This window comes from Dendrobates tinctorius, unplaced genomic scaffold, assembly GCF_039654945.1.
Source record: "Dendrobates tinctorius isolate UK_male_01 unplaced genomic scaffold, ASM3965494v1 ptg000015l, whole genome shotgun sequence".
NCBI lineage: Eukaryota > Metazoa > Chordata > Amphibia > Anura > Dendrobatidae > Dendrobates > Dendrobates tinctorius.
Window position 1 is genome coordinate 26,310,504 of NW_027361683.1, and position 72,089 is coordinate 26,382,592.

Sequence of the window (72,089 nt, forward strand, 5' to 3'; positions counted from 1 at the left end):
GTCAGCGGAGGACACTGGTATCGGGACAGGGACGCGCAGATGTTGGCCGTAATTTAGAAGGAACAGCGTTTGACCAGTGGAATCAGCCACTGCATTATTCAGGGCAAATTCAGCCCATGGTAGCAAGGATACCCAGTCATCCTGCCTGGCAGAGACGAAATGCCGCAGGTACGTGACCAAGAGTTGGTTGGCTCTCTCAACCAAGCCGTTCGTCTCGGGATGGTAAGCGGAGGACAGGTTTAGCTCAATGCTGAGTAGGCTGCAGAGCTCCCTCCAAAACCGGGATGCGAACTGGGGACCTCGATCGCTAACAATTTTGTCCGGCATGCCATGCAGACGGAATACATGTTTTATGAACAATGTGGCAAGACCACGAGCGGAAGGCAACCGTGCGAGTGGCACCAGATGCACCATTTTAGAAAAATGGTTGGTGACCACCCAGATGACCGTACTGCCACCAGACTTGGACAAGCCAACCACAAAATCCATGCCAACCATCTCCCAAGGTCTATCCGCCACCGGCAAAGGTTACAGTATCCCAGCCGGCCTCTGTCTAGAGGGCCTGTTCCGTGCACACGAGATGCATGCTTGTATGTGTTCCTTAGTGTCTCGAGCCATGTGCGGCCACCAATACGACCTTGCCAGGAGTTCTGTGGTCCGATTATTGCCAAAGTGACCACTCACCCTGGACGCGTGTGCCTAGGCGAGAACCTCCGGCCGTAGCTGAGGAGGCACAAAGGTCTTGCCCGGTGGCACTGACTCGAGAGCAACTGGAGCCACGGTCATAAAGCTCTCCGAAGGGAGAATTAGCCGTGGCTCAGCCTCCCCTTCCTCCGCTTAGACCACCGAGTGCGAGAGAGCATCCGCACAGACGTTCTTCTCTCCAGAGAGTGCAAAGTGAAGCGTAAGTGGGAGAAGAAGAGCGACCACCTAGCTTGACGAGAGTTCAAGCGCTGGGCCGTTTGTAAATAGACCAGATTTTTATGGTCCGTATACACCTGGAAGGGAAACCGGGCTCCCTCCAGGAGATGTCTCCACTCGGAAAAGGCCAACTTCATTGCTAGCAGCTCCCTGTCCCCGATGGAGTAATTCTTCTCCGCCGGTGAGAAGGTCTTAGAGAAGAAGAAGCAGGTATGCTTCCGACCTTGAGCATCCTTCTGGAAAAGGACTGCTCCTGCACCGACGGAAGAGGCATCCACCTCCAGGATAAACGGTTTATCCACATCGGGACGGTGTAAGATGGGAGCGCCAGCAAAATGGGATTTTAGAGACGAAAAGGCCTTGGAGACCTGTTCAGACCAAGCGTTAGGATTAGCTCCTTTCTTTGTGAGAGCAACCAAAGGAGCTACCAGTGTGGAGAAGTGAGGTATGAACTGGCGGTAATAGTTGACGAACCCTAGGAAGCGCTGCAACGCTTTGAGTGAGTGTGGTTCTTGCCAGTCCATTACCGCTTGCAGTTTGGCCGAATCCATAGCCAACCCCTGGGCCGAGATGATGTAGCCCAGGAACGGCAAGGACTCCTGGTCAAACTGGCACTTTTCCAGCTTGGCGAAAAGAGAGTTTGCCCGCAGACGGTCGAAGACCCTGCAGACGTCTCTCCGGTGGGAGGTCAAACCTGGCGAGAAGATGAGGATGTCATCCAGATAGACCACCACCGAGGTGGAGAGCATATCGCGGAAGACGTCATTGACGAAATCCTGGAAAACAGTAGGCGCATTACAAAGGCCGATGGGCATGACCAGATATTCGTAGTGGCCATCCCTGGTATTAAAGGCTGTCTTCCACTTGTCTCCTTCGCGAATGCGGATCAGGTTGTACGCCCCCCGTAGATCTAATTTCGTAAAGATCCGGGCCCCTCGCAACCTGTCAAATAGCTCAGAGATCAACGGGAGAGGGTATTTGTTTTTAACTGTTATGGCATTGAGACCTCTGTAGTCAATGCAGGGACGTAACTCTCCGCTCTTCTTCTGCACGAAGTAGAACCCTGCACCAGCCGGCGACACCGACTTTCTGATAAAACCTCTAGCCAGGTTCTCCCGGATATATTGAGACATAGCCTCTGACTCAGGGAGTGACAGCAGATACACACAGCCTCTAGGAGGTTCCGTGCCTGGCAGAAGATCTATCAGGCAATCGTAAGGACGGTGCGGCGGGAGCGCCTGCGCAGATTTTTTAGAGAAGACGTCCGCGTACTGGTGGTAAGGTTTAGGAAGCGCGGAGAGATCCGCGGGCACTTCACTGGAAGCTACCTGAACATTGCCCCTCAGGCATCTTCCCTCACAGTCCTTGCTCCAACCTAGTATATTCCCCGAAGCCCAATCAATATGAGGGGAGTGGCAACGGAGCCAGGGAACTCCAAGAAGCACCTGGTCGATGCCATCTGGCAAAATGAACAAGGACAGAATCTCACGATGAGAGGGTGAGATTGAGAGCCCGGGTGGGGCTGTCTGGTGGATCACCTGAGATGGTAAAGGTGCACCATTAACCACCCTGATGGTCAGAGGTTCGGGCAGTAACACCAGTGGAATAGCGTGTTTCTGGGCGAAGGTCGAGGACATAAAGTTCCCCTCAGCCCCGGAATCCACGGTAACCTCTACCTCCCAGGTGGAGGCCCCGCTATCTAATGTCCTTCGGAATACCGGTTTGGGGGAAAAGGGTTTCATATTTGTCTGACCACCACCTACGACCACTGGACGTGATTGTTTTTCCGACCGCAGAGGACACGTGCTAGCCGAGTGACCAAACTGCCGGCACTGGTAACAGCGTGCGGAGCTTCGCACCGGACGTGGCTTGGGGCCGGCGCGAGACACCTCCATAGGTTCGGAGGATGTAAGCTCCTGAGCGGGAGATCTTAGCGGCTCGGTGAAGGTGGGAGCCAAGTTAACCCTTCGTCTGGATTGCGCACGTTCCAGCCCGCACTCCGTATTCCGGAGATCAATGCGGGTGGAGATGGCAATCACTTCCTCCAGATTTGTGGGGACCTCTCTGGTTGCTAGAGCATCTTTGACATGCTCTGCTAACCCTCTCCAAAACACAGGGATGAGTGCTTTATCGGGCCACTCTAGTTCGGGAGCCAATGTCCGGAATCAGACAGCATAATGGCTGACCGAGAGAGACCCCTGTGTTAGGGCCAATAATTGGAGAGAGGTGTCGTGCGTGATCCGGGGTCCCAAAAATACCTGCTTCAGAGCCGCGAGGAACTGAGCAGCCCCCTGAACCATGGGATCATCACGCTCCCACAATGGCGTAGCCCACTCTAATGCCCTGCCAGATAAAAGAGAAACAATAAACCCCACCTTAGCCCGCTCTGTAGGGAACCGTGCAGCCAGTAACTCAAGCTGGATAGAGCACTGACTCACAAATCCCCTACAGGTGGCGCTGTCACCCGAAAACTTGTCGGGGAGCGGGAGGCGAGATATTGTCGGCATAGGCGTGAGTGTGGGCATCTGCGACTGCCTGAGCAGCGGCTACCGTAGCATTCGCAGCTGAGGTGGAGCTCTCGATAGCCGCCAACCTGCTCTCCAGCTGCCGAATGTACCGCTACAGCTGCTGCAGGTCTGCCATTACTAGCCATACCCTGGCGCTAGTATAATGTTAGGGACGGCGGAACGCACTAAATATAAATAATAGGAAGTGCGTTCGCCACCCGGGGTCCACCGTGCAGAAGATGTAACAACCGCTGCTGAGTAATGGCAGACTCGCTATATGGCGGTATACTGCGCTCGGGTTAAACGTCACCCGAGGTGCGCAGAGCGGCCTCTGTTAAACTCACAGAGGCGCTTTAGTACAAATAAAGCATAAACGCCAAGCCTGTTAGCTTCACAGGTCTCAGCTGGCGTGCACACACTGTATATGGTCACAGGACACGGCCCAAGGCATAGGTCGGTGTCCGACATGACCTACCGTGCGTGCGGCGTTGCTACCGCAGACGCCAGTAAGTGCTGCTAACTGCAGCGCGGCGGTAACTATGCGCTTCCGGGACCTTCCAGACCTCTGAGATGGGCCAATCAGATCAGGACAAGGACCTGAGCACGTGACCCCCGATCTCCACTGGGAGATCGTCTCGTGGGCATGCCCAGTAGCGCGGCAAGAGGACTTAGCCTCTGGAGTGGTTTCCTGCAAAGCAGGTTGCGCTACCATTGCTGGTCCAGAGGTGGCAGCAACATCCAGACCCAGAGAGCTGGTCTGAGCAGGGCACCTGGATAGCCGAGATTGCATGCAGGTCCCTGAGTGGTCGGAAAGGAATGGGAGACTGCTGGATGTATGGCTCTGGATTCCTGCTGTGCAGCTGCAGGAATCCGACGCCTAACAAGGAGGTCATCTGTTCCTCCAGCATATTGTGCAGTGCACCGATCTGGGGAAGATGCCTTTCAGAGGCCATCTGTTCCTCCAGCATACTCTGCAGTGCACTGATTCAGGGAAGGCGTGCTCAGGAGGTCATCTGTTCCTCCAGCATATTGTGCAGTGCACCGATCCAGGGAAGACAGCTTCAGGAGGCCATCTGTTCCTCCAGCATAGTGTGCAGTGCACCGATCCAGGGAAGACAGCTTCAGGAGGCCATCTGTTCCTCCAGCATAGTGTGCAGTGCACTGATCCAGGGAGTACACTGACTCTTCATTAGGCCTCTTTCACATGTCTATGTCTCCGGTACGTGTGGTGACAGTTTCCACACATACGGAAGACACGTACTCACGTAGACCCATTCAAATGAATGGGTTTGTGCACATGTCAGTGTGTTTCCACAGACCGTGCGTCCGTGGGCAAAACACGCTGATACTGTATGTCCGTTTTTTGCCGTCACCACGGACAGCAAAACGTCCCGCACACGTGCACATGGAGAACACACATTGATCTCCTCTGTGTGCACGGATGGCTACTGTAAAGCGCTGTTCCCCTGAGGGAGGTGCTGAACGCGGCTCTCATTCTCCCCTGCTCGATTGGCGCGAGCAGAGGAGAATGAATGAATGGCAAACCCGACGTGGGATCCCCCCATGTTTTTGAACCAACCCGGTAAGACTGACATGTGCGGGCTGCCTTTCTTAGGCTGGTAAGTGGCCATGGATATGTCCCCCCCCCCCCAGCCTAAAAACAGCAGCCCGCAGGACCATGGGAAAATGCAAGTGATGAGGTCACGGCACTTCAAGCTGTGTCACAATGACCTCATCACTTACATTTTCCCACGGTCCTAAGGAGTTCAAGCCGGCAGCAAGCACAGACTCAGTGACGTCACCACTCTTCACTGAGCCTGCAGCTTCTCATTCATTCACCAGTAGTTTACAGCCGGGGTGGTCGCATTTAGCACCGCTCCGGTAATAAACTGAGTATTCCCCAGATATGGTTTACGGCGAGGGACAGAGCAACGGTCAGGTATGGGTACTTTCACACATCAGTTTTTTGCCATCAGTCACAATCCGTTGGCTAGCAGATCCAGCTGGAACTTTTCAACCTTTTCCCACATATCATACCTGTTAGGCGTCGGGTTCCTGTCGCTGCACAGCGGGAATTCCGAGCTTTACTTCCAGCAGTCTCCCATTCCTCTCCCGCCACAGAGAAGGTTGCTCAGTAATCTCGTCGGTCCCAGCGCTCTGCCCAGACCAGCTCCGTGGGTTTGCTTGCTGCTGCCACCTCTGGCACAGCTATGGCAATACATACTGCTTAGCAGCGAGATTCTCCAGGGACTAAGTCCCCATGTCGGGCCACTGAGCATGCCCGTGGAGTGATCTCCCATTGGAGATCGAAGGTCACGTGCTCAGGTCCTGCTCCTGTTCGGATTGGCCCATCCGTGAAGCCAGGAAGGTTCCGGACGCTCGCGGCTATAAAAGGTTCGCATGGCCGCTCGGCCATGCGCTAGGATAGGCTGTATTTTCAGACTATAAGGAGTGAGTGATGAATGCACGTATGAATGTCTCTGGTGACTGAATCATTGTGAAACCCCTACCCTCCCTTGGTACGCCAGTGTTGTGCAGCCTAGCCTGCTAGTGCCCGGGCTTAGGCGTAGGTAGGTCAGAGTCTGAGTCAGGCATTAGCCATCATCAGTGACTTGGCACGCCTCAGTGCAAGTGCTCCACACTCCATAGCCAGCGTCTATAGCAGCGTTCGTGGCAGCGACGCCGCGCGCTCAGTGGGCCTAGAGGGACTCTAACCCCGTGTCCTTGGGGTAGATTTCTGTGGCCGCTTGCTGTGCGCTCTTTGGCCAGGCTCTGTGAGCTAAACAGGCTCCGGCATCCACGTTCAGCGGTTGTGCGGCTCTGTGAATTAACAGAGTCCGCTCCTGTTCACACTGGGTGACGTAACCCACGTGTGACTGTTTTCATGCAGCGCTATTCGTCCGCCATTGTCTAGCAGCAGTGTACCACCTCTGCACGGTGGACCCCGGGCTGCGAACGCACCTACTACTACTTTATAATTTGGTGCGTTCCGCCAGCCCTAACATTATCCTAGCGCCAGGGTCTGGCTAGTAATGGCGGATGAACAGCGACTGCATAGGTACATCCAGCAGCTGGAGCGTTCCACCTCAGCTGCGGATGTTACCCCAGTCGCCGTCCAAGCAGCTACAGAGGCTGTCACCCGTGTCTCCACGGCTAGTCCTGCTCCGACCTTGTCCCGCCTTCTGCTGCCCTAGAAGTTCTCGGGTGATAGTGCCTCATGCAGGGGTTTCGTGAGTCAGTGCTCCATTCACCTGGAGTTGCTGGCCACACGATTTCCCTCCGAACGGGCCAAGGTGGGGTTTATCATCTCCCTCCTGTCGGGCAGGGCCCTGGAGTGGGTCACCCCGCTGTGGGAGCACGGGGATCTCCTGGTACAGAATGCCACCCATTTCCTGGTCACTCTGAAGCAGGTGTTCTTGGGTCCTCAGGTCACGCACGATACTGCACTTCGGTAGCTGGCTCTAGCCCAGGGTGCGTCTCTGGTCAGCCAGTATGCCATCCTCTTCAGAACTCTGGCCTCGGAGCTGGTGTGGCCAGATAAGGTTCTCATACCTGTATTCTGGAGAGGCCTGGCTGATCATGTCAAAGACGCCCTGGCCACCAGTGAGGTGCCCACCACTTTAGAGGAGCTCATTACGGTCTCTACCCGAATTGACATTCGCTTCACTGAGCGAGGGCTGGAGCGCTCCAAGTCCCGCCAACGATATAAGTTGGCTCCAAATTTTGCTAGGCCACTGGAACCTCCCGGTCAGCCCCCGAGCCTCCAGAGGCCATGGAGGTGTCCCGTACGGGGTCCAGGGTCCGGTCCTCGCGGGTACCTCCAGTCTGCTTCCGCTGTCGGCAGACTGGGCACCTTGCTAATCAGTGCCCACAGCGCTCGGGAAACGCTCCTGTCTAGTGGTTATCGAAGGGGGCCTACTAGACACCGCGACTTTCTTCTCCAAGCTCCTGTTTAAAGGGGCGTTAGAGTTTAATTCTTCCACTCTGATTGTGGAGGTTTGCGTGGACTCTGGAGCCGGAGGGCAATTTCATGTCATCTGCTTTCGCTCAACAACACGCAGTCCCCCTGGTCCTACTACCTCAACCAGTCACCATCAGAGTGGTGAATGGGGCGACTCTCCCGTCCCAAATCACCCACCAGACGGCTCCACTGAGACTCTCTTTGCCTCCTTCTCATCAGGAGATGCTGTCTCTCCTTGTTATGCCCGAAGGGATTGACCAGGTCCTCCTAGGGGTTCCCTGGCTACGATCTCATTCTCCCCACATGGATGTCATGATCACGTGTGTCAGGTCCCAGATGATGCCGCAAGGCGAACCCATGACACACGTGACCCTGGATACACCGCCTCCAGTGGGGCGAATTTAAATAATAAAGCGTGCAGGTGGATACGCCGCCTCCACCTGGCGGATTTAGGTATTACACGCCATGCATACATATATCTGGAAACACCGCCTCCAGTAAGGCGCATTTAAATAATAAAGGGGGGAACCTGGGTAACTTTAACAATGGTGGGCCCTGCGATAGGGAATGGGGAAATGGAGACCTCCTGCACTCCCCTGAGCCAGTGTCCCTACACTCCTCACATTCCCTAAACAGGCTCCGCACCTGTCGCCGCATGCGTACCTTAACGCCCTTGCTCGCCCTGAGCCTAAACCCTAACTAGGGAATAGGTCGGTGCGGAGACTAATCCCACCACTGCACTAACAACACACATGAGGAAAGAGACAATACAGGGGGAACACCACTTAGCTTTGCTCTGTTGCGTGCGCTCCTAGCAACAGAGCCCACCACCTGCGTGCATCTTCCCCTCCACCTGGATCCATCACCATAACTGGATCCGTCACCCTCGTGCAGCCTGGGAGCAGAGTCCATCACCACTTGCAGCAGTCCAGTACCCAGAGTCCCAAGATGAGTCCAGCCTCTGCCAAGAATCCAAGCATGCTCGAGTCCAGTTCTCAGCAACCAAGTCGAACATGCTGAGTGCAACTCTCTTCCTAGTCGCCACTCCTTTAAGCCATGCCCGCACTTCCCGCCGACACCATAAACTGCGACTTCACCAGGCCATGCCAGTCCTTCCTGCAGATACCATTAGCTGGCACTCGCTCTCTCTGGCTGACTGCGCAGGACTCCTATCCAGCTCCATCATTCCACCAGGCTCTCCAACAACTCAGCAAGAAATATCACCAGCAGTGAGTGAACACCCTGAGACCCATTTATAGAGTGTCACACCTGCACCATAATTAAGTGCAACCTAACCTAAGGTGCAATACCACAACCACCACCGGGGACAGTCAAAACACCTTTGAACTTTCCAAAGTAAAAAAAGTTCACTTTGTGCTTTTAATACCGCCAGATCCAACACTGGATCATGACAGTACCCCCTCCTTAATGAGGGGCCTCTGGACCCTCAAGACCACCCCTCACTAGGGAAACACCTACAGCGGGGACGCCCAGATCCTGAGTTCACCCCACCATTACCTGACACTTCAGGTTCATGACAAACACCGCTGGTATTGGCAATACATGTTCATTTTGGAGGCACCACTCATCTCCACAGCGCCGACCTGGGGAACGAGATTATGTATGTGTATGTATGCTAAGAGCTGATCAGACTCCACAACACATTTCCAAGATGTTTTTTGGTGGGACCCATACATGCTCGTTCACACACAGGTCCGGACCTGAACGTTTATTGCACACATACATTTGTCATAACTTGGTGAACTCACTCTGGACTTGACAACAGAGGCGTCCCCCTGTGTCACCACACTCACACCCCCACTATTCACCAAGGGACACCACCCTCCAACCCTTTCACCATGAGGACTGCGCCTCCTAGGGTTGGTTAATGGCGAGGGTAGAGATTTGTCCCTACTCCCCCGCAGCACACCTGCTGCACACACCAGGAGGAGAAGGGGACGGGGAAATGGAGGAAATATACTCTCGCTGGTCACCTCCACACGACCAGGAGGGCGGCTTCTTCGATGGTATGAAGATTTGGCGTAAAACCCCGCGGACTATCACACCAGTCAGCTCACCACAGGGGCGTACCCCTTCACCTCGGGGAATACCAGGCAGCTCCGTGGGGCACCATTCCTCCCACCTGCCTGGGTGCGCCCGCCTGCATGAACCAGTCCTGCTCCCCAGCAGCGACTCTAGGGGGTTTTAGTACCATAGCCGCAGGAATATGGAGGAAAATATATATATACTCGCTGGTCGCCTCCACACGACCAGGAGGGGCGGCATCGAAGATTTGGCATGAGCCCCGCGGACTATTCACCAATCTGCTCACTACAGGGACGTACCCCTTCACCTCGGGGAATACCAGGCAGCTCCGTGGGGCACCATTCCTCCCACCTGCCTGGGTGCGTCCCCTGTATGAGCAAGTCCAGCTCCCCAGCAGCGACTATACAACTAGTCTGCTCACCACAGGGATGTACCCCTTCACCTCGGGGAATACCAGGCAGCTCCGTGGGGCACCATTCCTCCCACCTGCCTGGGTACCTCCCCGTGCATGAGCAAGTCCCGCTCCCCAGCAGCGACTCTAGGGGCTTTTGCCAGACCGCAGCCGCCATTTTTGTTTCTCTGGTTATCTGAGCAGAGGCCCCAGACCCTGATAACTGCTACTGCAGCGGCTTAAACACACCTTGCCGCTCCCCACTGCACCTCAGTGAGGACCGGCAGCAATTACCACAGGTCTCCACATGGCCGAAGCTCAAAACACCTTTGAACTTTCCAAAGTAAAAAAAGTTCACTTTGTGCTTTTAATACCGCCAGATCCAACACTGGATCATGACAATGGAGTGGTCTTCGGTAAAAATTCTCGGTTGGAGCAAGTCCAGCGAGGGTAGGTGTCTGAGGGACTGCGTACAGGTCGCTACTTCTGAGGTTCCTGCAGATCTTTCCTCGCTTCCCAAGCCATATCAGCAGTATGCAGACATGTTCTCCAAGAAAGCGGCAGAGACCCTTCCGCTGCACCGCCCTTACGACTGTCCTATTGACCTCTTTCCCGGTGCTGAGCCTCCTCAGGGTCGAGTATATCCCCTATCTCTCCCAGAGACAGAGGCCATGACTCAGTATATCAGGGAGAATCTGGCAAGAGGATTCATTAGGAAGTCGGTGTCTCCGGCGGGAGCGGGATTCTTCTTTGTCCAAAAGAAGAATGGAGAATTACGTCCATGCATCGATTACAGGGGCCTAAACGCCATAACCGTTAAGAACAAGTATCCTCTGCCCTTGATATCGGAACTGTTTGATAGGCTACGTGGAGCGAGAGTGTTTACTAAGCTCGATCTGCGGGGAGCCTATAACCTGATTCGCATCCGTGAGGGGGACGAATGGAAGACGGCTTTTAACACCAGAGACGGGCACTATAAATACCTGGTGATGCCCTTTGGGCTATGTAGCGCTCCAGCCGTCTTCCAAGACTTTGTGAACGACATCTTCCGGGATATGCTTACCACCTCGGTAGTAGTCTATCTGGACGATATTCTCATTTACTCTCCAGACATTGACTCCCACCAGAGAGATGTTCGCAAAGTTTTCGATCTCCTGCGGGCCAACTCTCTTTATGCCAAATTGGAGAAATGTGTGTTCGAGCAGGAGTCCTTGCCTTTCCTGGGCTACATCATCTCAGCCCAGGGTTTGGCCATGGATCCTGCCAAGCTACAGGCAGTGATGGATTGGCAGGAACCCCATTCTCTCAAAGCGGTGCAGCGCTTTATGGGGTTCATAAATTACTATCGCCAATTCATTCTCCATTTCTCAACTTTGGTAGCGCCCTTGGTAGCCCTCACCAAGAAGGGTGCAAATCCCAAACTGTGGTCGGAGACTGTCTCCAAGGCCTTCGCCTCCATTAAGTCCCACTTCGCTAGCGCTCCCATTCTACATCGCCCTGATGTAGATAAGTCCTTCATCCTGGAGGTGGAGCGGTCCTTTTTCAGAAGGATTCGCAAGGTCGGAAGCACCCATGCTTCTTCTTCTCTAAGACCTTCACACCAGCGGAGAGGAATTATTCCATTGGGGACAGGGAGTTGCTAGCAATGAAGCTGGCCTTCTCAGAGTGGAGACACCTCCTGGAGGGGGCTCGCCACCCATTCCAGGTGTTCACCGACCACAAAAATTTGGTCTATTTACAGACAGCCCAGCAGCTGAATTCTCGCTAGGCCAGATGGTCCTTGTTCTTCTCCCGATTCCATTTCACACTGCATTTTCTCTCTGGGGAGAAGAACGTCCGGGCCGATGCTCTTTCTCGCTCCGTGGTGTCATCAGAGGAGGAGCCTCGGCTGATAGTCCCATCAGAGAGCCTGAGGACCGTGGCTCTGGTTGCTCTTGAGTCTGTACCTCCGGGCAAGACTTTGGTCCCTGCTTATCTGCGACCGAAGGTTCTCTCTTGGGCTCATTCGTCCAGGGTGGGTAGCCATTTCGGGATCAAATGGACCTCTGAACTCCTGGTGAGGACGTACTGTGGCCGCATATGGCCCGTGACGTCAGGGACTATATTCGGGCGTGTGTCTCTTGCGCCCAGAATCGGCCTTCTCGGCAGCGGCCCTCTGGGTTACTCTATCCTCTGCTGGTTGCGGACAGGCCCTGGGAGATGGTCGGTATGGACTTTGTGGTGTGTCTGCCCAAGTCCAGCGGCAGCACTGTCATTTGGGTGGTCACCGATCATTTCTCCAAGATGGTGCATCTGGTACCACTCTTTTGGCTACCTTCAGCACGGGGCCTGGCAGTGTTGTTTATTAAACATGTTTTCCGCCTGCACGGCATGCCGGATAAGATTGTCAGCGACCGGGGTCCTCAGTTTGCATCTCGGTTCTGGAGAGAACTCTGTTTTCTGCTCAGCATTGAGCTAAATCTCTCCTCGGCCTATCATCCCGAGACGAACGGGTTGGTTGAGAGAGCCAACCAAACCCTGGTAACATATCTGCGACATTTTGTCTTGGCCAGGCAGGATGATTGGGCATCCTTGCTGCCGTGGGCGGAGTTCGCCTTGAACAACGCTGTGGCCGACTCCACCGGTCAGACCCCTTTCCTCTCAAACTACGGCCAGCACCCGCGCGTCCCCGTGCCCATGCCTGTGTCGTCCACCGACTCTAGGGTGGCAGACTGGGCGGTGGAGGCACGTGACATTTGGGATCGCACGCAGGATGCAATCCGGGCCTCCAAGGAGAGAATGAGGTCCTCCGCTGACACTCGCCGGCGCCCGGCTCTGACCTTCGCCCCTGGCGACTTTGTGTGGCTCTCCGTTCGAAAAATCAGGCTGCGGGTGGAATCCGCTAAGTTCGCACCGCGCTATATTGGCCCTTTCAAGGTCCTCGAGCAGATCAACCCTGTGGTCTACCGCCTGGCTCTTCCACCACACTTGGCCATCTCGAACACGTTTCATGTGTCTCTCCTTAAGCCGGTTCACATGTCTCAGTTTTCTGAGCCATCTGCCAGGACATCAGACCTGTCGTCAGACGAGTTTGAGGTCAATGCCATCGTGGGATGCAAGATGATGCGGGGCAAAAAAATTTATTTGGTTGATTGGAAGGGTCATGGTCCAGAGGCTCGGACCTGGGAGCCGGTGGAGAAGCTCCTCTTCTCATTGCGGAGTGAGGCTCAGAGAGGAGGGGGCCAATGTTAGCCGTCGGGTTCCTGTCACTGCACAGCGGGAATTCCGAGCCTTACTTCCAGCGGTCTCCCATTCCTCTCCAGCCGCAGAGGAGGTTGCTCAGCAAACTCATCGGTCCCGGCGCTCTGCCCAGACCAGCTCCGTGGGTTTGCTTGCTGCTGCCACCTCTGGCACAGCTATGGCAATACATGCTGCTCAGCAGCGAGATTCTCCAGGGACTAAGTCCCCATGTCGGGCCACAGAGCATGCCCGTGGAGTGATCTCCCATTGGAGATCGAAGGTCACGTGCTCAGGTCCTGCTCCTGTTCTGATTGGCCCATCCGTGAAGCCAGGAAGGTTCCGGACGCTCGCGACTATAAAAGGTTCGCATGGCCGCTGGGCCATGCGCTAGGATAGACTGTATTTTCAGACTATAAGGAGTGATGAATGCACGTATGAATGTCTCTGGTGACTGACTCATTATGAAACCCCTACCCTTGGTATGCATGTGTTGCGCAGCCTAGCCTGCTAGTGCCCAGGCTTAGGCGTAGGTAGGTCAGAGTCTGAGTCAGGCATTAGCCATCATCAGTGACTTGGCACGCCTCAGTGCAAGTGCTCCACACTCCATAGCCAGCGTCTATAGCGGCGTTCGTGGCAGCGACGCCGCGTGCTCAGTGGGCCTAGAGGGACTCTAACCCCGTGTCCTGGGGTAGAGTTGAGTGGCCGCTTGCTGTGCGCTCTTTGGCCGGGCTCTGTGAGCTAAACAGGCTCCGGCATCCACGTTCAGCGGTTGTGCGGCTCAGTGAATTAACAGAGTCCGCTCCTGTTCACACTGGGTGACGTAACCCACGTGTGACTGTTTTCATGCCGCGCTATTCATCCGCCATTGTATAGCAGCAGTGTACCACCTCTGCACGGTGGACCCCAGGCTGCGAACGCACCTACTACTACTTTATAATTTGGTGCGTTCCGCCAGCCCTAACATACCTCAAACATAAAGATACCAAATGTAAATTTTGGGTGATGAATCAACAAGTGGGTGAGAATTGTGAAGTTGAACGAAAATTTTTTGGCTATTTTAAATTTTTGTTGAAATTCAAAAACTGAAAAGTGGGGCGGGCAATATTATTCGGCCCCTTTACTTTCAGTGCAGCAAACTCACTCCAGAACTTCATTGTGGATCTCTGAATGATCCAATGTTGTCCTAAATGACTAATGATGATAAATATAATCCACCTGTGTGAAATCAAGTCTCTGTATAAATGCACCTGCTCTGTGATAGTCTCCAGGTTCTGTTTGAAGCACAGAGCGCATCATGAAGACCAAGGAACACAACAGGCAGGTCCGTGATACTGTTATGGAGAAGTTTAAAGCTGGATTTGGATACAAAATGATTTCCAAAACTTTAAACATCCCAAGGAGCACTGTGCAAGCGATCATATGGAAATGGAAGGAGTATCATACCACTGCAAATCTACCAAGACCTGGCCCTCACTCTAATTTTTCATCTCAAAAAAGGAGAAGACTGATCAGAGATGCAGCCAAGAGGCTCATGATCACTCTGGATGAACTGCAGAGATCTACAGCTGAGGTGGGACAGTCTGTCCATAGGACAGCAATCAGTCGTACACTGCACAAATCTGGCCTTAATGGAAGAGTGGCAAGAAGAAAGCCATTCCTCAAAGATATCTATAAAAGTGTTGTTTAAAGTTTGCAAGAAGCCACCTGGGAGACACACCAAAAATATGGAACAAGGTGCTCTGGTCAGATGAAACCAAAATCAAACTTTTTGGCAACAATGCCAAATGATATGTTTGGCGTAAAGGCAACACAGCTCATCACCCTGAACACACCATCCCCACTGTTAAACATGGTAGTGGCAGCATCATGGTTTGGGCCTGCTTTTCTTCAGCAGGGACAGGGAAGATGGTTAAAATTGATGGGAAGATGGATGGAGCCAAATACAGGACCATTCTTGAAGAAAACCTGTTGGAGTCTGCAAAAGACCGGAGACTGGGACGGAGATTTGTCTTCCAACAAGACAATGATCCCAAACATAAAGCAAAATCTACAATGGAATGGTTCACAAATAAACGTATCCAGGTGTTAGAATGGCCAAGTCAAAGTCCAGACCTGAAACCATTCGAGAATCTGTGGAAAGAGCTGAAAACTGCTGTTCACAAACGATCTCCATCCAACCTCACTGAGCTCGAGCTGTTTGCCAAGGAAGAATGGGCAAGAATTTCAGTCTCTCGATGTACAAACTGATAGAGACATACCAAGCGACTTGCAGCTGTAATCGCAGCAAAAGGTGGCGCAACAAATAATAATGGCCGAATAAAATTGCATGCCCCACTTTTCAGTTTTTGAATTTCCACAAAAATTTAAAATAACCAATAAATTTCGTTCAACTTCACAATTGTGTCCCACTTGTTGTTGATTCTTCACCAAAAATCTACATTTGGTATCTTTATGTTTGAAGCATGATATGTGGGAAAAGGTTGAAAAGTTCCAGGGGGCCGAATACTTTCGCAAGGCACTGTATATATATATATATATATATATGTTCTATGTGTATATATCTATTCTTTTTTTGTGTTTTAACCTGTCAGGAGCATGCTCAGTCAAAAAAACTGGATCCATCACCAGCATCCGTCATTTGATTTTTCGACGGACACAAAAAAAAAGTTGCTTTGTGCGTCAAGTCCGGCCGCCGGACAAAAGTTTTTTGACGGATCCGGCAAACGAAACGTGTGGCCATCCATCGCTAATACAAGTGTATGGCTGAAGTCACACTGCCGAATTTCTCATGCGATAATCGCATCGCATAGCACGGACTGGCCGGCACCTCTCCTGACCTGAGCATGACAGCATGATGGATTACTATGCAGCTGTCAAGCTCAGGTCAGAGGTTCCGGCCAGGGCAAGTTTTACGATCCGATTCTGGAACAAAAAATACGCCAGTGTGTCTCTGCAATAAGAGAAACAAACTCAGTCAGCGGTATCAGTTGCTGGATCCGTTTTTTTCAAAAAAGGACGGATTGTGACTGATGGCAAAAAACTCAAAGTGTTAAAGGGGCCTAAGGTATATTGTTGGTTTATTATATTATCTTTATTTACAGGAGATCAAGGGCGTCGCTTGGATTAGCAGAAAAATAAAGATGGCAAAACTGTGTAGTGTATGATATCATTAAAATACTTTATATGCCTGTAGGATGTAAGCCCGCAAGGGCAGGGTCCTCTCCCCTCTGTACCAGTCTGTCATTGTTAGTTTGCTTACTGTGATATCTGTAATTTGTATGTAACCCCTTCTCATGTACAGCACCATGGAATCAATGGTCCTATAGTAATAATAAAAAGGCTGTGTGTTTATTTAAACCCTTAAGGCTATGTGCACACGCTGCGGATTCTGCTGTGATGTACAGTACCTTTATTTCCTATGGAAAAAAAAACGCTGTGCACATGCTATCATTAAATGCTAACGTGTGAATAAGCCCGTACAAATACAGCAGTGTTTCAGGCATCGATACAGATTACTTCATTTATAACCGATTCTACAGGAATAGTAATGCATTCCCATACACACGCTATACATGCAAGGAATATGCGACACTGCTTCCGCCGTTCATTTACATTTTACAAATCATAGCGAGTGTATAGCAGTATCTTTATTGGTTGTTAGTTCTGTCAATCATCTCAGCGCCCAATCATTGTTGGAATTCTAATAGAGCAGTCACGTTTCCTATTCCGGTTAGCTAAACCATCAACCAATAGGCTTCTGGAGTTAGTTGGCAGGAACTGTCTTATTGGTTAGTATTCAAAGGGGGCGTACTCAGAGACTTACTACATAAGGAAAGGACAAAGCCGCCTCGCTTTCTTCGTCTGCGACGCCATTTTAGTGTGACGAACGTTGAAACTAATCTCCGACGACGATGTCTCGTGATAGATTCAGAAACCGCGGTGGCATGGGCGGCGGCGGAGGAGGCATGGGAATGAACATTTACCGTCGGGGTAATGGCAGCCGTGGCGGTATGGGAGGCATAGGCGGCATGTCTTCCTACCGTGGACAAAGCTACATGGACTCAAACCGCGGCTCGTCGGCTTATCAGAACCAGAATAAACCGCAGCAGAACCAGCAGAAACCACCGCAGCAGCAGCCGCAACAAGCAGCGCAGAAGCCAGCGCCGCCTCCGCAGCAGAAGCCGGCTCAGCAGAACAGCCAGGAGCAGAAGGCCGCTGTCCAGGAGCCCCCGAAGGCGCCCCAGACCGCGCAGACCCCCGCAGCGAAGCCCGCCGCGCCTCAGACTCCCGCTGCCAAGCCACCTGCCGCCTCCCCGCAGCCCAAACCAACCCCGTCCCCTCAGCAGAAGCCCGGCAGCACGCCGCAGCAGCCGCCGCCCTCCGCAACGCCGAAACCGGCGACCCCGAATCAGGCCCAGAAGCCGCCGCAGCAGCCGCCGCCTAAAGCCACCCCTCCCCCCAGCCAGAGCCCCGCTCAGCCGCAGGCCCAGCCGCCTCAGCAGCAGAAGCCCGCTCCGCCTCAGCAGAAGCCCTCTCCGCCTCAGCAGCAGCAGCAGAAGCCCGCTCCGCCTCAGCAGCAACAGCAGAGGCCCGCTCCGCCTCAGCAGCAACAGCAGAGGCCTGCTCCGCCACAACAACAGCAGAGGCCCGCTCCGCCTCAGCAGCAACAGCAGAGGCCTGCTCCGCCACAGCAGCAGCAGCAAAGGCAGCGGCCTGGGCCCAACCCTCAGCCCGGCCAAAAGAGGCCGCACCAGTCCAGATTCCAGTCACACCCGCCGCAGCCTGAGGTGAAAGTAGACGAAGAAAGCGGCTGGAATGACGTGAGTGACATGTGCTGTTTAACATGGGTTGGTTACTGTTTTGACGGCCTTCATATTGTGTAGTGCAGGAAGTGTACAAAATGGCGGCTGGGTCGTCTTTTGTCGCCTCCATTTTGTGTGCAAGCCCCGCCCACCGGCGAGCCAGAAGGCGGGAGGGGGCCCGGAGGCTGCGGGCTGCTGCACACTACGGGGGTGGGGGCACGTGAAGGCCTAGTGTGGCAGCGTGTCTGCCGGGGCTGCATGCAGGGGAGGAGGGCACCGTGGGTGCTGAGCTGCCGGTGTTGGAATCTGTTTCCTCTGAATTTCAGGGCGTCCGGGCTACACTGTCCCTCCTGAAGAGGCCTGGAGAGAAGACGTACACGCAGCGCTGCCGGCTGTTTGTGGGCAATCTCCCTACTGACATCACAGATGACGAGTTCAAGGGGTTTTTTGCGAAATATGGAGATCCCGGAGAAGTGTTCATTAACAAGAGCAAGGGCTTTGGCTTCATCAAGCTGGTGAGGTTTCACTTCATACCACCTATCATTAAAGGGCTGTTCCCATCCCGATAGGTAGGCACTGTGGTCGCAGATGCCTAGTTAGACATGTGTGGTTCTATGTGCGATGTGGCTTGCCCCATGTGCAGGCATTGCAGTAGCTTGGGCATCCAAGGTTACGACCATGGGGTAGGGGACCTAGCAAATCAGAAGTCCTATACTACATGTCTAATTTGAGGCATTTGCTAATATTCATATACCTACTGGATATTGGGATAGGATTTTGGAGATGGGAATATAATCCTAGTTAAAACCCCAGGGATCAAATGCATAAATACTTGATGCTAATACCATCTGGGTTGGATCATAGTAATGAAAGGTATCCCCCCAAGTGCCTAGTTGTGGACAGCAGTCTACATTGTAGTGAAGGCCACGCTTTTGTTGAGCTTATACATCCATTTTAGTTTATGGCTATTTGGAGAGATTTTTCAAGTGACTCGTGAATGTTCCATTAACCCTTACAACCAATTGCGTGTATATATACATGTCATAGGTAGTGTCCCTGCATTCCAAGCGGGCTCTGAGTCCGCATGTTTTATGGTACATGTCAAGTGACATGTGCCCTTAACTTCCACGGTTGGAGTTGTGATCCCGCCTGCTTGTTAACATGCTACATGCCGCTGTCAATCTCTGGCATTTAACATGGCTGCTCCAAAAGCACGTCACTGTTGCCACCCATCGGCGCTCACATCACATGACCATAGGGCACCAATGGGTTGCCATGACAAACCGGGGTCTGCAGGAGACCCCTGTCGTTGTCATTGATCTGCTGTGAGTGCCACCCTTCAGTCAGTGCTCATAGCAGATGATTATTTGTGTGGCACAGGTGATCGGATGAGTCTCCCATGGAGACTATTGAAGCAAGTGAAGAAAAGTTTTCAAAAATCTATACAAAAATACAAAGGTTCAAATCTTATCTTCTCATTTTTGCCCCATTCAAAATAAAAAAATACACATTTTGGTGTTGCTGCGTTCAGAAACTCCGATCTACAAAAATATAAAGAAATAATCTGGTGAATGGCATAATGAGAGTGCCAGAATTACTCTGGTCGCAGCAGCATTTCAGTAAAACAGGTGATCAAAATGTCAGATCTATGCCAAAATGGTATCAATAAAAACGTGAGCTCGGCGTGCAAAAAAAATAAGCCTTCGCCCAGATCCTCAAGAATGGAGACCCTACAGGCCTCAAAATCTTGCCTTTTTATTTGTAATTGTTGACATTTTTTTCACCACTTAAATGACTACATGTTCTATCTGTAGGTTCGTAATGATCTGGAGAATCATAATGGCAGGTCTGTTTTAGCATTTAGTGAACATAATAAAAAAAAAACATCAATTCTACAACTATTTTTTGAGAAAGGGAGGGGAAGTTTTGAGTTTTTTACTGACATATAGTCCAAATTATAGTAACTTTATTAAATCTGGTTGGTAAAAGAAATACAGGACAATTACAATGAATTAAAAAACTTCAGAAATACAAGGACGCACACCCAGGAATAATAATCTTGTATAGCGCCAACATTCCGCTTCGCTTTACAGTTTAACAGTTTCAAAACACAAGTCATAAGTAACAACGTTAACAATACAATAATTAAAGCGAAAATAAGACGACCCTGCTCGTGAGAGCTTACAATCTACAATGAGGTGGGGGAGGAGATACAAAGTACAGGTTTGTATTTACAATGGTGTATTTACAATGACGGTCCAGCCATCGTGAGGGATGGATGGTGATAGTGAATGGGCTACACATGCACAATTATACATAAAATGACTTTGATTAGTGAACATGATAGACCGCTCTGAGCAAATGTGTTTTGTGGGAGCGCCTGAAACCATGCAAATTGTGGATAATCCTAATTTATTGGGGTAGAACATTCCAGAGGTTATGACCTCATCGCCTACCCGTCACGTGATCGGGGGTCGGCGTCATGTTGCCTGGACAACCAGAGGTCTCTGAGACCTCTATGGTTGTTCCAGGTATATGGCTTTCAGCGCCACCCGGTGGTCGGCGCTGAAAGCACAGTAGCAAATCTGCTACATATGGGCGATCTGCTCATTGCCCATATGTAGCAGAGCCGATCTGGTTGCGCATGCTTTTAGCTTCCTATGGAGGCTATTGAAGCATGCCAAAAGTAAAAAAAAAAAGTTTCAAAATAAAAAAATTAAAAGAACCTAAAAGTTCAAATCCACCCCCCTTTCGCCCTAATCAAAATAAAACCGTAAAAAAAAATCCCACATACACATTAGGTATCACCGCGTTCAGAATCGCCCGATCTATCAATGAAAAGCATTAACGTGATCGCTAAACGGCGTAGCGAGAAAAAAATTCAAAACACCAGAATTACGTTTTTTTTGGTCGCCAAGACATTGCATATGCAATAACGGGCGATCAAAAGAACGTATCTGCACAAAAGTGGTATCATTAAAAAACGTCAGCCCGGCACGGAAAAAACAAACCCTCACCCGACCCCAGATCATGAAAAATGGAAACGCTACGGGTCTTGGAAAATTGCGCAAATTTTTTTTTTTTTTTTTTTTAGCAAACTTTGGAATTTTTTTTCACCACTTAGATAAAAGGACATAGACATGTTTGGTGTCTATGACCTGGAGAATCATAATGGCAGGTCATCTTTAGCATGTAGTGAACCTAGCAAAAAACAAGTGTGGGATTGCATTTTTTTTTTTTTTTTTTTCAAATTTTTCAATTTCACCACACTTGGAATTTTTTTCCCGTTTTCGAGTACACGACATGGTAAAACCAATGGTGTCATTTAAAAGTACAACTCGTCCCGCAAAAAATAAGCCCTCACATGGCCATATAGACGGAAAAATAAAAAAGCTATGGCTCTGGAAAGAAGGGGAGGGAAAAATGAAAATGCAAAAACAAAAATACCCCTGGTCGTTAAGGGGTTAATAGTGCTGCAGTAGTCCAGGCATGAGTGGATCAATGTGACAGTGAGGGTTTTTGTTTCCATGGGGAGAAAAGGGCGGATTCTAGAGATGTTCTTTAGGTGTAAGTGGCAAGAGATTGTACATGGGATGTGAAGGAGAGATTGGTGTCAAACATAACACCCAGACAGCGTGCCTGCTGCTGGGGTGTTATTATGGTGCCACCCATGGAGAGGGAAATGTCAGATTTAGGGAGGTTAGTAGATGGCGGGAGCAGAAGTTCGGTTTTGGAGATGTTAAGTTTCAGATGGAGCGGACATGATGTTGGAGACTGCGGACAGTCACTGGCGTTCTGTAGTACAGTGGGGGTAAGGTCGGGGGATGACGTATATAGTTGTCATCAGCATAAAGATGGTACTGAAAGCCAAATCTGCTGGTGGTCTGTCCAATTGGGGCCATGTAGAGAGAGAAGGGGGGCCAAGGACTGAGCCCTGAGGTACCCCGACAGCGAGAGGAAGACATGACGTGGAGCCAGAGAACAAAACACTGAAGGAGCGGTCAGAGAGATGGGAAGAGAACCAGGAGAGAGCAGTGTCCTTAATGCCTAGTGACTGGAGCCTAGAGAGTAGGAGATGGTGGTTAACAGTGTCGAAAGCTGCAGATGGGTCAAGAAGAATGAGCAGATGAGTGCAGTTTCAGTTGAATGTAAGGGGCGGAAGCCGGACTGTGTAGGGTCTAGAAGGGAGTAAGTGGAGAGGTAACTGGTAAGGCGGGAGTAAATTAGGTGCTCCAAAAGTTGAGATGAAGGGGAGACTGGAGACTAGTCTGTTTGTGCAGGATGGGTCGAGAGCAGGTTTCTTTAGTGGAGTAATGATGGCATGTTTGAAGGAGGATGGGAAAATGGCCGAGGAGAGGGAGAGATTAAAGATTGCAGTTAGGCAAGTTGTGACGACTGGAGAGACTGAAGGAGATGTGAGGGAATGGGGTCTGTAGTGCATGTAGTCGGATGAGAGGAAGAGTCTGGAGACTTGTGATGGGATCAAATGTGGAAAGTGAGCCAGGGGAGATGCAGGAAGGGATGGGAGTCACAGAACTTGGTGGTTGGGAGCAGATTTCCTGACAGATATTATCTAATTTTTTCTATAAAGTGGGAGGCCAGGTCATCAGCACAAATGTCTGTGATAGGGGGCTTGTGCTTTTGGCCTGAGGAGGGAGTGAAAAGTGTCAAAGTTTCTTGGGGTTGTTGGCTAGTGAGATCAGGGTGGTGAAGTACCGTATTTTTCGTACTATTAAGACGCACCGGACCATAAGACGCACCCCAATTTTCAGAAGGAAAATAGGGAAAAAAATAATAATGTGTCAAATGGGGGTCCGTCTTACAGTCCGAATTCAGCTTACCTGGGAAGGGATCCGGCACAGGTGGAGAAGTAGTCACAGGGGTCATTCAGTGGTCCAGGCTCGTGCGGTGGTGGCGGCTCTGTGCTGGGGCAGGGGAAGCTGAGGCAGGGACAGGTGGGCTCTGCGGTGGTGGCAGCGGGCTGTGCTCCGGTGCAGGGGCGGCGGCTTCGCCGGCGTTTCTTCGCAGCCCGGAGGCCCCCGCACACCCCTTGCTGGGTGCCGCCATGTTGCGGTGGCCTCCGGGAGCATGGACCCCGGCAAGATGGCCGCCGGTCCGGGGATGGCGCATGCGCAGCTTCAGATCTCGTGCCGAGATCTCGGGGGACGAGATTCAAATCTCGAGATTTGAAGCTGTACATGCGCTGTCCCCGGACCGGCGGCCATCTTGCCGGCGGCCATGCTCCTGGAGGCCACCGCAACATGGCGGCGCCCAGCAAGGGGTGTGCGGGGGCCTCCGGGCTGCGAAGAAACGCCGGCGGAGCCGCCGCCCCTGCACCGGGGCACAGCCCGCTGCCTCGCCTGCTGCCACCAGCGCACCAGGTACCGTGCATTGCGACCATAAGACACACCCCCCACTTTCCCCCAAAATTTTGGGGGCAAAAAGTGCGTCTTATGGTCCGAAAAATACAGTAGGTCTGTTTGGCAAGGTGAAGGGCAGTGTTATAGGTTCTTAACAAATTTGAAGTGGATGAAGTCGTCTGGTGTGTGGGTTTTTCTCCATAGGTGTTCAGCACTCCTAGAGCATCGCTGGAGGAGTTGAGTTTGCGATGTGAGCCAGGGCTGTTTTACTGTGCCTGGAGGTTCTGAGGGTGAGGGGAACTACTTGGTCAAAGGTGCTTCTAAGAGTGTTGTTGTAGTGATGAACAGCCAGATCAGGACAGGAAAAGGAGGAGATTGGGGACAGTGATGAGTGTAGGGAGTCTGAAAGTGGGTAAATATTGCAAGGTAAAACGGGGTGAAAATGTGCAAAAAACGATGTCAAATCTACTTGCACAAAACAATTGTTAAAAGTGATTCAAAATCAATGATGTAAGAATAAAGTGAATGAAAGTGCAAGTGAAGTGTATCTGGCAAATGCCAGACAGCAACAATAATTATTCAGCTTTCAATGGTATACACCTATATTAAACAGCATGAAAATGCGCTCAAAGTGTAAGCAAGTGTTAAATATAAAAGGTATGACTACCAGAGTGAGGTGCACATAGAATCTCAACCTAGTTGGAAGTGTAATAAGGAGCAGAGAACCAGGTGAAAAATTAAAATGTGGGGACATACTTGCACTGGAGATGTAGAACTCCTAGATGGTGTCCACCCCAACGTGCGTTTTGGCACATTGCCCTCTTCAGGCGCATTTTTTTTAATTAAAATTAAACAGCGTGGGGACCTCTCTTGAGTACCAGCCTTGGTAACAGCTGAGGGTTGCAGCTCCCAGCTGTGAGTTTTGCCTGGTTGGTTGAAGAAAATAGGGTTATCCCACATCATGTTTTTTTATTCATTTATTTCATTAGATTGCAGGTGGCAGCTGAGGAAAACCCTGATCATCTGCTCTTGCGGTCACTATTACTAGTGCCAGCAAGTGTCGGATGATGGGAGTAATTGTCCCAAAAGCCCCCACCTGCTGTCGTTCGGACTTTAATATAATGCTCATTTTCCCTTCACCCATGACAGCACCACATGAGAGAGGGATCCGCCCCGCCAGGACAGGAACCTACTGAAATATAAGGGGCGGCACCTCTCCCCCGCTTCAGTTGGGTTCCTGTCCTGGAGCGGGATCCCAGGCTGACAGCGGCGGTGCCTGCCATGGATGAAGACATGGACCCAGGGCCGGCGCGGGAAGAGCAGGTCAGCTTGCCCCGGGTTCGTGCGGGTGCGGTAAGGCGGCCTCCATTCGGGGCGCTCCTCCGTGCCTCCCTCCCCCTGCGCGCGCCCGCTCGCTCCTTCTCCCTGGGACAGGGGAAGCCGGGCGCGACTTCCGGCGCCTGACGTCAGCGGCGCGGTGCAGCTTGGGTATGCGCCGGCTGACGTCACGGACGCGACGGACATGGCGCCTAGTGCGGCGCCGGCCACAAAAGAAGAAGAAGAAAAAAAAGAGTGGCCGGCGGTCGCAGGGGGGAGGGTCAAAAGGATCGCTCACCGGGGCCTATTTAAAGGAGGCAAGGAGCAGAACGGCCGGGCTGTTACAATGGGGTCACAGCAGGAACGCTCACCGTCCCCACTGTCTCTACCCCCGTCGCAGACCTCGGCACGGTAGCCGTTCGAGCGGTAAGAGCAGCAGCCGTCCGAGCCATAGATCAAATTATTCCTCGAGATCGAGAGAACACAGACCACATGCTCCAGCGCAGCCTTCCAGCCTGGTACCCGATTTTGTGGGTGGTGAGTGGATCTTCGTGAATGTTAGACCATTATTAATAGGGTCCTTTTTGTGTGTTATTTGCTTCCTTAGGTGAAAGGCAAAAAAGCAGGGAGCAAAAGAAATAATAGGGAGTGTGCGATATGCCAGAACCCCCTAGCGAAAGATTGGCAAAAAAACCTTTGCGCTAGCTGTATACAGCAAACAGTGGCGGAGGAAGTGCTGAGCCTAGCAACTCACCTCAGATCTGTCATAAAATCAGAGGTGGAAGGTTCACTTAAATTATTATTAAAGAAAAAGAAAAAAAGTAGAAGAAACTCCCCAAGTTCTTCATCAGACTCCTCCTCGTCCGAATATCAGGCTGAGCGCATGTCCTCTTCCTCCTCGGATAGTGACACAGGGGGCAGACCGTGTTTTCCGGTTGAGGATACTGATAGTCTCCTTAAAGCCATTAGGTCAACTATGGGCCTTCAGGAGGAAAAAGCGACCAAATCCCTAGAAGATGTAATGTTTGGTGGGTTACAGGAAAGGAAGAAACGCACCTTTCCAGTTAATGAAAAAGTCCAGGCGCTCATCGAAAGGGAGTGGAAGAAGCCTGCAAAATCAGGTAGCCTTCCTTCCTCCTCAAAAAGGAGATATCCCTTTGACCCTAAGGATACGGAAATATGGGACAAGGTCCCAAAAATCGATGCGGCAGTATCCAGGTCATCCAAAAGGTCGGCCCTGCCCCTAGAGGACTCAGGAGTACTAAGAGATCCACTAGATAAGAAAGCAGACTCCTACCTAAGGCATGCTTGGGAAGCAACAGCGGGGGGACTAAAACCTGCGATAGCCGGTACCTGTACAGCCCGGTCTTTAATGATCTGGCTACAGCAGCTAGAAGAAAAAATTGCTTCCAAGATGTCTAGGGAGAAAATTTTAGGAGACATGTATCTGCTACACGGAGTAGCCGCCTTTTTAGCCGACACCTCGGCCGATTCCATGAGGTTGACGGCGAGAGCAGCGGGACTATCAAATGCTGCAAGGCGTGCGTTATGGCTTAAAGGGTGTCCGGGAGATCTACAATCAAAAGCCAAATTATGCTCCCTTCCATGTGATGGACAATTTCTCTTTGGAAAAAATCTGGACGAAATCCTAGGAAAAAGCGGGTGATAAGAAGGGCTTCCCCAGGTTTCAGGGAGATCAAAGAAGACCGCTCTTTCGGAGGGGGAAATTCAATAGAGGCCGGCCTCCGGGAGATCGGAAAAGATGGGAAGACAAGAGGAAGAAAGAGTCTGGATTCATGTTCGGGGGAGCCGCTTCATCTGCAAAAAAGTCCCCTCAATGACGCCGGCATCCCCGTAGGGGGGAGACTGATGCTGTTTGGTCAGGCCTGGGAAAATATATCTTCCAATACTTGGATTTTAAACATCATAAAGGAAGGTTTAAAATTCCCCTTTTTTCAACAGCCAAGAGCATCATTTGTGGTGACCCCAGTCAGGAGAGGGGTAGAAGAACAGTTGGCCTTAGAGGCAGAGATCCTAAGCCTGCTGGACAAACATGTCCTGATCGAGGTTCCAAGAGGACAGGAAAGAAGGGGTTTCTACTCGCCCCTCTTTCTAATAAAAAAACCGGATCATTCGTTCAGGACGATTATAAACCTGAGAGGCCTCAACCGTTGGATACAGAACCAAACCTTCAAAATGGAGTCAGTGACTTCAGCTATAAGGCTGTTACACCACAACTGCTTCATGGCGGTAGTCGATCTAAAGGATGCTTACTACCACATCCCGATCCATTCAGAATATCAAAAATACTTAAGGGTAGCGCTCTACATTCGGGGCAACCTCAAACATTTTCAGTTCAGAGCCCTTCCATTCGGCATATCCATAGCACCGAGGGTGTTTACAAAAGTAGTTGCAGAGATGACAGCATTCCTCCGCATCCACAACACAATTATAATACCCTACCTAGACGATTTTCTAATTGTGGGCAACTCAGAACGTCACTGCACAGAGCAAGTAGAAAGGGTGATAGATACCCTACAGAATCTCGGCTGGATGGTGAATGTCAAGAAGTCAAGGCTACAACCCTTACAAAGGCAAATGTTCTTAGGTTTCATCTTGGACTCAAATCAACAAATTTGTCTCTTACCAGATGCCAAGGTGGAAAAGGTAAGGGATATGATCTTGGCAACAATAGATCAACCTCACACGACCCTGAGAGGGGCAATGTCCTTGTTGGGCACTCTGTCGGCCTGTATCCCAGCGGTCAGATGGGCACAATTTCATACCCGTCAACTACAAGCAGAGGTCCTATCAGCACAGAAGTCGCTAAAAGGCTGTTTAGAAGGAAGGCTGGAACTTTCCGTAAAAACCAAAGGCTCTCTCAGATGGTGGCTAGACAGAGCAAACCTACTAACAGGGACATCGTGGCAGAAGCCAGTGTCCGACGTGATAATGACAGACGCAAGCTCCTCGGGGTGGGGAGCGCACCTAAGGGGACTGGTAGCCCAGGGACCCTGGGGACACCTAGAGCAAAACGCATCCTCCAACCTAAGAGAGCTACGGGCAGTAAACAGAGCCCTAAGGATATTCATGCCCACTCTAGAAGGCCGCAATGTCCGGATTATGTCGGACAACAGTAGCCTACATCAACCACCAGGGAGGGACAAGGTCACGCTCCCTAATGCTCGAAACCAACGAGATCTTTCACAGGGCAGAGAGACACCTACACTCCCTATCAGCCCTACACATCAGAGGGGTAGAAAACACACAAGCCTATTTCCTAAGCCGCAACACACTAAAACAGGGGGAATGGACCCTGAATCGGGTAGTGTTCCAAAAGATAGTACATCTTTGGGGAGAGCCAATAATAGACCTCTTTGCCAACAGAAGCAACAGGCAGGTAAAAAGATTCTGTTCACTGAACCCAAAGGAAGAGCCATGGGCAGTGGACGCTTTGCAAATTCCGTGGGATTTCAAGCTAAGTTATGCCTTTCCTCCGGTAGCTCTAATCCCAGTAGTAGTGAAAAAGATAAGGGAAGATCAGGCCAGAGTGATCTTAATAGCCCCGTTCTGGCCAAAAAGGCCATGGTTCTCACTACTACAGATAATGTCCCTCTCAGATCCGTGGGTACTGCCAGAGATTCCAGACCTGCTAGCTCAGGGTCCGGTATTCCACACGCAAGTCAAGGGGTTCCATCTGACGGCGTGGAATTTGAAAGGTCACTTTTAAGTAATAGAGGATTCTCCCCTGGGTTGGTGGCTACACTGATGAAAAGTAGGAAGCCAGTAACAACTAATATATACGGTAGAATATGGAATAAGTTTCTGCAGTTTCTGGGGAAACCATTAGACCAAGAACCCCCGATCAAGACTATCTTAGAGTTCTTACAGGCAGGTCTACAGCTAGGCCTAGTGGTAAATACACTCAAAGTACAAGTTTCAGGGCTAGGCGCTCTATATAATTGTGACATAGCGGCAAACAGATGGATAGCTAGGTTTATTAAATCCTGCCACAGGTCTAGACCAGTCCCATCGCAAAAAATGGCTCCCTGGGATTTAAACCTTGTGTTAGAAGCTCTCACAAAGGAACCATTTGAACCAGTACAACAACTATCAGTGAAATATCTTACCCTAAAAACCATTATTCTAGTGGCCCTTACATCGGCACGTAGGGTAAGTGACCTGCAGGCCCTATCAGTTAGTCCACCGTATACCCAGGTATACCAGGACAGAATTGTCCTAAAAACAGACCCTGCTTATTTACCGAAAGTGGTGTCGGATTTTCACCGTAGCCAGGAAATCGTCCTCCCCTCCTTCTGTGAAAATCCGAAAAACCCAGGAGAGGAGAAATTCCATAATCTAGATGTGAAAAGAGCCCTCTTAGAGTATATATCAGTAACCAGCCAGTGGAGGAGGTCCCAGTCCCTATTTGTAGCCTTCCAGGGTGCCAGGAAAGGTTATGGAGTATCGAAAGGGACTATTGCCAGATGGATTAGGGAGGCCATTAGTGTAGCCTACTCAGCTAGTGGTGTTCCGATTCCTGATGGCATCAAGGCTCATTCCACCAGAGCCGTGGCGACCTCCTGGGCTGAAAAGGCAGAGGTATCAATTGAGCAAATTTGTAAGGCCGCTACCTGGTCCTCACCCTCAACCTTTTTTAAGCACTATAGATTAAATCTATCCTCCTCGGCTGACTTGACCTTTGGTAGAAGGGTGCTGCAAGCGGTGGTCCCTCCCTAAGGTGTTTCGAAGTCTCCAAAAATCTCTCGTGGTGCTGTCATGGGTGAAGGGAAAACCACCATGGTTACTTACCGGTAGCCGGTTTTTCCGGAACCCATGACAGCACCCGTATATTCCCCCCCCTTTTTTCACCGTATGGGTGTGCACAATAGTCGGGTGTATTTGTGTGATGTGGTGTTGGATAAACATGTAACTAACCGGGAAGTCCTCTCAATGCTCTGTAATCCAACTGAAGCGGGGGAGAGGTGCCGCCCCTTATATTTCAGTAGGTTCCTGTCCTGGCGGGGCGGATCCCTCTCATGTGGTGCTGTCATGGGTTTCTGAAAAACCGGCTACCGGTAAGTAACCATGGTGGTTTTCCCCTGCTCGTGCTGATTGCTGGCAGAGCAGGGGAGAACGATTATGGCAGTCTTCAGCACCTGCTGCTGGGGAACAGCGTTTACTGTAGTGCTTCTTCCCCGGTGGCGCTGTCCGTGTGGTACTGATGAGGCACACAATTGCCACGTATTATACACGGATATCTCTGGTACTGGAAATAACAGGACGTGTGAAAGAGGCGTAACACGGTGTCTGCATATTTGACAGCCTTTTCCTGCCAGGTTCCTTTTAATCCCTTCATGGCTTGGCTATTAAGTGTTTTTTTTTTTTGTTTTTTTTTTTAAGCTTTCTGTAATAGATGCAAGAGTTTATGCAGGAAGAGTTGTACTTTTGAATGACTTCATTCATATCATGTGATGCTCTGTGGAAAAAAATTAAAAGTACGTTTCAAAAAAGTTTTGTTTTTTTGTCTTGTTCACTATGCTGTAAAACTGACCCTGCAATTTTATTCTGCGAGTCAGTGCGATTACATAAATAACAAACATTTTTGTTTTTTTAACCTTTTCACAACATGACATATGTAGTATCCCCTAGAGTCTGTATTTTTCATGCACATGACTGCTTTAAACCAGTTAAATTCAGCTGTAAATGAGACAGCAGGATTTAACCCGCACCAACTGTGTAAGCGTATTACAAATACCACCCATTGATGTTCCTGTCACATATTGTCATGAAAGCAAGGGTCTGTAGAAAACAACCAAGCCTGTTGTAACAATCTTCTGGTGAATGCCAACTTGTGGCCAGTGTTCATAGGAGATTTTTACTCACACTGATGTGAACGACCGCAGAATTCAACAGGTTGATGGTGCTCCACTCTGATGGCTGATGCAGGTTATGGTTGATAACCATCTGCTTTGAAAGATAAAGGCTTGGGTCCTTGCGTGTATGGCGCTAATTAAGCCCCTTGTCAATAAAAAGGAAATATCCAACCATTTAGTTTTCAGTTCAGATGCAGCGATCAAAGTGCAGATGAGCTTCTGTAAGGTTTAGGCTACGTGCACACGGTGCGGATTCTGCTGCAGATACGCAGCGGATTTGGCCCTGCATATACGCAGCAGAACTGAATGTGATAGACAGTACCATTGTAGCCTATGTAAAACGAAATCCACAGTGCACATGCTGCATTTTTTCTGCGAAGATTTAGTGTAGAATGGAAAAAAACAGCATGTCACTACTTTTGTGCGGTTTTGCTGCATTATAGAAATCCGCAGGTTGAAAACTGCAGGGGAAAACCGCACAAAACATGCAGTAAAACCGCACAAAAAATGCACTTAATCCGAAAGAAAAATGCTGTGGATTTAGTAAATTTTGCACAGAAAATTCCAAAGCAGAATACGCACCGTGTGCACATAGCCTCAGCCACAGAAGGAGTAACTGTATAAAGCTAGTACTTAGCTTGTGTGCCATGGGACCAGGTGTTAACACAATAGTTATCGGTGCCATTTTCAATCATGTGAATGACTGAATTAAAACTGCACTGCTATATGCCATCTAAAAGTAGTTGTATAATTACTGTGTGGTTTAAAGTGCCCTTCTGTGCTTCTCTTCAGGAAACTAGAGCACTGGCTGAGATTGCCAAAGCAGAGCTTGATGATTTCCCAATGAGGGGCCGTCAGCTCAGAGTACGGTTTGCCACCCATTCTGCTGCCCTTTCTGTGCGAAACTTGTCTCCATATGTATCAAATGAGCTTTTGGAAGAAGCCTTCAGTCAATTTGGACCAGTTGAAAGGGCAGTAGTTATAGTGGATGACCGAGGCCGATCCACTGGAAAGGGAATAGTTGAATTTGCTGCCAAACCAGCTGCCAGAAAGGCTTTTGACAGGTGTACAGAAGGAGTGTTTCTTTTAACCACGTAAGTCTTTTGCTTTTCAGCAGTCTACTAATCTGTGTTCAGTATTTTGGTGTATATATCAGTTTGTAAACCTGTCAATGTAACTTTTATTGCTTCTTTGACATGCCTTAAAGGACGCCCATGCCTGTTGTTGTGGAGCCCCTGGAGCAATTTGATGATGAGGATGGGCTTCCAGAGAAACTTGCGCAGAAGAACCACATGTATCAAAAGTGAGTCTGAAATCTTAACAATTGACCTTGCTCTTGTAAGTGTAGTCCACAATTATGAATGTCAGGGAAGTAAATGTCCATTCAGTATAACTTTATCAAACAATCTTTTCAACAGGGAGAGGGAGGTACCGCCTCGATTTGCACAACATGGCTCCTTTGAGTTTGAATATTCCCAAAGGTGGAAGTCCTTGGATGACATGGAGAAACAGCAGAGGCAACAAGTGGAAAAAAATATGAAAGATGCTAAAGAGAAGCTTGAAAGTGAAATGGAAGATGCTTTCCATGAACACCAAGCCAACCTGCTTCGACAAGGTTAGTTTGCTTTTGTTGGACCTGCTGGTAGTAATAGTTAATTGGGCCCCTTCCAAGATAGTGCTTATCTAAACAATGCAGTTTGCTGTTCACCTAATTGACCATTGTATTCACAAAGATTTTGTTGGCTTTTAAAATCTTCCTGATGCCAGCTTTCCTTTTATGTATAGCTGCATTAGAAAAAGGTAGAAACTTTTGCCAAACAGCTAGATTGTTCATATAAATGGGAACAAAGTCTTTGGCCTGCTGCCTTGTGTAGTAAAATATGCACTTAATACATTTTTGGTAAATATGCTTTTTTTTTTTTTTTTTTTACTTACAGATCTCCTGAGACGTCAGGAAGAGCTTAGACGGATGGAAGAAATTCACAATCAGGAAATGCAAAAGCGTAAGGAGATGCAGTTAAGGTAAACATTTTAACCTGGTTTCAACAAATATTTTATGCCAGAACTGCTTCACAAAATCTTGCAATTTTTCAAACATCAGGCTGTGCAAGTCATTTTGTCTTTTCGTTGTTTTTCATTCTATTTTTGCCTAGCTGTGACATGGTGGGCACAGGGTTGTGGTGATCCTTGCACATCAAATTCTTAAGCAATGTCATGATTTGTCCCATCTTACTAGTTACTGACTAAAATAAGACTCGTTGGGGCATGTTTCTATAGTCTGACATGGTGCAGTCATTGACAGCCACTTTTTTGGCACATGCACTGACATGCTTTACAACTTGTTGGTCAGGGTTTTTTTTTTTTCTTCATAAAATCCTAGGCAGCACTGCACAAAGCAGAGTTCTGTTGAAATATAATCCAGAATTGCAGTCCTCCATAAAATGACTACTATTCACATACGTATAAAAATCTAAAATGTTTTAGGCTTGACACTTTTGGTCCCATGTGCAGTATTAAACATGTAGCTCAAAAAATGTTTCCATTTTGAACAGACAAGAAGAGGAACGACGCAGACGTGAGGAAGAAATGATTATTCGTCAGCGTGAAATGGAAGAGCAGATGAGACGCCAAAGAGAAGAGGGCTATCGTATGGGTTACATGGACCCAGTAAGTGTTTGGTTGACATTTATCTGAGATGTTTGTTGCTAATTAAAAGCACACTAATATGCACCAAATTCAGCTCCTTAATCTTGGATGGCTTGTGTGCCACAGTCAGATTTTACTGTTTGAGATGGTGTAGCTTTCTGCTTATCTTGCACTTGTCAAGTGGCAAAATATGTAAAAGCTGGGACAGGTTTTTGGTCAGTGTTTTGAGAATGCCCAGAACATTTCAGCTTCAGTTGCATGCATGTTTTTCAGTTATGGAAGGTTAGCGTTAATAAAGGTAGATTGGCTCATCTTTCAAGGATCTTGACAATTGGAGGGAATGGGGACTGATTTCCCTCTTGGTCTCTTCTGTGTCACATGATGGCTATTCTGACTTGCTGGTACATCGGGTTCTGTGTGACATGGAAGTATAAATCTAAAGCATTGGAATGAGGTGCCAAGCTTACATTGTAAAAGCGACTTACAGCTCATACATAGCTGTGATCTGACAAGCTGAAATGGCTTTCATGTGACCAGATCTACTGGAAAATGGATGATTAGGGAGTAACTACATACACCTTTACACAGGTGTAGTCAAAATAAATTACTGTTTGTTTTTTTTTTTTGTTTTTTTTTTTAATTTAATCTAACAAACTTCCTTCACAGAGGGAGCGAGATATGCGCATGGGAGCAAACGCTATGTCCATGACAGGTGAGAAACCACTCAGTTGCTTTGTACGAAGCACATTAAAATAGTTAACTGCTTTGCTTTACATTTGCCATTCATGGATTTTTATTTTATTTCAAAGATCCATATGGTGCTGCAGCACAGAAGTACCCACCTCTTGGGACACCTGCCATGAGCTATGATGGCAGCCCAGGTGTTGCTCAGGCTGCAATTGCTTCATCACTTATGGCAGGCGAAATGGTAATGTATCCAACTGTGTTCTAATAGTGATATTAGCAGTCTATATGAGAATGACCTTATAAGGCTAATACTCCTCAATTCACACTGCATTTTTGTAGTTGTACTAGTGCCAATTTTAATTAAAATAACCCCTAGAAATTGAATTTCTAGTTAAAGATTTTATTTCTTAGTCAATTCCCAAAGCACCTATTTTAGGGGTGTTTTGACAGTAGGCAATCATTTGTCACGATGAGTGCAGGTGGTTTGAATCTTGCAGTTTTTCTATTCATTCTTAGTCTTTGATGTACCTTTTATGTGAAATCATTCCTTTCAGTTTTTCATTATACAATATTTGTCTTGAGTACTAGGTTATGTGAGGCAGGTGTTTGACTGCACTGTCCTGTAATGTAAATCTATGCCAAGTCTGCTTGAAAAGAACAGACCTTCAGTATACAGGGAGTAATGAGCAAGATTTCTTCTGTGACCACTCTTGACACTAGAAGTTCAGTATTACTTGTTATGCGTTTTGTATTCTCAGCCGATGCTTTTCTTACTAAGGTTCAATGCATCATTTGCACAGGATAGCTATTATGGCTGAATAGTGACTTCTGTTAACAATTTTGAACACTGCTCATGAGGGCGTATAAATAAGAATTACATTTTTCTGCTGAAGTTATTGTGGTTGCCTAGTCTGGTGTGGTGCAGCCTGCATGCAACCCACAATACAACTTTTTATTATTTTTGTAAGGAAAAAACTTTGCCTAACAGTGGTTTAGTTATGTTTCCTATATACTTACAGGAAGCCTGTTATGCAGATTCAATCATATATGGGCAATATTAGATGTTTCCAAATGTAAAGCCTGATTCGGTAAGAAAAGCTGCCACTTAATCTAGTGACCATCATTATACATCTAATATATAATGTCTTTTTTTTTTTTTTTTTGACTCTGTACAACAGAATGTTATTTTGATTGACTACTAAGTGATGATAATTGTTAATCGATGTAAACCTCATACCTTCATGAGACATGTGACTTTTGTCCCTGGATTTTTTTCCCCCTTTTTGTACTGGATAATGTAAAAGCATATAGGAATAAACCCTGCGCACTCATTATCCAAATCTTAAATCAGCTGCTGTAATGCAGGTGGTCCACTCCCAGCTGTGCTAATCATAGCCATGTTAGATGGTCTGCTTCATTTCTGCAGACTTGGTTTAGATGAGGTATTGGGGGCTATTCTGTCCAGTGACTTAGAATTTGTTACTGTTCTAAAAAACGTGTTTAGAGCTACTGCAATGTGTAGCGTAAAGCAGATTAGAGGGCTGAAAGTACATTTTATTGCGACCATAGGGAAGTGACATTTCTTGTTGCTAAACTTGAGGGAGGATTGATACTTTGACCACAATAGTCATAAAATAGCCTATGAAATGTCATGGATACCAGAGAATACATTCCTCACGCATTCGGCCTTGGTTTATTGTATGTAACAGCTTCCAAGTTGGATGTCATTAGATTCACATGACTAAACTCTAGATCAGGGCTTCTCAAATTTTCTACTGGGGCCTCACTAGTTGTCAAAGGCAAGGCAAAAGTACTGCTCGTTTCTCTATCCATATTTAATTTTTGTTTAAATTGTCACCAGCTGTATTTGTGTTTTAAAAACTGGGTTTTTTCACTTCACAGCCATTGACCCTCATGGGCTAATATTTCCTGTTCTGTAGAGATAATCTTCCAGAAATCTCAGTCAGGATTATAATGAAAAGATCACTTAAATGGCTTGTCCACTACTGGACAACCCTCTATTCCCTTCATGACTGGACGTGTTTGGTTTGTTTGTTTTTCTCCTCCCCATTCAAGAGTCATGCTTTGGTTTTTTTTTTTCCGTCCAGATAGCTGTATGAGGGTGGATTTTATTTGTGGGATGAGTTCTTTTGAATGACACCATTAATTTTCATTTAATGCACTGGAAAGTCCCAAACGTTGAAAGTGCAATTTGACTTTTTTGCGTTTACTGCAGAAACCTGATCCTTCAGGTCAATATGATTATGTAGATGCTAAACATGATTATTTTTTTTTATTTAAATTTTGAAAATTCAGGAGCTCTTGCTTGCTGCAAAATCCGTTTCCAAGACATGTAATGTTTCATTTTTTTGTGATGGGTTATTTTTTTTTCCGTGAGTGGACATTCTTACTGATACCATTTTGGGTAGATATGTTTTGATATCCTATTCAATGTTGATGCTGAAAAAGCTTAAAGGGAACCTGTCACCCCCTCCAGGTTATTTTAAGTAAAAGAGCCACCTTGTGCAGCACTAATGCTGCATTCTGTCAAGGTGGCTCTTTAATTTAGGGTACCTTCCACCGCAGAAATCTTTTTTTTTTTTTTTTTTTTTTTTTTTTAAATTGGCCAGACATACCTGATATTTGACAGGGGGGCAGGTTTTTCCCCATCTGACCGAGATGCCTCAAATCCGTCACTCATGTCTTCCTGTGTTTGCTCCGCCTCTTCATTTTTCTTTTCAAATCCTGGCGCCTGCACTGTAGTATGTATTCTGGGGCATGCGCAGTGACCGTGCGGCCAAAGATCCCGCCCCGCAGTTGCTTATGACTTATTCGCACTGCGGGGCTGGGAATCTTGGGCATGAGAGCCGCAGATAATGACTGCGCATGCCCAAGATTGCCAGCCCTGCAGTGTGAATAAATCATAAGTGACTGCGGGGTGGGATCTCTGGCCATGCGATAGGAAGTCCAGGAAGTCATGAGAGAGGACAGGCAGTGGTCACTGCGCATGCCCCAGAATACATACATACAGTGCAGGCGCCAGGATTTGAAAAGAAAAGAGGTGGAGCAAACAACGCAGGAAGACATGAGTGTCAGATGTGTGAGGTGTCTCGGTCAGATAGGGAAAGACCTGCCCCCCCCCCCTGTCAAATATCAGGTATGTCTGACCAATTTTAAGATTTTCTGCGGTGGAAGGGACCCCAACTAAAAGCCACCTTGACAGAATGCAGCATTAGTGCTGTACAAGGTGGCTTTTACTTAAAATCGCCTGGAGGGGGTGACGGGTTCCCTTTAATTCTAATGTTTTGTTTTTGTTTTTTTTATTAACTTTGTATTTTAAGTTTTACAGCGATACCAAATCTGTTTTTTTAAATTTAATTTTTAATGGTGCAAAAAGGAGTGACTTGAACTTTTTTCCCATATTTTTAAATGTTCTGCTATATTTAATAGTACACCTAAAAGCACTTGAAGCTACGATCGTTTGATCGCTTGTACTATACATAGCAGTTCATCAGTGTATAGCTAAAATCGCGATCTATGAACTCCAGCTAAACACTGATTTTCACAGGATTGTCATGGCAACCCATTGGTACCATGTGATCACAACCTTATAAATCATACAGATATCAGAACACAGTTCTTGCCTGGCTGGTGGTTCTCTCAACCTGAGCGTTGCAGCATGTATTTCGATACAGTTGTCATGCTTGGGTCAGGAGAGCAGCCAGCCAGTGCACTCATTCCAATCTGTCCAATTTATGCGGCCATATGACTGTGCCCTTATGTAGTGCCATTAATTTCCACTATGCTTTAAATATCGTCCCTTTTGGGTTTAGAATCTAAATTCCCTATCAAAATGTCTTTGGAGTAGTGAGGAAGCCAGAGTACCCAAACGAAACCCATGAAAGTCCCTCGCAGATGTCCTAAGTGGGATTCAAATCAAAAATCTCAGTGCTGTGAAGCTAGATTGCTATCCACAGAGCCACCATGCTTTATCATGTATTGTATTGTCATTTAGACAGTGTGGAGGGCCTTGAGTGGCATCTTATCTCAATTCCCCCCCCCCCCCCCCCCCCGTTCTCGAATAGTGTATCCACGCATCAAGTGGTGCAGGTATGCCTAAACAGAAGAGGTGAACTCCCTTAAATGCACTTTAAGGATATAAAGCCTTTATTTAACCAGTTTCATTGCTTCCATAGCCTTTTCACATCCTAAAAGAATGCAAGTTTTTAAATGTGAAAAGGCTAATCATCTTCCTCATGAGCTCTTGATTCTGAGACACACTAGCTAATAGTGCTCAGTATCCTCTGCTTGCACACCAGTGAAGAGTGCAGTCTGCACTCTGGAGAGGCTCAATCAGTTTCTCAGTAACTGCTATGCAAGGGGTTGGGAGAGGGAGAGTTCTCCCTCTGTCACCATTGGGTTTGCTCTGGCAAACCAGAGTCCTAGCAAAATAGCATGATCTATTTTGCTGTCTATATAACTTACAGGTGTATATGCACTAAATAAATAGTGCAGTGTACAATCTATGCTATTAATGGATACCAGCTCCTTGTGGCATCAGAAAATATTGTTAAAGTTAAATGGCTCTCTAAAATTTTTTTGCTATTTTAATAACAAATATCAGAATACAGAATTGCATATAAAATAGTTTTTAAACATAATGGTTGCAATTACAGCAATTTCATAGTTTTTTTTTTTTTTTTTTCCTTTGTTCTAATGGGCAACACTAGCATAAAACCTTTGACCAAGTCTAATATACTACAGTTTCATCCACATGGTGCCAAATTTTATAATTTTTTTGTGTAGCAGCAAGCAATGTATGATCCAGCTTTGCTGCTTCACTTCCTATTGTGGCAGGAGTGATCAGTATATGACCGCTCCTGTGGTATAACTGCCTTAACAACTAGGGGCATCTCAGCTTGAGAAGCACTGTTCTAGATGCATATTTAGGAACATGTTTGGTAAGCAATTTTTGTTCCTTTTGAGTAAGGCAGCAGTGTTCTCGAATTGGTATTATGAAATGTTATCTGACGCTATGAAATGATTTAGGACAATCAACAGTGTGATTCTGTTAGGGCCATGTAGTTGCTTCTAGTGTGGTTTATTTTACCAGTGAGCATGTAAAGCCATGAAATGAGTCTCATTTCTGTTCCATTGACAAAAGGTTTGTAAATGCCTCTTGACTTTAGCGTCATAACGTTCCAGTTGCTTATATGTGCTTTTTCAAGCACAGCTATAAGTCTATTTGAAATGGCTTACCTTTATCAATTGTGGGCGCGTATCTCATGGTATGTGTGATACTTGACTAATTTGCAAATTACCCTTTTTTCCTTTCTATGTTCCTCGTACCTGTGGATCGGCTCACTGGTGATTGTATCGACGAACGTTGACTACGGGACTCTTCTATAAAAAAAATAACACATTATACACATGGACTCCTTCTGTAACGAACTCTACTTGTCTTATCAATAGCGTAACGATCGATTTGGCCAAGGCAATGCAGGGACTCCCAATGCACAGGCTTCCAGAGGAATTGGAGCTGTACCTCCTGCAGCAACTGCTGGAGGTTATAGCAGCAGGGGGAGAGAGGATTATGAAGGACCAAACAAAAAACCTAGGTTCTAAACAGATTCCCTTAAACCTAATGTAACTTTTTGTTTTATATATTCTTTTTTTTTTTTTCCTTTTAAACTTCATTTTTAGCGAGAAAGTAACGTTTTATGGATGCCTTTGCTTGACCCAGTATCTGTAAAGCCAGTCAATATATGCAGATTTAATTTGTGACATGGTCTTTTGTTTTGATAGTTTGTGAATTCCCTTCCCCCTACTTGTGACCCTCTTTTATTTTATATATAATTTTTTTTTTTAAACTGCTTAAGCGATACTGGATTCTAAATAACGCTAGACATTTGCCATTCATATCATTTTCATCTGTTTTCTGAGATAACGTGTCAGCAGCTACAAAGACCTTGATTGTGGCCTGGTAAGACCGCTGCATGACTTGGCTTGTCTCTAAAGCCACCCACATCCAGTAATAGGCTGTAAAGCCAAATAGGTAGCCCCACACATGCATTAACCAATGTGTGGAACACAAATACTGCTGGCTTTGGTATTGTCATGATTCAGTTCTTAGTGTCGTTTATCAGCCCACCAATTTAGGTAAATTCTAGTAACACCCTCCTTTTTATGTATTTGAGTATTGTGACTTGAGTAGAAGCTCCTTGGAAATTGTCCTTGTAATTCGTTGTATTAAAAAAACAAACTTGTAAATAAAAATGTGGAATGCTTTTTGTGTTGGGTAACATAATATATTTACTAAAATGGGACTAACCAGTCCCAAGGCAGGGAACTGTCTAAAGTGATGTAATCAGAATTCATAACTTTAGACATGCGTAAGGGTGTCCACTGAAGTAACATTTGATTATTGCTGGGTCAGCATCCCATGCCTTAAACTTTGGCAGCACGTGAGAATTCCATCCATATAAAGAAGCCGCCAATGTGGCCAGGAAGATGTGCATTTGGCATTTTTTGCATGTATTTTTTGCATGTTTTTTTTTCCTTCTACATTGAAGTTCAATTTGTAGAACTGCATTGTGGTAACAAATGTCTGACAAATCAAACTATCCGTAAAGAAAACTTGGATGTAAACATTTCTTTGGTTTTTAGAATACCAAGCTTGCAGATGTGACTTGTAGGTTTTAGGTCTTGAACATTTTCTATTTCTCTAGCAGAAACAATGTTTTCCATATATCCTACACTTGGCCTGTATCTTTATGGTAAATTATACAAGCTTTATGTTCTAATCACAAAAATTGAAATATTTGAAAGCCATTTTGATGGGTTCAAATAAAATGTTCCTTTAGTAAATTGTGTGAACTGATCAAGCTATTCTGAAATTTTCCCTTACTCATCCTTCCTGGATTAAGTCCCGTTTCTGTCCCTGCTTCCGTTGCCTGCAGCACTGATGTCACTTTGACGTTGCAGCCAACTACTGAGCTAAGTTGCATTGCTGGAGTTTACAGCACTAGCTACTGAGGGATGCAGGGAGCAGTGTCACTCTGCACTGGACCCACGGAGGGTGAGTAAAGAAGATAGATAGATATATAGATAGATTATAGATTACACATACAGTGCCTAAAGTAGTATTCAACCCCCTGCAGATTTAGCAGGTTTGATAAGATGCAAATAAGTTAGAGCCTTCAAACTTCACACAAGAGCAGGATTTATTAACAGATGCATAAATCTTACAAACCAAAAAGTTATGTTGCTCAGTTAAATTTTAATAAATTTTAAACATAAAAGTGTGGGTCAATTATTATTCAACCCCTAGGTTTAATATTTTGTGGAATAACCCTTGTTTGCAATTACAGCTAATAATCGTCTTTTATAAGACCTGATCAGGCCGGCACAGGTCTCTGGAGTTATCTTGGCCCACTCCTCCATGCAGATCTTCTCCAAGTTATCTAGGTTCTTTGGGTGTCTCATGTGGACTTTAATCTTGAGCTCCTTCCACAAGTTTTCAATTGGGTTAAGGTCAGGAGCCTGACTAGGCCACTCCAACACCTTGATTTTTTTCCCTCTTTAACCAGGCCTTGGTTTTCTTGGCTGTGTGCTTTGGGTCGTTGTCTTGTTGGAAGATGAAATGACGACCCATCTTAAGATCCTTGATGGAGGAGCGGAGGTTCTTGGCCAAAATCTCCAGGTAGGCCGTGCTATCCATCTTCCCATGGATGTGGACCAGATGGCCAGGCCCCTTGGCTGAGAAACAGCCCCACAGCATGATGCTGCCACCACCATGCTTGACTGTAGGGATGGTATTCTTGGGGTCGTATGCAGTGCCATCCAGTCTCCAAACGTCACGTGTGTGGTTGGCATCAAAGATCTCGATCTTGGTCTCATCAGACCAGAGAACCTTGAACCAGTCTGTCTCAGAGTCCTCCAAGTGATCATGAGCAAACTGTAGACGAGCCTTGACATGACGCTTTGAAAGTAAAGGTACCTTACGGGCTCGTCTGGAACGGAGACCATTGCGGTGGAGTACGTTACTTATGGTATTGACTGAAACAATGTCCCCACTGCCATGAGATCTTCCCGGAGCTCCTTCCTTGTTGTCCTTGGGTTAGCCTTGACTCTTCGGACAAGCCTGGCCTCGGCACGGGAGGAAACTTTCAAAGGCTGTCCAGGCCGTGGAAGGTTAACAGTAGTTCCATAAGCCTTCCACTTCCGGATGATGCTCCCAACAGTGGAGACAGGTAGGCCCAACTCCTTGGAAAGGGTTTTGTACCCCTTGCCAGCCTTGTGACCCTCCACGATCTTGTCTCTGATGGCCTTGGAATGCTCCTTTGTCTTTCCCATGTTGACCATGTATGAGTGCTGTTCACAAGTTTGGGGAGGGTCTTAAATAGCCAGAAAAGGCTGGAAAAAGAAATAATTAATCCAAACATGTGAAGCTCATTGTTCTTTGTGCCTGAAATACTTCTTAATACTTTAGGGGAACCAAACAGAATTCTGGTGGTTTGAGGGGTTGAATAATAAATGACCCTCTGAATAAACTTTTCACAATTTAAAAAAAAATTAAAGAAATAACATTCTTTTTTGCTGCAGTGCATTTCACACTTCCAGGCTGATCTACAGTCCAAATGTCACAATGCCAAGTTAATTCCGAATGTGTAAACCTGCTAAATCTGCAGGGGGTTGAATACTACTTGTAGGCACTGTACACACATATGTTGGAGTGGGAAGCCAGAAAGCTTTTTAAGCTTGTAACTAAATTTGCTTAAGGTCACTGTAGAAAGTTGCCATGTGTATTCTATTCTAGATGGATATGTAAACTAGTATCGTAAATCGCAACACTTTATGGCTGTAAAACTTTAGTGACCTTTTAAAGGGAATCTGTCAACAAGATTTCACAATGCAACCTTTATGTTCATGTGTTAAAAGTACAAGTTGGCAATACCTTTACATGGCTAGACTTTCCTGTTTTTCTGCCTCATTTGCAACTTAATTAAAATTCCTCAATGTGTAGGCTTGAATATTGTCACTTCAGCTCTATTCTCAAGCCAGTGCTGTCTCCTGTTTGATTTAAGTCTACTTTTGCCTGAAGTCACACACCATAGTGGCTGAAATTCAAGCAGTAGTGAGCCTGGAGAGACATAGACCATCCAGATCTGAAGACTAATTTGCATATGGGTGCAAATGCTGCTTTCAGCAATGGATTGGCCATGCAAAAGTATTGGACTTGTCTTTGTAAGGTAAATGTGCATTTTTTTTTTTGAGGGGGGGGGGGGGAAGAATCCTGCTGAGATTACCTTTAATGCAGATAATCATTGATTAAAGTTAGGGTCATCCTGTCTTTAATTTGTAGAGCATGGGACAAGGCTGCAATGACTGGTTTTTCTGTAAAGTTAATTCTGTCTCTTTAAATTACAGTGTCTTGGGAAAAAAAATGTAAAGCTTCAACAATCTCAGAAGTAGGCAATTTCTCATAGCCTTAAGATTTTCAGCGTGGAATGAAGTTACCAGTCTCAAGTCTTCTCTTTAAAAGCTGTTAACTAGTTTGATTTGTAGAATATGCAGTGTAGAGGCAAATATACAACTCAAAGGGAAAAATGGGTGACTTTAAGGCAGGGTCATGCTCAAATATCTTTTGAGATAAAGATCTTTTTGCTTGCTTACTTGCAAAGAAAAGGTATAAAAACAGGTGCTACACTTTCATTTCAAAACCTAGTTGGCGTTTTGTTCTCATTCTGGAACGTCGTAGCTTCGCAACTCGCTTTAAGACATTCTCCAGCTTTATGAAACTAAAGGGATCTGAAAAAAAGGTAAATGGTGGAATTTCGTCTACTTGCGGTTCTCACATTACGATTTAAACTGCCGTACCCATAATAGAATTTATCAAAACGCAGATGGCATGTTAGAAGTCTTGTGAAGAATGATCCTTTCCATCTGCCCTACTCTGGGCATCTGATCTCTTATTACATGGAACCAAAGAGCCTGCACTGTGGTGACTTCTCTAAAAGTTAAAGAAGTCTGTGGTAAAATTCTAGTGCAGTGATTCTACCAAAGCTAGTCTAAAACTGGACCTGTCCGTTTGCTGTCAGACTTTTTTTTTTGTTAAATCTGAGCACTTAAATTGGAACTGTACGTTCACAAACTTTTTTTTTTTTTTTTTTGTAGAAGCTTTAGGGAATGAAGCAAATTCTTTGATAAACGCAGGAAACAAGAATAAGTATAATGCCATATGATCTGCTTTTTGAGAATCTTCAAAATCTGACTCCCATCTCACTGATTTGATTAGTCTGTTTCCATCTAGGAGTGAGGTGCAGAGTGATAGACCGTTCAGAATGATATTTAATTGTTTTCTCAGTCTCTAACCTCCATTGCTTGTGCATTCAGAGTACACCTCTATAATGTTATCCATTCTGCTTCTATGTGTACTAACATAAGGAATGAAGAGCAGAAACCCCTCTCCCTGTGGTGTGTATGACATACACCATAGCAGCTAGTCTCCCAGCAGCTCAGTTGACTGTAAATTTAGTGGAAGGGTCTTCAGAGAGGAAAACCAATTAATAGCAGTTTACAAATTCTAAAAGCCAAATTCATGATTTCATGTATACAGAGGACATCATATTCTTCAGTTACTTGAAAGTATAGTTGATCTCTAAATGGCCAGGCATTACTTGAAAGAAATGTGATTCATGCTGGCTAAACTGGGCTGTATTATAGCAGTGCATGTTTCTACTCTGAAACACTGTAGCATTTCAGAGGAGAAACCACTTAAGACAAGTCAGCTTAGACGTGGGGCCCAATTCATTGGCCTCATTTGGCTACAAATCTGGAGTCACTCTGCTAATGCTCAGTGTTTTCTGGTGCCAGGATCTGCTGGCACATGACTGCAAGCATGTTACTTGCATACATATGATCACGTGACTAATAGATGTGTGCAGCCTTGCTCAGTGCAAATGTATTTGAGCGAGGCTGGATACAGTCTAGTCTGAATGTGGCCAGTAGTGTGCAAATGGCATATTTTTGGTCACACTAGCACTCTTTCCCAGCACCAGCGAAATCCTTGTTGTCCTCGTGAGTATTCTCAACTTGTGCAAAACCTAAGCAACTTTTCGATGTTTTATTTTAATCCAGAAAACTGACATTCCTTGAGAAGCCAGCCAGGGACTAAAGCCTCCAATCAGAGCAAGTCTTTGGCATCTGCTTCCTGCTCAAAACCTCCTGTCTGACAGTCCTTTTCCAGTCAGTCAAGCGGGCTAGGAAGAAGCTATTGAAAATTGGCCTCAGGCTAGTCAGTTGAGACACAATGCCTGGGCCAGCTTCTATTTTCTAAAATGCTGCAGCATTTCAGTGTAAAGCCTACTGTGCTAGAATACTGCTGCTGATTTGTGCTTCAAATGGTTCAAGCAACCTGACTCTGACCTGTTCCCTTTAGGAACTTAAAGTGCTTATCAAAGATGGTTGGAACCTAAAGTTCTTTGTCATTTCTATAGGTATGGTGACGGCATGTGAGGCAAATGCATTGGCAAATCTACTAACAGGCAAAATGAATGCCCTGTTGGAGTTTGTATGTACTGTACTTGCTAACAATGCAAGTTTCAGAAGTGGGGTAAAATATTCCAGTTGACTAACTGTTCCTGTTAAAGTCTTCACTTATTCCTGGCAAAGATGTGTATATCTGTTGTGATCTTGGCAGCCAGAGGCATGGGAATGCATCTACATGTTTTTACTGGCAATTTAGCCACTTCAATCTTAGTGGCCGTCTGTAGCAAGCAGTTCTCCAGTGCATAACTTTGAGGAACATAGTTCTACCAAAGGACTGTAGGATCCCGGATGTAGTAGTGCCTCTTCAAGATGCTCAATGCTGGCTGTGATCAGGTAGGTACATAAGAAAACGTCTACCTTGGTAAAATACTGTGTAGAAATGCCATTCTGACATAACACTTCTGTTTAATGAAATACAGTGCAGCACTTGTGGGTTTCTTTACATAAAATATCTCGAGGCACAACTATAATGCTAAATGTCAGTGGGCATTTACTTGCCTACAGGATTTCATGGCTATTGTACGGTACCTAGCACAAGTCATTGTGGTGGTGGTGGGGGGGGGGCATTGAGTTCCTGCAACAGACTAGGTTTCTGTTTAGTACTTGAAATATTCACTTTGATTTTGGAAAGGTCTACTTTGGAAGACCGCATGCTTGCAGTCTGGCGTAAATTTGTAAATCCGTCATCTTCGGTGATAAGCTGATTAAGGATGCAATTTATTGGTCAATTGGCAAAGTACTAGGGATGTTTTTATCTAGCTTTAGCTGAAGTTCCTTTTGGCTTTCTAATGTGTTAAACTTTACAATGACCACTTAACTTTAAATAAGTGTTCCAATTAGGGCTACTATCCAAATATAGATTACTCAATCTGTTTTGGGTCAACCTGGGCCGACTTTTAACATGAATAAATCCATTTTTGCTTGCTGTATTCTTGAGCTTTATGATCTAAAAGCTGCCAGCCAATAGTCAAGCGATGCAAAAACTAACTTCCTAGATGTTCACTATGTAATTTACTCCTAAAGGTTCATTCAAATTGAAAGCCATGTTGCCATTTACTAAGCCACAGTTAAATAAACACAGTAGTGCTGAAAACTGGGAGTCGATTCAAATCTAGGTTCACTGATCTGCCTTATGCTAGATATGTCTTTATGGCAGCATAATCCAAGACTAAAATGGACAAGTCATAGTTAAAAGTTGTTTTTGTCAGACTTGTGTCATAATTCAGTTTTGTGGGTTTTTAATTGAAAAAAAGACACTTTCAGCCCCCCTGAGGCTAGTTTCACACTAGCGCTTTTGAGTGCAGCGTCGGCCTGCGCACGGCTGCCGCTAAGCCCCGCCCCCTGCCGCGCCTCTGCCGGTAGCTCCGCCTACCGGCGCATGACGCTGCATGCGTCCTGCGTCCCCTATCTTTATCACTGGGGGGCGCAGGCCGTGCGCAATATGCGTTTGGCGGCGCATGCGTCCTTTCGACGGTGCGCCGACCTGCGCCAAACGCAACCTGCTGCAGTTTGGTTGCGCTCGGCGCACCGTCAAATAGGCGCATGCGCCGCCAAACGCATATTGCGCACGGCCTGCGCCCCCAGTGATAAAGATGGACGCATGCAGCGTCATGCGCCGGTAGGCGGAGCTACCGGCGGAGGCGCGGCAGGTGCGGGGCTTAGCGGCGGCCGTGCGCAGGCCGACGCTGCGCTCAAAAGCGCTAGTGTGAAACTAGCCTGAGATGTACTGAAAAGGCATTGGTACATTTCAATGTCTTGATGTGTAGTACTGTATAATAGTTTCCTAGTGCAAATTATGAATATATTTAGTTGGAAATGTTGCAATGAACTAAAAACTTAAATGCTAGGGGTGTTTTATTTTTTTTTTTTCATCCTCTTGACCGCTTAAAGCACAGGCCATGATTATCCTGATGGGATGGTATGAAAGCATAGGATTTTAAGAGGCAGTCCAAGCTAGGGCTTTGCAGTATGATTGACTGCAATCATACCATTGTAATCAAAAAATTGCATGCACTTTTTTTGCATAGTAAAAACCTGCTTTTGACTGTTTAGCACAGTCCTTACCACAGATGTCTGTTGCTGTATAAACTGACCATACTAAATTTACCCCTTCACGACCTAGGAGTATGTCATGAGTTGCATCCCTGCATTTGATGTGAGCTCTGGCACTGAGCCTGCATCTTTCCTGTCCATGACAGGTGATTTGATCAGTTGTCATGTGCCTTTAGCAACCATGGGTGGAATCCACCTGCAGCTAACATGTTACATACCGCTCTGTCTCTTGACAGGGGCATCTGCAGAAGACCACTGTGTTCATCACTGCAGTTCTCCTATGATCGCCAGCCCATGGGCTGAAACCCTGCTATGTGTAGCACAGACTATTGGGTGATCAGCACTTCAAGTCTCATAAGGGGACTGTTGAAGCAAGTAAAGTAAGAGAAATGTTTCTCTTTTTTTAAATATAAAAGTTCAAATAACACCCTTTTTGCCCCATTCAGAATAAACATTTTTGCTATCACTGCTCTCAGAAATGCCCCATCGATCAAAATAGAAGCTAAACTAGTCTGACTAGTAAGCTGCGTAATGAGGGAAAAAAAGCCCAAAATCCTGTTTTTATATTGCTGCAACATTGCAATAACAGGCGAGCAAAACTATGTATCTATTCCAAAATGCCATCAATAAAAACGTCAGCTCGGCGCATAAAAAAATAAGCCCTCACTGAGCCCCAGATCCCAAAAAATGGAGACGCTATGGGTTTTGGAAAATGGCTTTAGTTTATTTTAAAACATGCATTTATTTCACCATTTAAATAAAAAAACCGAACCTATACATGTTTGGTATCTGTGAACTTGTAAGGATATGAAAAATCAGAATGGCAGGTCAGTTTTAGCTTTACAATTTAGCTTTACAATTTTGTCTTGTAAAAATAAACTAGCCCTCACATGGCCATATTAACAGAAGTTATGGCTCTGGGAAGAAAGGGAGCAAAAATAACTCATGGAGAGGTTATAACATCACGTTAAAAACTACACTAGCAAAGCATGTTTTTCTATGTGAAGTGTGGCCAACCAAGCTTGTATCAATAATAACCACACTATGGCTTTACTCTCAGGACTCCTTTTGAGCACACTGCTTCTAAGAAGCTTTGCTCGACTTGGGCTATTCACAAATAAGGAAATAGCAGACTCATCTGTTGATCTGATCCCAACTACCTGGCTTACAGCTGTCAGCTGATTGCCACAAATATAGAGATAAATGGGGAAGCTGTTGCTGAGACAAGAGTGACCAAGAGAAGGAAAAAATGGCCTTGCCAAAAACAACCGCAAAATTGTGCACAAGTGTAATTCTGTAGATTGGAGGTCAAAATGACAAGGAGAATCCTTGTGAAAAGTATCTTTGCTTTGAGTGTTTCAAAGCAGGTAACACTAGGGAGGCTGTTTGTAAAAGGTGGATTTTAATGACACCTGTAAAATTCCTGGTTAATGACTGTCTATTCAGAGGGGCTATGGACTGATACATTTATATCAAGCCATCACTGAAATGCTGAATCAAGCTTTCCAACAAATCCAATACTAAAGGCAAATTTCAACTAAACCATAACTGGATTCTCAGCACCTTGTCAACTGTTTTCTCCAATGAGCCTTGCTGGCTGTGCAGGCTCCTGATGGTTGAGGTGCTGGATGCTTTTTAAAGCACTTCCTCACTACTGAGCATGTACATAAGGTGCAGCACCAGCACCGCCTCACTACTGAGCATGTACATAAGGTGCAGCACCGCCTCACTACTGAGCATGTACATAAGGTGCAGCACCGCCTCACTACTGAGCATGTACATAAGGTGCAGCACCGCCTCACTACTGAGCATGTACATAAGGTGCAGCACCGCCTCACTACTGAGCATGTACATAAGGTGCAGCACCGCCTCACTACTGAGCATGTACATAAGGTGCAGCACCGCCTCACTACTGAGCATGTACATAAGGTGCAGCACCGCCTCACTACTGAGCATGTACATAAGGTGCAGCACCAGCACTGCCTCACTACGGAGCATGTACATAAGGTGCAGCACCAGCACTGCCTCACTACTGAGCATGTACATAAGGTGCAGCATCAGCCCTGCCTCACTACTGAGCATGTACATAAGGTGCAGCACCAGCCCTGCCTCACTACTGAGCATGCACAGATTCATCTCAACTAAAAGCTGAGATCTGTAGCTCAGGAACAGACATAGGACACTTCATAACTCACAAATTCTTGTGAAAAAATGTCCTGCATTGTACTAATGTACACAATTTATTACATTTTAGGAGTCTGTGCAGTTTGTCAACTGACCCAACTCAGACTCCACCAAAATGCACACTTAAGACTTTTTTTTTCTTAAACACTCACAAAAGTATTCTGTAAAATCTACGACAAATCCAGATGCAACTTTGCTGCATCAGAATTAAAACTGCTCTGTTCTGTAATGATAGAGCGTTGTTCCTACTGACATAATCAGTCTATATGGGTGGCATACGGGTCATTGAAAGATGAATAAAATACTTTGATATCTGCAACCCAATGTTATTTCAGAGATCAATTTTCTTTAATATTTTAAGAGCTGTTAGATCTAAGGCCTGGACACAGATCCCTCTGAGAATCTGCCTGTAGAGCTTAAAGGGAATCTGTCACCCTTTTTCTTCGACTATTGGCTTCCGTCACTGACATCAGGGGCTTATCTACTGCATTCTGTAATGCTGTAGATAAGCCCCCGATGTAATCTGAAAGATAGTTAGATTATACTCGCCTGGGGGCAGTCCGGTCCGATGGGTGTCGCAGTCTGGTCCGGCGCCTCCCATCTTCATACGATTACGTCCTCTTTTCTTCCTGTTGTGGCTCCTGCGCAGGCGCACTGCTCTTCCCTGTTGAGGAAGTGTCCTGCAGTGCGCAGGCGCTGGGAGAGGTCAGAGGTCCAGAGCCTGTGCACTGCAGTATTCTGCTCTGCCCTCAACAGGGCAGAGCAGTGTGCCAGAGCCATGGCAGGAAGGAAAAGGACCGCATCGTAAGAAGATGGGAGGCGCCGAACCGCAACAACGACCGGACCCCCCCATGCTGTAGATAAGCCCCTGATGTCAGTGCCGGTAGCTAATAGTCGAAAAAAAGTGACAGATTCCCTTTAAGTGTGTCATTGCATGTCTCACTGGCAAGGCCTGACTGCTCTCCTGAGCCCTCTGCAGAGCTGTGTGATGAACTAGCACAGTAGAGCAGTGTCTTGTCTCAATACAAACACATCTGCAGTTTTAGCTCAGTGATGTCTGTTTGACTGTACTGCCCCTTGTTACACTAGCTGCCTGTAATGTGGAAGCTAAAGTTAGTTGCAATCAGGCACAGCCTTGCAGTGAAATCATGAGCACAGATTTTCCTGTGAGACCTGTAATGACTGTCTGCTCTTCTAACTTATCTTATTTAGAAATGCTTCAAGCAGGTCTCCTCAGTGCGGTCAGCTCTCTACTGACTTCTGGTACTTTGACATTCTGCTCTTCCTGCAGAACTATATAAAATTAGTCATTATTCAAAAAGTACAAGTCTCTCACTGACAATGCCCCATTTAAGTTGGATGTGGGCGAGACAGATCTGAGCAAGAATCTGCCTTCAGATCTTAAAGGGGGTTTCCCACAAAGAAAAGTTAATTTTAATCGGTTTTGGAATAATTTCCTCAATTGGATGTACTCTGTATTCCTGTGCTGAGATCCTATAAATGTGTCCCTACTGTGTAATGGCTGAGTCTGACCATACAGGGACATGGTCTGATCATACCACATCTCCTTGGAAAGGGGGGGGGGAGTGGCAAGAGTATACAGACAGGACAGCTGGGGATCACAGCTGATTCTTTGTAAGGTAAAACTTTCCTGCCTGCTTTTAAACAATTTTACTTTCAGTGAAAAATTGGCTGTGAACCCCTGATATGTGGTATAGTCTTTTGCTTCCTCCTGCCCAGGAGCTGTGGGATGGTCAGACCATGTTCCTGTATTGTCAGACAGCCATTATACAGCACACAGCAGGGGCACATCTATAAGATTATCTCAGCACAATCCTTTTACTTGCATCCAATTATGGAAATTATCATTCCAAGAGTTACTGATTAAAATTCACCTTTGTTATGAGAGTCCCTTTAACTGCTATATTTTCCAGAGAATTGTTTTTAGTTTGGGGAAACAAAATGAATACCTCTGCCCACATCAGATTACCTTTAAGGCTATGTGCACACGTATGCAGAAAATTTCTGCATAAAAACCAGACTCCTTCCCAGAAACCGTGTGTGTTTGCTGCGCGTTTTCCGCGCTCTTTTTGCACAAAAACCTAGTGTTTTTGTGTTTTTTCTGCACGGCCTGACATAGAAATAGCCAGAAATGCGGAAAAATTTGCAAAATTAATGAGCATACAGCGTTTTTTACCGCAAAGTGTTTTTCGCAGTAAAAACGTATCAATATGCACAAAGTGCAAAATGCATTAAAATGAATGGGAAGCGTTTAAGCGGATTTTTGGCAAATTCGCGAAAAAGCTGTGTGAACACCGCCTAAGACAGCTGGCTTTGCCTAGATCAATTTGTACAGAGCCTTGAGTAAGTACCTAGTCTCAGAAAGCAAACAAAATGATTCTTCTGAAAGTAAATCTCTTGTAGACCAATTCAGAATAGAAATGATGACTTTGGCCACTTTTTTAGTCGAAGAACTACACAATTATTGCAATAGACTTGACCATTCAAGGGGTAGACAGTGGTTTTCCTGATAGAACATACAAAAGATGTACATATCCTGAGATCAGACATTGTTCCATGATTGTAAAAAAAAAAAAAAAAAAAAACACTGGCTCTGGCAAGTTTGTCTCGCTGAACAAGGATTTGACTGAATTTGTACAGAATCTTGAAAGGTTGAATGTTGCATCTTGTAAACCTGGATTTATTAAAGGTGTTTTTTTAGGATTGGCAATGACCAGTGTTCTCAGCCGGTGACCAACTTGATGCACTTGTATGTGTTGAGCCAACTTTGTGATGAACTAGCTATATATACAACTTTTTTAGATTGTCATCAGACTGTTTTTGTTAAATGGTATGATTTTGAGTTGACGATTTTTTTTAATTAGTCCATATAGAAGCCTTTAATTTGAGGTTATGCTTCAATTTCAGTAGTCTAAAGAGCGTTATAATTGTATAGTGTATGGACCTGATGCTTCACTTCATACGCAGTGATAAATTCGGCAGTGGGATCAATATCTTGATAAAGTGCTGCACTGTGTTTTTAAGTATTAGTAATGTGTTTGAAAAAAAAAAATCAGAAGTGTTATGTCAGAATCCAGATGCTGCTTAAAGGTGCAGAGATGCTGACTGGAATTAAAATTCAGTAAATATTTAAGTAAACTGTACCTTTAAACTGCAAAAAACCTGGGAATGTAATAAGGGTTTTTGGGTGGTTGTCTCAAAGTAAATAAAGGCAGGAAGTCTTGTGGACTAATGGAAATGGTAACTTATTTTCTGTAGCCCATAATGAATACTAGATGCATTTGTTGCCCTACACCTGGGGTGGGCAATAAATTTGAATCAATGGGCTTAAATTAATTCTGTTCAATATTAACAATAAATGATAACAAGGTTTTGTAATTAATATTGAGCAGACTTAAGTGTATTCAGATAAATACAACCCACTACGGAGACAATATACAAGTCAAACATGCTCAACACCAAGTGGGGAAGCAGAAAGACAAATGCGGACACTGCCAAATTAAATCCTTCCCATAAGAGTGAAGTCAAAGAACAAAATACATAAAAAGGTATAGATTTATTACAAAAATTGCATATAATTCACACAGTAAGAAATCAATAGAAAGTACTATAGATTTAAATGTTCAGCGAGGAGATCAGATAGACATTCCAAGTGTCAACCAGACAATACCACATAATTATGATAAAGTGCATTGTAACTAAATCAATGCCCCACTTACAATAAGTGACACATGGTAGCACTGCCCCCTAACGAAGCCAACGCGAAAAGCACGTTGGGGCTGCACAGTGTGGACCCAGATACAGCCACATTATGGGTAAGATAACCAGGACTTGGGGGCTCTTTATGGTTACAGGGCACTGGACCCTGGGAGCATACAGTAGATGTCTTGTACTTAAGCATACTTGTCACCCCTTCTCCTGGTGTACTTTCCCATTGATTTAGTTACAATGCACTAAGTACTTTATCATATAATGTATGTGGTATTGGCTGGTTGGAATGTCTATCTGATCGTGCTGAACATGTAAATCTGTAGTACTTTCTCTTGATGATTTCTTACTGTTTGTGAATTATATGTAAATTTTGTAATCTATATCTTATGTATTTTGGACCTTGACGCCACTCTTTGGTACACTTAAGTATTCAGACACCCCGCCCATGTACAGCGTTGGGGTGCCCCACCCCCTGCCCATGTACAGCATTTGGGGGTGCCCCCACACCCCGCCCATGTACAGCATTGGGGTGCCCCCCACACCCTGCCCGCCCATGTACAGCCGCCCCCTCCCCACATTCACAAACTCTCCTTGCTCCTGTTCCCTCGGTGTTCTGATATGGTCTCTGCACTGACACCGCACAGCAGACGCGATGTAGTGACTTCATTGCGTGTGCAGTCTGACTCATACGCTGAATGGTGGAAGGAGCCTGCAGCTCCCTCCATTACTTTCACCACTACGCTCCCTCCATTACTTTCACCACTACCTGCATATGAAGGATGCAGGTAGCTGTGAATTTGAGACGCTGAGTGGTATGGCAGCAGCATTGTGCGAACCACGAGCCACTATTCAGCCCTTTGGCTTGGTCGCTACATAGACTAGACTGGAACAGCCAGAGGTCTGGCTGTGACCTGCAGGCCACACTTTGCCCATGTAAGCCCTATATAATTGTAGACTGTACACAATTTAACAGGCCTAAACTGCAGCACCAGCTCGGTCTGTGTTGCTGATATTTAATTTGAATTGATAAAAACTTGAATAAATGCAGCACATTTCATGCTGAGTAATCATTCTTAGGGTATGTGCGCACGCTGCGGATACGCAGCGGTTTTGGCCCTGTGGATCCGCAGCAGTTTCTGCTGCGTTGGTACCATTAAAAGCAATGAAAAATGCTGTGCACATGCTGCAGATTTTTTTCTGCGTGGATTTGCTGCGGCTTCTAATCTGCAGCATGTCAATTCTTTGTGCGGAATCTGCAGCGGTTTTACACCTCCATTGTACAGGTGTCATACCGCAGGCAAATGTGCGGATTTTGCCAAATCCACGTGGAAAAATCACAATCCGCAACGCGTGCACACACCCTTAAAAAGTCCTGTTCAGTCACTATATTAGTATTTAGTTCAGCTGCCTGTTGAAATCCAAAGTTATCTGGTAGATTTTCCACCTATTGCCCCCAAGATTCACTTGACACTTCAGATTGCTTTTCTAGGATTTTTTCTTTTACTTCAAAATGTTACTTATTCAATGCTTACTCTTATCTGTAGGTATGGAATCTAGACACTGGCTGACATAAACTACTGTCCTGTTAAAGGTATGTTGGGTAAAGTGCTGCGGAATGTTGGCGCTATATAAAAATAAAGATTATTTATTCTGGGAGAGGGCAACTGATGACAATGGTAACGGTTAACACTTTTTGTGCACACAGACCTTTTAAGGATATTGGAGTCCTAAACTAAGTGCACACTTTAAAGGCAGTTGTAAATGTGTATTAAAAATTTCCAGGACCAAGTGTTCTGTGCCGGCCCAAAGAGATTTCTATGACTTTTTGAAGCCTTTTAAAGGGAATCTGTCAGCAGGTTTTTGCTATGTAATTTAAATACAGCAGAAGATAGAAGCTCAAATACAGAATTCAGCAATTTGTCACTGTGCTGTTAACTAATTGAAGGATTTTTCACGAAGATTATCATTGCTGGACTAGTATGGCAGCTAAGCACCTCACTGTATATGAACTTTATACATTGAGAGCCTGATGTGGGTGGGGTTAGCTTTCTCAGCTCTGATTCATTCTAAATCTGAGCTGTCATAAGAGGTTCAGCAGTAATCTTAAGTGACATCCTTGGATTCAGCTTCTTCCCCTACATCATACTGCTCTCAGATGAGGTAGCAAAAATCTGATCATTCCTTTTAACACTGGGTTGGCTGTCCATAGCAATTAGTCATAACTTTGCTAACATGTTAAAACTGGTGACAGGTCTCTTGTAAAACTGATGTCATGGAATAGTGGCAGCAGAGTTGAATAAACTGGTGAAAATTAGCTTCTAACATATGCTGAAACTTTGTATGGGTGAAATATGCAAAAAGAATTGACATGCTGCAGATTTAAATCTGCTCCAAATCTGCATGTCACAAATAACGTGTGCATGAGACGTCAGGATTCTCACTAACTGCTGGTACCAAACACAATGTGCACGCAGCCTTAGGGCCCCGTCACACATAGCGACTCACCAGCGATCCTGACTACGATATCAACGTGTCAGGATTGCTGGTGAGTCGCTACATGAACGCTGGTGAGCTGTCAAACAGACAGCTTCACCAGCGATCAGGACCAGCGATGCCGAGCACGTGGCGTCACTGTGTACTTTAGTTACCAGCGCGCTGATGCAGGGAGCTGGTAACTAAAGTACACATCGGGTTTCTAAGGGACGTGTGTCACTTAGAAACCTGATGTGTACCTTAGTTTCCAGCTCCCTGCATCAGCGCTCTGGTAACTAAGGTACACATCTGGTTTCTAAGTGACGCGCGTCCCTTAGATACCCGATGTGTACCTTAGTTACCAGCTGATCGCTGGTCTCCCCCCTGTCACAAGCAGTGATGCGTGCTGGCCAGCGGGAGACCAGCAATCAAAGAAATGTCCAGGGCTTTCCAAGAGCGATCAGCGATACCGGCAGGGGGGCCGGTTGCTGATCGCTGTCACACACAGCGATCTCGCTGGTGAGATCGCTGTTGTCACAACTTGTGACTCGGCAGCGATCTTGCTAGCGAGATCGCTATGTATGATGGGGCCCTTAAATTGGGATGTGTAAGACAGGCAAGGATATACAGCGCTACTCTCTTCTCCCTTTAAGCATAATCTTAGATTACTAGTGAAGGGAAATGGAGCAGAGTTGATGGTTCTATAAGGGGAACTGCTGCTATGAGAGCATCTGCAAGAAGTTTGTAATGATCTGATCTACTCCCTTTCCCCTCTTGCATTTGGTCTCATACTTGACTGGTCAGGTCCACATCACCAAAAAAATTTTATTGCCCTCAGGAAAGAACTTCTGAATGCTAATAGTCTGGCATAGATTTTATTTGCACTAAAATCTTTGAAACAGATCCAGAATTAAAATCTGTTTTATTCAGCTCTGCAGCTACTCAGTTTCAAAATGCTAGACATTGTGACTGTTCCCTTTTTAATGGCTCAAAGGGCATTTGATCTGTTGCTAGTGTCAACATTGTGTTTTCTTGAATGAGCCTTTAAGTTCTAGATAATACAAGTGTCAGTTTTGACAGCTTGCAAATCATAATTGATTTAGTGTTGCATGTCTTTCTTGAAACTGTTCCCACTATCAGCAAGTAGCAGCGCTTTTTGATGCAGCGTATTTTCACTGTCCAATGCCCTGCATTCTAATCACGCAGGTAAATCCATGTGTGAACAATGCAGATTTACTGCACCCAATAAATCTATTGTGGAAAATTCTATTGGAGACTTGGCATCTCCACAACAGAAATTGACATGCTGTGGCTAATAAACCTGCACTGCAGGTGATTTTACGCTGCATCAAGCAGAAGTGCCTTGGGCATGGGATGTCTTTAAAACCCATCCACAGTGCTTGAGCTGTACAATGCAATGCCGTCCAAAACGCTGCTAATCCTGATGGTGGTCACATACCTTAAGACCTTATCAAACAATTTGACTTTGGATTATAACAAACCTGTTGTCCATGATCTTAAAAAATCCTGTAACTAAATTGGTATTACACAAGTTTGCTTCCATGTTCACTGCATGCTATTGCATGAAGATATTATTTATTGAAAATGTAATTTCTGCACTTACATTTTACAGGCAATATGGAAGTGTCAGCACCCTGCACTGTATCTATGAAGTTGAATTAAAGGGGAGAAAGGTAGACTTCAGTCTATATTCAATACTATCACAATGTGATATGTTTAACCACCATTTGCAATGCTTTATTTTAATGTCTTGTTTTTCTTTTGCAGGACTGTTATGGACTTTGAATTTTATTTTTTAAATAAACTTCACCTTAATCTCTGTAATGACTTTTTCTTTCAAAAATTACAAATCTAAGATGGATCAGATGCAACATAAAATGGATTTTTAACCTTATGCCAAACAAAATATAAATTAGTTTTTGGAATGGCATAGAGTTTAAATGGTCCTGGAGAGATACAGAAGGTGTTCATCTGGTCAAGAACCAGAATGTTGTCCTGGGGAAAGATAGTGACAATATATTAAAAGCCCGGGGCCTTCTAAGTGTACAAGAGCAATGATGGAAGAGGATGAATTGCAGCTATGGGTCCTGTATCAAAAATATATTTCTTTGGGCTTGATGCAAAAAAACTTTGTGTGCTTGAAAATGGCAGTAACATGTAGCATAGCTTTCTGATTATATATGATCTGCTGGCACCTGCCAGACTTAAAATAAGCTTAATAGTATCTAGCCACACATTTTAATGGCTGCCTTTTCCAGGGCCTTAAGTAGCAAGTATTTGAAGTGTAAGTTTCATGATTTTCTAACTTTAAACAAATCAGATAAGAGACATCAATTTGTATTCAGTCCCCTGTAGTCTGATAACTGGTCAATCAGTTTTATTTAGGGTTGTCACCAGAACATAATTAGTAATTTAAGTCCAGTTGTGTAATTTATGCAGTATAACTAAATCTGTTCTCTAAAGGCCTCAAAGGTTTGTTTGAGAACCTTAAACATTATTTTTTTTTTTTTTATAGCACCACTGATTTCATGGTGCTATACATGACAAAGGGTTACATACAAAATGGAGAACTTGCAGTAAGCAAACAATGAAAGACTAGTACAGAGGAAGAGAACCCTGCTCTTGTGAGCTTACATTCTACAGGCATTATGAAAACCAAGGAACACACCAGACTGAACAGGTATAAAGTTTTGGAGAAGAGTAAATCAAGAATGGGTTGTATTAAAAAAGCCCAAGTTCTGAACATCTCAGAGCATAGGTCATCCAAAAAGGAGTATGTCAAATGCAAACCTACCAAGACACAGCCATCCACTTAAACTGATATCCTAAGCAAAGGATTGCTCCAAGGATGCAACAGAGGTCCATGGTCACCCTGGAGGAGCTTCAGTGATCCACAGCTCAGATGGAAGAATTTGTCCACAGGGCGACTAATCTCGTACTCCATAAATTTGTACTCTGTGAAAGAGTGGTAAGAACCTTTTTGAAATTGAGCCATAAGAAGGCCTGATTGGTTTGCAAATGTTATGTATGGGACACAGCTAGTATATGGAAGGTGCTCAGGTCAGATGAGACCAAAGTAGAACTTTTTTGGGGCTAAATGCGCAAAACTGTTGAGGAAAAAAACTGATTCTTCCTGACAACATCATCTACACAGTCAAATGTGGTGTCAGCATCATATTGTTGGGATGATTTTCTTAAGCAAGGACAAGCTGAGCAGTTGACAGAAAAATGCATGAAGCTAAATACAGGGCAAAATCTTGGTGGAAAACCTGCTAAAACCTGTTAGTTGCTGCAAAAGACTTGAATCGGGGGTGTAGGTTTACTTTTCGGCAGGGACTCTAAGGACGCTGTCACACATAGCGATCTCGCTAGCAAGATCGCTGCTGAGTCACAAGTTTTGTGACACAACAGCGATATCACCAGCGAGATCGTTGTGTGTGACAGCGATCAGTGACCGGCCCCTCTGCTGGGATCGCTGTAGGAAACCGCTGGACTTCTCTTTTGTCGCTGGTCTCCCGCTGGCCAGCACGCATTGCTGCGTGTGACAGGCGGGAGAACAGCGATCTGCTGGTAACTAACGTACACCTCGGGTATCCAAGGGACGGGCATCCTTTAGATACCCGATGTGCACATCAGTTACCAGGGAGCTGGTAACTAACGTACACATCGGGTATCTAAGGGACGTACATCCCTTGGATACCCGCTGTGTACGTTAGTTACCAGCTGCCTGCATCAGCCCGCTGGTAACTAACACAGCGACGCTGTGCTGATCGCTGGTGAAGCGGTCTGTGTGACAGCTCACCAGCGATCACATAACGACTCACCAGCGATCCTGACACGTTGATATTGTTGTTGGGATCGCTGGTGAGTCACTGTGTGACTCCAGCTTAAATATGCTACCAGAGCTACAATGGTATAGCTTAGATTAAAGCCCATTTCAGGTGTGTGAATGGCCCAGTTGCAGTCCAGACCTAAATCCCAGTTATCTGGCTAGATGAAAATTGATCTTAAGACACTCCATCCAATCTTGCTGAGCTAGAGAGAGTTTGCAAAGAATAGACAAAGGTCAGCCTCTTGAGCAAAGCTGGTAGACATACCACACTAAAGCTGGAGTCAGACATAGCGACTCACCAGCGATCCTGACGATATCAACGTGTCAGGATCATGGGTGAGTCGCTATATGATCGCTGGTGAGCTGTCGCACAGCTTCACCAGCGATCAGCACAGCGACGCCGAGCACGCGGTGTCGCTGTGTCAGTTACCAGCGCGCTCATGCAGGGAGCTGGTAACGAATGTACACATCGGGTATCCAAGGGATGTGCGTCCCTTAGGTGCCCGATGTGCACATTAGTTACCAGCTCCCTGCATCGGCGTACTGGTAACTAACGTACACATCGAGTATCTAAAGGACGCACGTCCCTTGGATACCTGATGTGTATGTTAGTTACCAGCAGATCGCTGGACTCCCGCCTGTCACACGCAGCGATGTGTGATGGCCAGCGGGAGACCAGCAACAAAAGAAATGTCCAGTGGTTTCTAACAGCGATCAGTGATACCGGCAGGGGGGCCGGTCGTTGATCGCTGTCACACAGCGATCTCGCTGGTGAGATCGCTGTTGTCACAAAACTTGTGTCTCAGCAGCTATGTGTGTCAGGGCCCAAAGACTTGAGACAGTAATTGCAGCAAACTGTGGTCCTAGAAAGCAGGTGAGTGCCTGTTCGAAGCAGTTAAAACTGGTTTGAATCACTGACTGGTAACCCAACTTTTTACTTTAAAAAAAAAAAAAAGGCTTTGTCCCAATTTGCACAGCACTGTACATATCCGAGGTCTCTGTTGTATGCCAGATCAAACTACCACATAATAATCTGTCGGAGTCAAATCTTGTTCCACCTTTGTCATTGCTTTAAGATGGGACCCAACCTGAACCTTGTCAGCTCTCTCGATGCAAGACCAGAATAATCAATCCAACATACCCATATTTTTTTTCAAATTTGGGGATAGAATTTCTCTTGAGATAGATATATATATTATAATATATATTTTTGTAAATTGACTAGTCAGTTAATTTTGGTTACATATTCTGCAATTGTGGGGGTTTGGTGGGAGATCCAGTACTGGGCTATTTTCTAGCCATTAAAAGCATTCTAGATACAGTTAACTTCCCAGTCTCTTCTGTTGGCAAGTCTTCTATATATCCCAGGATACATACAAAGGGGGTTCTGCTTACCTCAACCAAATATACTCTATGAATTATCCCTATTACTCCCCTCCAGAACACTTCAAGATTTGGGACACAACCATAACGTGCAATAGGGAGGCTGTGTCCATTTGACATCTTGGACAAAGAGGATCGGGCCTAACTCCAATATCGACTAAAAACCTGGGAGTGCGATAAACTTAATGAATTACATATAAATGTGACAGACGATGGACTTCTCCCAGCAAAAGTCTTGGAACACTTTCTAATATTTCTGACCATAAATTGTCCTCAATAGGACCAATATCTCGCTCCCACTTCTCCTTCACATGTACAAGATGATTCAGAAGCACCAAATGCGGTATGTCCCAATATAAATAAATCCCAGCTGTTCCTGTGGATTTTTCAGTACGCTATATAATCTTATTCTGTTGTATGGGTTTTCCTGCAATGAGGCTTACTGCTTGGTACGCATGTCTAAGTTGTAAATACTTGTAAAATTCTAAATCCCAAATTAAGAAGTAAAATCTCTAATTCTATCTCCCTCCAATATATGTTCAAATCGATGTATCCCTCTTCGGGCCCAACTCTCAAAACCCTCCAAATGCTGAGATTAGAAAGGGAAGGGGAGTATTCCATATCTATAATATAACCAGGTAAGTGTCACTGTCCGAAGCCCATAAAGACTGCGGTGACGCACCTGTGCAGTCTGGCTCCAGACAGAATGAGGCAGCCAGCGATGAGTGTATGTCAGAGATGGCAGTACGTATACACACTGCATACCGCTATGTCTGGCGCCATACTTACCGGACCGGGAAGAGCATTGCCGTGGTGCGTGCAGTGTGTCCAGCAATATGGAGCCGGACAGCGCTATGGGCATGCGTGTACTTCGGCGCCAGACTCCTCTCCTGGCCTCTAGCAGAACGTGACAGGCGGCGCTGGAGCACAGGGAAGAAGGGTGTGTGCACACGCTGCGGATCAGCAGCGGTTTTTGCTGCGGTGTACAGTACCTTTTATATTCTATGGAAAACAAACTGCATTGCACAAGGTGTGGATTTTTCCACGCGGATTTGCTGCGGTTTCAAAACCACAGCATGTCACTTCTTTGCGGAATCCGCAGCGGTTTCACATCTGCTCCATTGTAGAGGTGTCAAACCGCAGGTTAATCTGCAGATAGGATTTTGCAAAATCCCGAGTGGAAAAATCTGCAGCAGAATCCGCAGCGTGTGCACACAGCCTTAATGTTTTTTTTTTGTGTGTGCAGTTTAAAAGGGGGGGTGAGGGGACCACGCATACCAGGATAGTGATGAGGGGTGCCATGCACACCAGGATAGGAGGGGGGGCAGCACATACTAGGATGGGAGACCATATACCAATAAAAATGCCTGCCACCCGGGCGTAGAACGGGTTCATAACTAGTAGAAGTATATTGAGACCCCATAAACATCCTGCATTTTTTTTTTTTTTTTAACTTTCTCCCATAATTTGTGTTAAAGGGAATATCACCCTTTTTTGCCCTATGAGCTGCTGGCATTGACATCAGGGGCTTTTCTACAACATTCTGTAATGCTGTAGATAAGCCCCCGATGTAACCTGAAAGATAAGAAAAACGAGTTAGATTATACTCACCGGAGGGGGCAGTCCAGTCCGACGCCTCCCATCTTCATACGATGCCGTCCTCTTCCCTTCCTGTAGTGGCTGCTCTGCCCTGTTGAGGGCAGAGCAGAGTTCAGCAGTGCGCAGGTGTCAGGAGAGGTCTGGCGCCTGTGCACTGCAGTATTCCACTCTGCCCTCAACAGGGCAGTGCAGTGCACCTGCGCTGGAGCCACTACTGGAAGGGAAGAAGAGTACGGCATCGTATGAAGATGGGAGGCGTCGGACCGCCCCGCCCCCTCCGGTGAGTATAACGTGTTTTTCTTATCTTTCAGGTTAAATCGGGGGCTTATCTACAGCATTACAAAATGCTGTAGATAAGCCCCTGATGTCAATGCCGGCAGCTGATATTTAAAAAAAAGGGTGACATTCCCTTTAACAGCAGAGTTGCGAATCCATGTGTTTTTGTGCCAAAACCCCCTGACTCCAATACCTCATACAGACTACAGAGTCGAAGTATGTTGTCTTCCATTTTTTTGAAGACATCCTCTGAAACTATTCAGCTAAGGTTGGGTAAGGTTATTTCCAGCACCAATGGAGAAGTATGCTAGCAGCTTTTAAACAATCTCTCAATAGCCCTTTCTGGGATTTGTCAAGACACCGGGAGAATACACAGAGCCACTCAGTTGGCTACTCTACTTCTGCTAATGGACCGATAATCTGAAAAAGCTGCTTCAGAAAAAGGCTTTAATTTGTTGCAATGCCACTGTATACACAGAACCTAACATGAAAACAAAATTAGCAAATACCCTGCAGTAAATAAAAGGCAGTGCATGCAAATAACATGGGGTACATTGTTAACCCCTTAAGCCCCAAGGGTGGTTTGCATGTTCATGACCGGGCCAATTTTTACAATTCTGACAACTGTCCCTTTATGAGGTAATAACTCTGAAACGCTTCATGGATCCTGGTGATTCTGACATTGGTTTCTCGTGACATATTGTACTTCATGTTAGTGGTAAAATTTCATTCAAATAACTTGCGTTAATTTGTGAAAAAAAAAAACAGAAATTTGGCAAATTTTGAAAATTTTGCAGTTTTCCAACTTTGAATTTTTATGCCCTTAAATCACAGAGATATGGCACACAAAAAACTTGATAGGTATCATTTCCCATATGTTTACTTTACATTAGCACAATTTTGGAACCAAAAATTTTTTTTGTTAGGAAGTTATGAGGGTTAAAAATTGACCAGCGATTTCTCATTTGTGCAACACCATTTTATTTTTACGGACCACATCACATTTGAAGCCACTTTGCGGGGTCTATATGATAGAAAATACCCAAAAGTGACACCATGCTAAAAACTGCACCCCTTAAGGTGCTCAAAACCACATTCAAGAAGTTTATTAACCCCGTCACAGGAATATTTTGAATATTTAAAAAAATGAACATTTAACTTTTTTTTGACAAAAAAAATACTTCAGGTTCAATTTTTTTTATTTTACCAAGGGTAACAGGAGAAATTGGACTGCATAAGTTATTGTGCAATTTGTTCTGAGTATGCTGATACCTGATATGTGGGGGGGAACCACTGTTATGGTGCATTGCAGAGCTCAGAAGGGAAGGAGCACCGTTTTACTTTTTCAATGCAAAATTGGCTGGAATTCAGATCAGATGCCATGTCACGTTTGGAGAGCACCTGATGTACCTAAACAGTGGAAACCCCCCCACAAGTGACCCCATTGTGGAAACTTGACCCCACCAAGGAACTTATCTAGATATGTGGTGAGAACTTTGAACCTACAAGGGCTTCACAGAAGTTTATAACGTACAGCGGTACAATTAAAAAATCATATTTTTTCCACAAAAATGATCTTTTCACCCCCAATTTATATTTTCCCAAGGGTAACCGGACCCTAAAAGTTATTGTGCAATTTGTCCTGAGTACGCTGATACCCCACATGGGGTAAACCACTATTTGGGCGCATGGCAGAGCTCGGAAGGGAAGCCGCGCCTTTTGACGTTTTTGGCTGGAATTGAGATCGGACACCATGTCGTGATTGGAAAACCCCTGATGTACCAAAACAGTGGAAACCCCCCACAAATGACACCATTTTGGAAACTAGACCCCCTAAGGAACTTATCTAGATGTGTGGTGAGCACTTTGAACCCCCAAGGGCTTCACAGAAGTTTATAATGCCCGGGCATGAAAATAAAAAAAATTGTATTTTTTCCACAAACATGATCAATTAGTCCCCAATTTGTCCTGAGTACGCTGATACCCCATATGTGGGAGAAAACTACTGTATGGGCACACGGCGGGGCTCGGAAGGGAAGTGGTGAGGTTTTGGAATGCAGACTTTGATGGAATGGTCTGCGGGTGTCATGTGCGTTTGGAGAGCCCCTGATGTACCTAAACTATTGAAACTCCCCACAAGTGACCCCATTTTGGAAACTAGACCCCCCTACGGAACTTATCTAGATGTATGGTGAGCACTTTGAACCCCCAAGTGATTCACAGAAGTTTATACCGCCCGGGTGTGAAAATAAAAAATTTTTTTTTCCACAAAAATGATATTTTTGCCCCCAATTTTTTGTTTTCATAAGGGTAACAGGAGAAATTGGACCCCAAAAGTTGTTTTGCAATTTGTCCTGAGTAGGCTGATACCCTATATGTGGGGGTAAAACACTGTTTGGGTGCATGGCAGAGCTTGGAAGGGAAGGAGCACCATTTGACTTTTTCAACAAAGAATTGGCTGGAATTGAGATCCGACGCCATGTTGCATTTGGAGAGCACCTGATGTGCCCAACCAGTGGAAACCCAATTCTAACACTCCAACCCTAACCCCAACACACCCCTAACCCTAATCTCAGCCCTAACCCTAGCCCTAATGGGAAAATGGAAATAAATATATTTTCTTTTAATTTTATTTTTCCCTAACTAAGGGGGTGATAACGGGGGGTTTGATTTACTATTTATAGCGGGTTTTTATGTTTGGCAGCTGTCGCACGCTAAAAGACGCTTTTTATTGTAAAACAAGTTTTTGCATCACCACATATTGAGAGCTATAATTTTTCCATATTTTGACGCACCGAGTCATGTGAGGTCTTATTTTTTGCGGGACGAGTTGACATTTTTATTGGTACCACTTTCGGGCACGTGACATTTTTTGATCGCTTTTTATTACGATTTTTGTGACGCAGAATGAACCAAAACCAGCGTTTCATGAATTTCTTTTGGGGGGGGTGTGTTTACACCGTTCCGCGTGCAGTAAAATTGATAATTTATTCTTCGGGTCAGTACGGTTACAGCGATGCCTCATTTTGGTTTTTTTTTCTTTTTTTTAATGTTTTGGCGGTTTTATGCAATGAAAACTATTTTATATAAAAAATTATTTTTGCATCGCTTTATTCTGCGATCTATAACTTTTATTTTTTTGCTGATGACGCTGTATGGCGGCTCATTTTTTGCGGGACAAGATGACGTTTTCAGCGGTACCATGGAAATTTATATGCGTCTTTTTGATCGCGCGTTATTGCACTTTTTGTTCGGTGGTATGATAATAAATCATTATTTTTTGCTTCGTTTTTTATTTTTTAAGGGGTTAACGGGACCGTTTTATAGGGCAGGTCATTACGGACGCGGCGATGCCAAATGTGTACTTCTATTGTTTTTTTTCTTTCCAAAAAATGAATTTATTGGGGAATATTTTTTTTTTCTAATTAGCGATTTTTTTATTTTTTTTTAATTATTTTTACACTTTTTTTTTTTTTAACTTTATTACAATGTCCCAGGGGGGACATCACTGTCCTGTGACAGATCGCTGATCTGTCACATCACTGTGACAGATCAGCGCTCTGTCACAGGTGTAGACGAAGACTTCTTCATGCCTGCGCTTTGCAGGCACTGAGGAAGTCTGCTCCCTACAGGCCCCCGAAGGTCCCCGTCGCCATCTTGGATCCGGGGACCTGTAGGGAAAGAGACCCCCGCAGCAGCGCTGCACATTACGCTGCGGTGGGGGGCTTAGGGAAGCCCCCTTAATGCCGATGCTTCCCTTTAACCCCCGGTACACCACGATCGTGTTTGGTTGCGGTGTGCAAGGGGATAACGTGTCGGGGGCGGTCCGTGACTGCCCCTGACACATTTTGCCGGGTGTCAGCTGTGATAATTAGCTGACACCCCGCCGCGATCAGCTGCGCTCACCACGTGGGCGCCGCTGATCGCTGTGACGTACTATCCCGTCCCTGGGAATTAAGTCCCAGGGTACATGGACGGGATAGTACGTCACATGGGATTAAGGAGTTAACATAGCATTTTTTTTTTTTTTTTTTTTTTCAAAAACTCCATGTCAAGGTGACTGTATTAGGGACAGTCCTAACCTCTAGTATTGTGGTAAGGATATATGTAAAATGACAAACGTGAACAAAGGCTGAGCTGGACAGACTAATGGACCCCCACCCATGGTGAGTATCAATGAACACAGCAGAGGGGGCACACTGAAGCACCCCACTGTTAGCCTTTTGTTAGGGGACTCAGTTAAGGCCCCGTCTCACTAAGCAATCTCGGTAGCGATATCGCTGCTGAGTCACAACTTCTGTGACATAACAGCGATCTCACCAGCGAGATTGCTGTGTGTGACAGCGATCAGCGAGCGGCCCCCCTGCCGGTATCGCTGATCGCTGGAAGAAACCTCTGGACATTTCTTTGGTCGCTGGTCTCCCGCTGGCCAGCACGCATCGCTGCGTGTGACAGGCGGGAGACCAGCGATCAGGTGTAAAAAATAATTAAAAAAATAAAAAATATAGTTATTCTCACCTTCCGACGTCGCGTTCAGCCATCCTGCCTCTCTCCACGCTCCGGTCCCAGTGATCCTTTGCACGAATGACCGCGAGACTTTGTTATCCCGCGAGACTGTGATATCTCGCGGTCATTCTCGCAAAGGATCACTGGGACCGGAGCGTGGAGAGAGGCAGGATGGCTGAACGCGACATCGGAAGGTGAGAATAACTATATTTTTTATTTTGATTCTATTTTTTACAGGATGGCCAGCGATGCCGGGCGCTCGGCATCGCTGTGCTGATCGCTGGTGAAGCTGTCTGTGTGACAGCTCACCAGCGATCACATAACGATTTACCAGCGATCCTGACACCTTCATATCGGTGTCGGGATCGCTGGTAAGTCGCTTAGTGTGACGGGGCCTTTACTGCCTCCAATCTTCAGGACAATAGCTCAATTGAGTAATGGACTAGAGCACTGTTACTTTCACTAATGGGTTGATTATTGGAGAACTTAGTGAGTGCATTCATGTAAATACATGTGATAAAAAAAAACTACCCATCCAGATTCCAATGCATGGACTACAACTATATCTCTGTTCAGACATTTCCAACTGAAAAGTAACCTAAGAAAGATTAGCTGCCATCACCAATTGTTTTACAGGACGATTGGACACATTACAGGTAGTGTATGGCTTTCATTGGTGTGGTTTACAGAGAAAAAGGAACAGACCTATTACATTTTGTGTTTAATCCAGAAAGACTGTTTATTTAAAAAAAAGTACAAAAGCATTTACGAAGTGGACAATACACTACAGCATATACATATAATAAGGATAACAAAAAACTTAGCTATATCTGCCATCAGATTTAGTTGCCCCTGTGGGGTCACAGGCTGAAAATATTACAGTCCTCTTTCCGATCAAGATTCTACCATTCCACAAAGACCAAACAACAGGTATAGCCCCATCTATAAGGCCGTTTACCCTACATGGATGGGAGTTAATATGGCATGTCTGTCTCTTCACTACTACGCTGAAAATCTATATTGTAAATATCGGCTCGCTACAGAACCCAATATTATCTGGACAATGGAGACATAATGACTGGAGAGATTTTCATCATAGGAGTGCATACTTCTCCTTTGGTAAAACATACAGGTGCATCTCACAAATTAGAATGTCATCAAAAAGTTAATTTATTTCACTTCAATACAAAAAGTGAAACTTGTATATTATAGTCATTACAGAGTGATCTATTGCAAGTGTTTTTCTGTTAATGTTGATTATGGCTTACAGCCAATGAAAACCCAAAAGTAATTATCTCATTAAATTCGAATACTTTATAACACTAGCTTGAAAAAATGATTTCAGAAGCTGAAATGTATATTCAATAAATGCACTCAATACTTGGTCGGGGCTCCTTTGGCATCAATTACTGCATCAATGCGGCGTGGCATGGAGATCAGCCTGTGGTGCTTCTGAGGTGTTATGGAAGCCCAGGTTGCTTTGATAGCAGCCTTCAGCTCATCTGCATTGTGGGTCTGCATTTTCCTCTTTAAAATACCCCATAAATTCTCTAGAGGTTTAAGGTCAGGTAAGTTTACTGGCCAATCAAGCACAATGATACTGTTGTTTTTAAACCAGTTATTGGTACTTTTGTTAGTGTGGACAGGTGCCAAGTCCTGCTAGAGAATGAAAGGTTGCAGGATTTGGGAATGTTTAGTTTGCAAAAGAGAAGACTGAGAGGAGACTTAATAGCTGTCTACAAATATGTAAAGGGCTGTCACATTGTAGAAGGATCAACTTTATTCTCATTTGTACAAGGAAAGACTAGAAGCAATGGGATGAAACTGAATGGGAGGAGACACAGATTAGATATTAGAAAAAACTTTTTGACAGAGTGATCAATGAGTGGAACAAGCTGCCACGAGAAGCGGTGAGTTCTCCTTCAATGGATGTCTTCAAACAGAGGCTGGACAGACATCTGACTGGGATGATTTAGCGAATCCTGCTTTGAGCAGGGGGTTGGACCAGATGGCCCAGGAGGTCCCTTCCAACTCTGCGATTCTATTCTAATCTCCAAAAAGTTTGTTGGCAGAGGGAAGCATGAAGTGCTCTAAAATTTCCTGGTAGACTGGCACGCTGACTTTGGTCTTGATTGATAACACACAGTGGACCTACACCAGCAGATGATATGGCTCCCCAAACCATCACGGATTGTGGAAACTTCACACTAGACTTCAAGCAGTTTGGATTGTCTGTCTCTCCACTCTTCGTCCAGACTGGTACCTTGTTTTCTAAGGTCCAGTGTTAAGTGTCCACAATTTATGATGGTTTCGGGAGCCATGTCATCTGTTGGTGTAGGTTCACGGTGTCTTATCAAGACCAAAGTCAGCGTGGCTATCAATGCAACCTGGTCTTCCATAACACCTCAGCAGTACCACAGGCTGATCTCCATGCAACGCCGCATAGATGCCAAAGGAGCCCCGACAAAGTTTTAAGTCATTTACTGAACATACGTTTCCGTAGGCTGACATTTCAGATTTTAAAATCATTTTTTCAAGCAGGTGTTATAAAGTATTCTAATTTACTGAGATAATGACTTGTGGGTTTTCGTTGGCTGTAAGCCGTAATCATCAACAGAAATAAACACATGAAATAGATCGCTCTGTTTGTAATGACTATATTATATATGAGTTTCACTTTTTGTATTGAAGAGATGGAGTTAACTTTTTGATGATATTCTAATTTTGTGAGATGCTCCTGTATGTCCTTTTGTTATCTTGTTCCCAGAGAAGACTTTTCCTCTGCTGTGTGAGTACCTGTATACTGCAGTGAAGCTCTGTCTCAGATGTCATAGCTTTATCTTTTCTGGTTTCCCCTATGGAAAGTGGTTTTGTTTGTCTGTTCCTAGGTCTAATTAATCCCAGATGTTCCATGTGTCATTCTCCTTAAAAGGGTTTGTCAGCTCCTTCTGGAGATGACTTGTGGATTTTAATTTTTCTTTGATGGACAGCTATATATATATATAATAAAAAAACATCCATCTCAAGGAAAAGGGAGGCCACACCCTTATTTGCACAGAGTGCTAAAGCCTAAAGAGATATACTGGTATCCTTAGGCTGTGTGCACACGCTACGGATTCTGCAAAATCCGCAGATAAATCGGCAGGTCAAAATACCTGCGGTTTATCTGTGGATTAACCTGCAGTTTTGCCCTGCGGTTTATCATCTCCACAATGGAGGAGATGGTAAACCGCTGCGGAATCCGCAGAAAGAATTGACATGCAATTCTTTCTGCGGATTTGAAACCGCAGCAAAATCCGCGCGGAAAATCCCGCAGTGTCTGGACAGTGGTTTTTAATTCCCATAGGGAATAATGGTACTGTACACCGCAGCAGAAACTGCTGCAGATCCACAGCAGAATCCGCAGCATGTGCACACAGCCTTATTTGCTGGGGTCCTGAGTTCAAATCCCACCAAGGACAACATCTGCAAGGAGTTCGGATGTTTTCCCCGTGTTTGCTTGGGTTTCCTGTGGGTTCTCCAGTTTCCTCCCACATTCTAAAGATATACTGATAGGGAATGTAGATTGTGAGCCCCAATGAGGACAGCACCACTAATCTATATAAAGCGCTGTGGAATTTAATGGCGCTATATAACTGAGTAAAATAAACTTGAAAATAAATTGTGCGTGTAACATGTATACACTGCCCACTAACCAGACATAACCAAACAATTCGAGCAAGTACCATGCAAAAATTGCAATAGTGCACGAAAATAGCAAGATATGTTGGTTAACAGAATTTTGATTAAAAAAGAAAACTTAAATTCCACCATACATGTAGCATGGTATCACATGCTCAATACCAACATCTATCAGAGGGAAAAATGACAATCAGAGTTGCTGGACAGCAAAACCATAGAGTAAGTATGTCAAGTACCCGCCTCTCAGCACGTGACCTTGGGGTTGTGCCTGCAAGGGTTAATTTATTTCCTCTGTCTAGCATTCAACATCTTCTATGCTGCAATGGGAGCATAAATCACACCCTGACACAGACCATACACCCCGCTGCATACACGCTGCCACCACTCACCGAATACATGGGTGATGAGACCCGGAAGTACCGCTACTACTGTCTGCCAATCACGAGGATTATGCACGATTTAAGGCTATGGATTCTTTAGAGCATACAAGGTTCAAACCTTAAAGTTTTAAGCTTTAATAGAAAAGGTACAGTGCTTACAATAAAAGGATATAAAAATATGGAGATAAAAAGTGACATACAAAAACAGTTGTAAAATAAAAGTGAAAAATTTACAGAAATGTCTAAACTTTGCAGTCTGGCATTCTGCTCCCTGAGGTGGGGCGACAAATGGATTGGCTCACACCAGCTTGGCTGTCTCTCAATCTGCGAACATTTTTACTTTGTGTAAAGGCCTAATTTATAGATTTAGCCTGGAGATCAGATTTCTATACCAGCCTCTCATGTTAATATTCTAATTGCTGGTTTGTGACTATCCATGGCTACTCTACCAATGAATACTTTATTTTTTCTCTACACACTCTTTGTATGACTTCTTTCTCATAGTAAATGAAATTGTCAGGTTGCTGTTTGGCATCTCACTGCAGAGGCACCAGAAGGTGTGAAATGTTACCACTTTGTGTTTTCTCAGGAAAGCCCCCAGGGGTTGAGACCAGGAAAACTGTCTTTTTCTCAGGATAACATTTGTGAAGAGCTGCAGCCTAGAACAGATGCTAAGTTACTGCTGGTC

At 45.6% G+C, this 72,089-nt stretch overlaps 1 protein-coding gene across 4 annotated transcripts; it reads left to right on the forward strand.

Moving 5' to 3' along the window:
* The first annotated feature begins 16,883 nt into the window (after nt 1-16,883).
* On the forward strand, nt 16,884-57,563 carry SFPQ (splicing factor proline and glutamine rich). Of its 4 annotated transcripts, none has more exons than XM_073563127.1 (13): nt 16,884-17,865; nt 18,174-18,362; nt 31,193-31,494; nt 31,608-31,703; nt 31,819-32,015; nt 32,338-32,422; nt 32,953-33,067; nt 33,713-33,758; nt 33,856-33,974; nt 34,753-34,821; nt 54,796-54,842; nt 57,357-57,417; nt 57,512-57,563. In XM_073563127.1, exons 1-10 carry the CDS (start codon nt 16,957-16,959, stop codon nt 34,792-34,794), a joined length of 2,100 nt encoding a protein of 699 aa, XP_073419228.1. In that variant the 5' UTR covers nt 16,884-16,956; the 3' UTR covers nt 34,795-34,821; nt 54,796-54,842; nt 57,357-57,417; nt 57,512-57,563. The 4 variants fall into 4 exon arrangements, with proteins under 4 accessions (XP_073419228.1, XP_073419222.1, XP_073419237.1 ...); XM_073563121.1 differs by lacking the exon at nt 34,753-34,821 and adding an exon at nt 39,206-45,616; XM_073563136.1 differs by lacking the exon at nt 34,753-34,821.
* The last annotated feature ends 14,526 nt before the right edge of the window (nt 57,564-72,089 follow it).

Coding starts and splice junctions, on each gene's coding strand:
- SFPQ (XM_073563121.1), top strand. CDS start 16,957: ATGTCTCGTGATAGATTCAGAAACCGCGGTGGCATGGGCGGCGGCGGA. Junction 31,495..31,607: donor GGAGTGTTTCTTTTAACCAC/GTAAGTCTTTTG, acceptor CATGCCTTAAAG/GACGCCCATGCCTGTTGTTG. Junction 31,704..31,818: donor AAGAACCACATGTATCAAAA/GTGAGTCTGAAA, acceptor TCTTTTCAACAG/GGAGAGGGAGGTACCGCCTC.